The sequence below is a fragment of the Chamaea fasciata genome, unplaced genomic scaffold, assembly GCF_029207755.1.
Source record: "Chamaea fasciata isolate MVZ Bird 193981 ecotype frontalis unplaced genomic scaffold, bChaFas1.0.hap1 SCAF_35, whole genome shotgun sequence".
NCBI classification, from domain to species: domain Eukaryota; kingdom Metazoa; phylum Chordata; class Aves; order Passeriformes; family Sylviidae; genus Chamaea; species Chamaea fasciata.
This window is the reverse complement of record NW_027094120.1, coordinates 2,005,132-2,076,287: the sequence shown is the minus strand read 5'-3', so window position 1 is coordinate 2,076,287 and position 71,156 is coordinate 2,005,132. Positions and strand designations below refer to the sequence as shown.

The following is a 71,156-nucleotide window of genomic DNA, read 5'->3' as shown; positions in this document are numbered from 1 at the left end:
AGGCTGCCAGCAGGGCTGGAAGCTGGGCCCCAACCCACCCCTGCTCAAAAGCAACTCAGCTGAAGTCTCAGTGCCATGAGTGGCAGCAAAAGGGAGAATCCCCACTGCCACACCCAGGTTGGGCTGTGAGATGTTGGGCCATGAGATGTCAGGGGCTGGGAGCACATCCTTGCGTGGGCTCACCTGCAAACTGCGTGTATGCCGTGTCTTGAAGGTAGGTGCCACAGCCAAAATCGATCAATTTGGCCTGCCCGGTGGCCAGGTCAACCAGGATGTTCTCTGGTTTGATGTCTCTGTGCAGGACCCCGCAGCTGGTGCAGTGCCGCACGGCCTCCAGCACCTGGCGGAACAGCTCCCGCGCCACCTCCTCGGACAGGAACCTCCGTGCCCGAATGAAATGCTGGAGGTCCTGACACCGCTGCGGGCGCTCCAGCACCATCACGATTTCACTGGGGAGCTCAAGCCAGTCCAGCAGCTGGACGACACCAGGGAAGCCAGTGGAGACCCTGTCCAGCAGCACGATCTCCAGCGGTGCGCTGGTGCCGTTGGGCTGTGGGATGACCACGATGCCGTCAGTGGGGCTGAGGCCGTGCCAGGGGTGGGGAAGACCTCACCCAGCCCGGGATGTTCTGCACCCTCCGCTGGCCCCACGCCCGCTCTCCCTCGAGGCGTCCTGGCGCCTTCCACCCTGCCGGGCCTCGGCTCGTCCCCGCCCGGCACGCCCCGGCTTCTCCCGCTGGCCCCCGCTCACTCACCAGCTCTCCCCAGTGCCGGACGCGGTTCCGTGGCACCCTTTTGATGGCCACCTGCAAGCCAAGGGGAGCAGCGGCCTGAGCTCGCTGCCCACGCTGCCCACGCTGCCCAGCCCCATGCTCTTCCTCCTCTGCCCTCCTCCTCCTCCTCCTGCGCCCGCCGCCAGCCCCGCCGCTCACCGGTGCGCCGTCCGAGAGCCGCGTCCCTGCGAAGACTCTTCCGAAGCCGCCGCGCCCCAGCAGCGAACCCAGCCGGTACTGCTCCTGGAGGCCCTGCTGCGCCTTCCCTGCCGGCGAGACGTGGCTGTCAGTGCTCGGCCCGGGGCCAGCAACGGCCCCCGAGCGCCCCTCAACCGCCCCGGGCCGGGAATCCCCAGGCGTTCGCTCCTGGCAACGCGACAGCGGCAGCTCGGGGCCGGCGGCCACGCTGCCGAGCGGCGGAGCTCGGGCCGGGGAAGCCGCGGCGGAGGCCGCGGGAGCAGCCGCGCCGCCTGTGTCCTCCGCGGGGCCCGGGAGGGGCCGGGGCCGGGGCCGGGGCCGGGGCCGGGGATGGGGCCGGGGCCGGGGCCGGGGCCGGGGCCGGGGCCGGGGCCGGGGCCGGGGCCGGGCTCGGCACAGGCGGAGGCAAATGGCGGCGATGCCGCCGCAGCCCCAGGCACTGATCCTCGTCCGCCACCGCCATCGCCAGGACAGCCAGAGCCCGGCGGAGGCGAGACCGCGGCGGGAGGCCCGGGGCCGGGGGCGGGGACGGGGCAGCCCCACCCGGGGCCGGGGGCGGGCCGGGGGCATGGCCCGGCCCTGCAGGGGAGAGGGAGACTGCGAGAGGACGGGGACACCGGGACAGGGAGATCGGGAGAGGGTGCGGGACTAAGGGAGAGGGTGCGGGCCTGCAGGAGAGGAAGAGGAAAAGCAGGAGGAAGTCTAGAAAAGTCCTTTTTCTGCTGCTGCTGCCGCTGCTGCTGCCGCTGCTGCCGCTGCTGCCGCTGCTGCTGTAGCAACTGAAGCCCCGGGGCCGTTTTTCCCCAGGTCCGTTTGTCCGTTGCCCGCTCAGCCCCACGCCGAGCCCCGCGCTCCCCGGGGGCAGCCCCGAGCCTGTCCAAACACGGGAACTTTGCCCACAGGAGCCAAGACACAGAGTCTTGACTCCTGCACTGTGGCAGAGCATTCCCCTTGGTTGCTGCTGTGCATTGTCCCTGCTGAGGGTCAGACACTGTCAGAGCACGTTCCCTGAATGCAGAATTTGTACCTGGCCCAAGCACTGCACTTGTGTCTCCAGCATTGTTTTCCAAGAAAAACAGGGGAAGGCAAATTGTGTGTAGCTCATGGTATTTTACAGCATCTCAAACTTGCCAAATCATGGATCTTAGAGGTGAGATCCATTTGTAGTTCATGGGATGGAGAAGTAGTGCAAGATGGAAAAGGGGAGCATCAAAATCATTTGACAAGGACATCTTAGTATTGGTTCTATACATTTTCATTTCATTTCTTAAAAGATCCTTCAGTTTTCCCAGAATCTTCTCCACAGTCCCGTCTGCTCTTTCCAAGAACACTTCCTGGAGAACGAGGTGCAGCTTCTGTCACAAGACGTGCCACCAACTGCAGCTTCCCTTGGCTTTCCACACTGTGTGTGCAGTAGGAGTCTTGCAGCAAAGCAGGACAAATATTTGAAGAACTTGACAGCTTGTCTGTTCTTTTCCTTGTGGACTTGGGAGTTGTGCCCTTGGTAAGGTTTTCATTGTTACCGTTGTACCCTAAGAAAACAGGACGGGGTACCAGGGGAACCTGCTGGGAGTCTGTTATCATCCACCCAGCCAGGAAGAAGAGGTGGACAACTTAATCTAAAAGCAGCTGGAGAATGTTTCAGGATCACCAGCCCTTGTTCTTGTAGGTGACTTTAAGCTGCCAGATATCTGCTGGGAACTTAATATAGCAGGAAAGAGGCAGTCCAGGAAGGTTTTGGAGTGTATGGAGGACAACTTTTTGTTGCAGCTGGTGAGTGAGCCCCACCAGGGGAGGGCCTATGTTCGACCTGTTGTTTGCAAATAGAGAAGGGCTGGTGGGAGATGTGGTGGTTGGAGGCTCCTTGGGACACGGTGATGATGAAATTATAGAGTTCTCGATATTTGGTGAAATCAGGAAGAACATCAAGAAGACTTTTACACTGGACTTCCAATCAGCAGACTTTGGCCTATTTACAAGACTTATTCAGGGAGTTGCTAGGGAAGCAGCCCTTAAAAACAAAGGAGTCCAGGGAAGGTGGGCGTGCTTCAAGCAGAGATCTTGAGGGCAGAGGAACAGGCTTTCCCTGTGTGCCAAAAGATGAGCTGACGAGGCAAACGTCCAGCCTGGATGGGCAAGGAGGTTTTGAAGGAACTTAGGAATAAAAAGAGGATGTATCATCTTTGGAAGGAGGGTCAGGTCAAGGAGTATTTAAGGGGATTGCTAGAGCATGTAGGAAAAGTGTTTGGGAGTCCAAAGCTCAATTCAAACTTAATTTGGCAATTTTGTACAGGATATTAAAAAAAGTTTTTCAAATATATTAACTGCAATAGGAAGGCCAACCTTTGTTCTGTACTGGATGTGGGAGGGAACTTAGTGTCCAGGAGGAGGCAGTCAGAGAACTGCTGAGCTGCTTGGATGTTCATAGATCTATGGGCCCAGGTGGGATCCACCCCAGGGTGATGAGGGAGCTGGCAGATGAGCTTGTGAAGCCGCTCTCCATCATTTACCAACAGTCCTGGCCCACTGGTGAGATTCCAGATGACTGGAAGCTGGGCAATGTGACACCCATTCACAAGAAGGGTGGGAAGGAGGATCCTGGTAATTATAGGCCAGTTAGCCTGACCTCAGTACATGGTAAAAGTCATGGAGCAGTTTATATTGTTTCATGGACAGGGTATCAGAGCCAGCCAGCATGGGTTTAGGAGGGGTAGGTCATGTTTGACCAGTTTTTATGTCTCCTTTTATGGCCAGGTGACTTGTGTGGTGGATGTGGGAAAGGCTGTGGATGTTGTCTGTTGGGACTTCAGCAAGGCCTTAGGCACTGTCTCCCACAGCACGCTCCTGGAAAAGCTGGCAGCCCACGGCTTGAACAGGAACACTCTTTGCTGGGTTAACAACTGGCTGCATGGCCGGGCCCAGAGAGTGGTGGGGAAGGGTGCTGCATCCAGCTGGCAGCCAGTCACCAGGGGTGTTCCTCAGGGGTCTGTGCTGGGGCCAGCTCTGTTCAACATTTGTATTCACGACATGGATGGGGCTATTGAATCTCTTATTAGTCAATTTTTAGATGACACTAAGCTGGGAACATTTGTCGATCTGTTGGCAGGTAGGAGGGCTCTGCAGAGAGACCTGGAACAGTTGGATGGGTGGGCAGAGTGCAACAAGGTGAAGTTTATTAAGTCCAAGTGCTGAGTTCCGCATTTTGGCCACAATAACCCCTGCAGTGCTCTAGGCTGGGGACGGTGTGGCTGGACAGTGCCCAGGCAGAAAGGGCCCTGGGGGTTCTGGTCGACAGCCAACTGAACATGAGGCAGCAGTGTGCCCAGGTGGCCAAGAAGGCCAATGGCACCTGGCCTGGATCAGGAATGGTGTGGCCAGCAGGAGCAGGGAGGTCATTCTTCTCCTGTACTCGGCACTGGTGAGGCCACACCTCGAGTGCTGTGTCCAGTTCTGAGCCCTCAGTTAAGAATAACCTTGAGATGCTTAAATGTGTCCGGAGGAGACAACAAGGTTGGTGAGCGGCTTGGAACACAACTCCTGTGAGGAACGACTGAGGGAGCTGGGGTTGTTTAGCCTGGAGAAAAGGAGAGTCAGAGGTGACCTTATCACTCTCTACAACTCCCTGAAAGGTGTTTGTAGTCAGGTGGGGCTTGGTCTCTTTCTCCAGGCAGCCACTGACAGAATGAGAGGACAGAGTCTTAAGGCTGCACAAAGGGAAATATAGGTAGGAAATTAGGAAAAAGATTTTTACGGAAAGGGTGATAAAGTTCTGGAATGATCTGACTGGAGAGGTGGTGGCATCACCATCTCTGGATGTGTTTTAAAAAAGACTGGATGTGGCACTAGGTGCCATGGCTTAGGTGAGGTGTTGGGACATGGGTTGAACTCAATGATCTTGGAGGTCTCTTCCAATCTAGTCATTTTGTCATTCTGTAATTCTGTAAAGGTTTCCAGGTCAAATGGGCTAAGTCAATGAAGCTACTGCTATGATAAGAGTTTTGAGTTGGATGTTTTATTAAATGGTTTTCCAAGTTCCTTGATTTTCTCTATTTTGCCAGTAGAGCTGTGTGTTGCTTTGACCTCTTAGCTCAGTTGGTTAAAGTATGGTGCTAATATCACTAAGGTTGTGGGTTCAGTCCCTCTGTGTGCCATTCACATAAGAGTTGGACTTATGATCCTTGACTGTTCCTTGCAAATAAGAATATTCTGTGCATCTGTTCATCCTGAGACTATCTGGTTGGCATTTCTCCTTGTGCACCAAACTCGAGTAAGAGAACCTTTGGGTACCCCCATTATTTCAGTGTTCTGGGGTGTTACAGCCCCCCAGGCTCATTACAGCCTCTTGTTTCCATGAGGCCCTGCTGTGTCACACTGGCCCGCAGTGCCATGAGGATCGGGAGTGTCACACAGCTTTGTGCCATTTGTCCTCGCTGCCCCTCCCATCCCACTGCCCCACAAGCAGCCCCGAGCCACCCGGGAGGGACAGGCCCTGCTGTGCCAGGCCTGGGCTCAGGGCTTGGCCTTTCTGCTGCCTCCAACCAGCCCAGGCCTTGCTCAGCATTGCAGTTCCCTGCTCACAGCCTGCGGCTCCCTGCAATCCTGGCCTCAAGGATCTGCTCTCAGCAGTCCCTGGGGAGCCTTTGGCACTCCCTGCCCTCACTGGGGCCCAGGGATGCTCCAAGGGACTTGGAGTTTGGCTTCTGCCTCCTTGAGCAGCTTCTTCAACCTTCTCTCAGTGCCTGGAGCTTCTGGACTCAGCCCCAAATCCAGCATGGGGCTGATTCAAATCCAGAAAGCAGTCACGACCTCCTTTTCTTCCTTCACTTGTCTTCGTCTCCAGGGCTTGTGCAGCTGCTTGGAGCCAGTTTGGAGTTCTCTTATGGAGGAAGATTTCAAAGTGCACCTCCTGAGTTTTTTCTAATCCAGGGTGCATTTTTTTTAATTTTTCAGATCATTGCCGACATGAAAGACGTATTCTACAAGTGATCTTAATGCTGAGTGTCTCCTTAGGAGGTCTGGGCATGGAGAATGAGCCCCTTGCAGGCTGACCCTGTTTGGACAACCTGCTCCTCACCCCAACCTCACCGTGTCTGAAATGACCCACCAAGGACTGACATCTGAAATAATTTTTGTAAATTAGCAATTTTTCTTTTTTAAAAAAATTATAAGGAAATTATAATAATACTTATAAATATATAAAATATTATTATATACGTTTTAACCTATGTTTTACATGTATTTAAAAAAATTGATACATTTTTAGCGACCCAAAAAATTATTGGTCATTGGTTTTAAGTAACACAATTCCCTTCATTAATTCATTGACAACATCTGGCTATTGATTCTATCCCGCTTTATGCTAATTAGTTCTATTTTTACTCCTTTTGTAATCTTCTTTATCGTTTTCTCAGACAGGGTAAAAGGGGCCACTTTGGGGTCCACGGAGACATTTCTGGGGCACATTTGGGGCAGTTCTAAACCTGGGGATGGAATCTGAAGAAAATTTGGGGTCTGAAGGACATCTGGGGGAGGCGGGTGGGCACTTGGAGGTCAGGGAGGGGAATCTGGGGCCCTTCGGGGTCCGGGCGGGCACTTGGGGGCCCTGAGGGGACTCTCTGGGGCGCGGGGGATGATGGGAGTTGTAGGCGCGGGTAGAACACGGTGTAACGGGGCCGCGGAGCATCACGGGAGTTCGAGGCGCGGCTCCAATGGCTGTCGGTGGGGCGCGGGGCATGACGGGAGATGGAGTCACGGCTGGAATAGGGCTCTGTGTGCGCCGCGGAGCATGCTGGGAGCTGTAGTCCCGGAAGTGCATAAAGCCGAGCTGTGGCGGGGCCGGGAAGGCGCTTGGCGGACACTTCTGCGTCCGAGTCGCGACTTGAGGCCCTCGGGGGAAACGTGTGCGGTTCGGGAGGAATTGGGGGGAACTTGGGGAGCTCGAACCGGGCGCTTTAGGACACGGGGCACAGCAGGAATTTTCGGCGCGAGACTGTGTTGGGCAGAGCTCTGAGAGCACGGGGGATGATCGGAGATGAATTCCCAGAAGTGGCTCTAACGGGCATCTCTGGGGTTGGGAGCAGTCAGGGGAGTCGGGGACGATTTTGGGGGGTTCCAAATAAATGCTGAGGGGGCACTTCGGGATCCTGGAGGGTCTGGGGGAAACGTAGGGTACACATGGGGGGGAGGGGGGATACGGGGGCGGGGTTCTGTGGAGCGCGGGGCATGACGGGCATTGTAGTCCGGGCTGCAATGGGGCTCAATTGGGCCGCGGTGCATGACGGGAGTTGAAGGCAAAACCGACACGTGGCACCGACACCAGGCACCGCCCCGAGGCCCCGGTTTCCTGGCACTGATTGGGTGCTGGCGGTGACGGGCGGGAGCCTCGGCAAATGGGAGTTTGCGGAGGCGGGAACAGCCGATTCAACCCCTCTAGTCCTTCCCAGTACAGCCCAGTTCATCCCCAGTACAGCCCAGTTCTACCCCTTTGGCCCTTCAGTCCCCCCCTTTACAGCCCATTTCATCACCACTACAGCCCAGTCCCTCCCAATACACCTGAGTTCATTCCCAGTCCCTTCCAGTTCCCCCCAGTATCTTCCATAGCACGCCCCAGTATTCCCCAGTCTTCCCCACAGTGTTGCCATTGTCCCCAGTTTGTCCCAGTGTGTCCGTGGCCACAGCCCCTTGCAGTGTCCCAGGGCAGGTTGGGATGCTGATCCACCCTCAGAGCCGGCCCAGGGCAGGGCTGGAGTGGTTTTGGTGGCCCCTTGGGCTGGCACACACTTGAGGAGTGTGTCTGTTTTCAGTGGGGAAAACTACAAGTTTTACGTTGCTTCAAAAATAGAAAAGCCCTTTTTGCCTGAGTGCAGGCAGCTCTCTGAGCAAAGCAGGTCCCAGGTGAGTGAGGACAGGCAGGATGGGCTTGGGGAATGTGGAACAAGGTTGTCCACACTGGGTCAGACCTCAAGGCACAGCTTCTCTGGCCAGGCCAGGCCTTCGGAGGAGAGGCCCTGGATCAATATCAATCACAGAGTGCTGCAATCACCTCTCCTCTAAAGAGAACAGTAATAAAACACACCCTTTATAACAGGAATGTGAATTTCTTAGAAGCTCTTTGAAATCTTTCTCCATAACTGCAGTACAAAACCTTCCTAATGAACTGCACCAGAGCAGAGGGAAATCAAGGCAGAGCCGTGGTTTGTCAGGACTTGCTTGATCCCAAAGAGCCCCGTGGTGCATTTGGTGCTGAGCCCTCAGGGCCTGAGAGGAGATGGCACAAACCTTTCCAGGAGTCCAAGTCAGAGGAAAAACCCAACGTGTCTCAAAGCATTCCTGGGTCCCACTGAGGTCCATCCCCAACACAGGCTCCTCATGGACTCCTTGGAGGAGAGAACTGGAGGCCAAGAGTGCCCAGAAACCTCTCAGAGACGGAGTGTGGGAAGGAAAACCCAAAGTACCTTAAAAGACATTGAGTATCTCAGAGCATTAATGAGCCCCACTGAGTGTCAGTACAAAGCCTCTCTAGGGACTAATTACAGCAGATAATTGGAGGCCATGACTTCACAAACCTCTCAGAGTGATTCAGTGTCAAAAAGTAGTACTTTAATGACTCTTGAGTAACTTGAGGCATTAATGAGCCCCACTGAGTGTTGTTAGTGACAAAACATCTCAAGGGACTAATTACAGCAGACAATTGGAGGCCGTGATTGCACAAACCCCTCAGAGACTCCCAGGCAAAAGCAAAACCCAAAGTGCTTTGAAAAACCTGCAGTCCCTGGGAGCACTGAGGAGCCCCCCAGGGCCATTCCTGACCAAGGCTCCCCAGGGACTGGTCCCAGCAGATCCCTGGGGCCACTGGGATGTGGGGGGATGCTGAGGGCAGGACAAGGGGGTGACAGTGCCCAGCCTTGCTGGGGCTGTGCCAGGAGGCCCCAGGGCCTCAGGACAAGGTGTCCCCTCCCAGCCCTTGGTGGCACAGACCCTGCTGTGCCCCAGGGCACCAAGACTTGGCTTCTCCTGGGCACTGCCAGCCCTGCCGGGCCCTTGGCCACGTCCAGCACAGCTTGTCCTGCGCTGTCCCACAGCTGCTGCTGTGTCCCTGCAGGCTGCACACTCCCATCTCGCTGCCCCCCTGGCTCTGCCCTGCATTTCCCTTTCTCTTCTCCCTGATATCCTGGGATGGAACGTGTGAGAATGGTTCAAAGCTATACCAGGGAGGGTTTAGACTGCACAGGAGAAAGTCTTTCTTTACTGGGAGGGTGACTTTGGGGTTTCAAACTTTGGGGTTTCAAAGCAGGGCTGATGGCTGTCCCAGGAAAGGAGCTGGGACAAGGTGTCCATCGCTCAGGAGCTGTAATTTGGATTGTCACTTGCCACTGTTCCTCTGAGCTCTTCTCTGTTCCAGAGATGGGCTCTTAATGAGCTGGTGGCTCTCCTGAGATGGGCCCGGGAGCAGCCCGGGCAGAGAATGAACTGAGTTTGTCCTGCTGCCATTGTTGGTGCCCTGTCTGGGAGTGCAGATGAGTCTCTTCTCTCTTAACCTGACACAACCCAGCAGGAGCATCAGTCTCCTGAGGCAGCCGTGTTTGGAGGCTGCACACACAGACACTGGTTTTGTGTAACAGATGATACCAGATCCTTGGGATGGCTTTCCAGAAATGCACCATGCTTAGAGGAAAGGCTTTGTTCTTGGCCTGGAAATGGATTTGTTCAGGGCCAGGATCACAGATTTGTTCCCAAGGCTGCAGATGAATGGATTTAGGAATGGGAACAGACTGTGTTCAGCAGAGCTCCAGTTCTGTTGGTCCTCAAGGAAACATCTTCTGCAGGACACGTGCAGAGAGCAATGCAGCTCCCACGGGCAATGGATAAGGTGATGGGATGGGAAGAACACGTGGTCAAAGCTTTCTTCCTCCCAGAGGCTGCTGGAAGATGCAGAACACAGAAAAGGACGCAGATGTCAAATGCCAGAGTCAAACGTAAGGAGCCCAGCACGACACACGGTAAGAAGACAGAGTCTGTTTCCCAAAGCAGGCTGGTGTCAGAGCAGGACAGTTTGAACAAGGGAGAGTTGTCCCAGAGGAAATGGGGGATCTTGGAGCCACAGAAAGACAGCTCAGAGAGGAAGAGCAGTGGTAGCTCAGCAGGACAAAGCCGAGGACCCAAGCAGCAACACCCAGGTGGACACAGAGCTGAGGCTTTGTGATGTCAGCATAGAGCAAAGGGTGGCAGATGGCAACACAGCAGTCAAAGGACATGACAACCAGGGGAAAAACTCTGTGCAGCCCAGGGCAAAATAGAAATCGTTTTGGGCAAAGCAGCTGCCTAGTGAGAGAGTGTTCTGACCAGAACTCAGCATCACAAACCATTTGATGCTTGTGGAGGATGTGAACCAGATTTCCAGGAAGGCCAGGCTGCAGATGAAAACGTCCATGGGGGTTTGGAGGTGGTGATCCACACACAGGAGGAAAAGGATGGTTTCATTTCCCATCACTGTTGTCAGGTACATGAGCAGAAGGACCTGAGATAAAAACATCCGCAGTCTTGGATCAAGCTCTGGGAAACCCTCTAGGATGAACTCAGTAACTGCTGTTGCATTTTCTGGTGCAGAATTCCAGCTCTTCGTGCTGAGACAGGAACATGGCAAAAACAAGGGCGATAATTTCACAGTCTGGACAAACATTTCTATCCTTCCTTCTCTGCTTCTTTCTTTTCCTGCAGTCTTGCCATAAAGCACAGTGATTGCATTTCAAACACTTTGTTGCCCAGTACTTTTTAGAGGAGTAGTTTCCTGCCCAATAGTTTCTTGGGGATTAGTTTCTTGCCCAATATTATCTTACCCAGTAGTTTCTTGGAGAGTAGTCCCGCCGTCCCTTTTATTTAATCTTCCTTTTTTTCCTTTCTCTCTTTCTCTCTCTCTCTCTCTCTCTCTCTCCTTCCTTTCTTCCTTCCTCCCTTTCTGTAATGTGGTGCCCTTATCCTCCCCAAATCACTGCCACGTAACCTCAGCCCTGCACAGCTTGGGACCTTTACCTCTGCCTTCCCAATTTCACTGTGATCTCCCAGAATGCACTTCTAGGCCCCAAAATTGCTACAAGCAACAGGAGCCTCCAAAAAGTGCCTCTTGCTTTCCCTTCCTCTAGACCCACTACTCCAAGAGCAAAAACTACCTAATACCTCATTGCAATCCCTACACCTGCCAAGTTTCTTACCACCCCCACAGTGCAATCCCCACATTTCACCGCTCCACACCACCCTACCCCACGGTACCCTACACCATCCCATCCCATGCCATCCCATCCCATCCCATGCCATCCCATCCCATCCCATCCCATCCCATCCCATCCCATCCCATCCCATCCCATCCCATCCCATCCCATCCCATCCCATCCCATCCCATCCCATCCCATCCCATGGCTTCTGGGCAGGAAGTCCCTTCCAACCAGGACTTAAAACCTCCCAGGGATTCAGGGGCAGCCGCAGCCTCTCGGGCCAACCTGGGCCACGGCCCGACCGCCCTCCCAGGGTACAATCCATGCCCACATCCCATCTCGGCCTGGCCCCGGCAGCACAAAGCCCTTCCCTGTGGCCTCTCCTTGCAGACCCTTGGCAAGAGTCTCTCTCAGCCAGCAATTACTGCTCCTCCCTGCTGTGGGTCACAAGCTGCAAGTTGATTTTCTCCCCGTGGCCCCGGCCCAGCCCAGAGCCAGGGCCAGGACCTTTCCCCGCAGCTCTGCGGCCGCTGCCTCCCTTCGGCCGCAGCCCAGCAGACGCAGCTCGGAGCTCCCCGGGGGCTGCGGCTCCTTGCCAGGGCCGGCGCTGGGGCAGCTCCACCTGGGCCCCGGGGGAGCAGGGACAGCAGCCCAGGGAACGGCTGGGGCTGGGCCAGGCTGGCTCCGGGCCAGAGAGCAGCAAAAGCTCCCTCCCCTACAGGGGGCTGGGACACTGACCAGGCTCCCAGGGAATGATCACAGCCCCGAGGCTGCCGCAGCTCCAGGAGCCTTTGGACACCCCTCCCAGGGATGCCCAGGCTGCCATTGCCTGCACTCCATCATTCCTCTGGGTCCCTCTCGGCTCAGCCTCTTCTGCCATTCTCACCTCTGGCTCAGCCTGTGTGTCCACTCCAGGGGCTGACAGAGCCCTTCAGAAGCTGGTGGGGTAGGCACAAAGAACTGGTTGAAGGGCTGGGAGGAAACTTCCCCTGCTGTCATTTCCTCACAGAAAGTACCATTCTTAAAGTAACTCCAAAAACATACACTTAGAGTGTGATAGCCATGTATCTATGTGCTTTAACTTCAAGCAGAAGTTAAAAATCCATGAATTCCTCACCTTATCTGTTGGGTTTGGTCTCCTGACCTGAGCTTAAAGATGGTAAAAAGCCTTTTTTCCCTCTGAAAGCCCCGAGCCAGGTCGCAAGAAAGAAGCGGAGTCCTCAAGGTCTTGTTCTCTTGATATTTCGTGTTGTTTATTGTTTCATATCTTAAAATGTTCTCCGTGCCCAGCTGAGATCTGAACAGCAGCTGGGACACGAGGCGACTCCCCCCACAGTGGGACGTCGCAGTCCCTTTATACAGAAAGTTACGTATCACCTGTTTACACTTATATTCCAATACCTATCACCTATAGTAAAACGGTCAACTTTACTCTAATCCAATCTCCTTAAACTACTTTGTGCCACCGTCACCAAAAGATGGAGGCCAGGGGAGAAGAAGGAAGAACTAAGGGCAACACCCTAAGTCCTCCATCTTGTTTCCCGAATGTACCTATATTCTAAAAACTCAAACCTACATCATTTCTCATCCTATACCAAACTAAACTACTTTTTTCACATCTTTGTGGTTTTGAATTCTTCCCTCAATGTTGGAAGCCGTTCCCATGGACTGAAGTCAAAGACAGTGTCTTCCGGAGCTCCGTGCCAGGGTCTCCAACCTCCCTGTACAGCTCAAAAACCCCCCTGTACAGATCTCAAACCCTCTTGCTCAGGTCTGTGGCCTCCCAGGGGATCCAGAGGAATGCCCTGGACTCCGACATTATCAACCCATAAAACAAACTAGATAACAGACCCAGTAGCCTTAGTTATAGGGCCCCTGTTTTGATAAGGGCCTGCAAATGGGAGGAATACAGCCACAACCATGTGCCATCCAAACCAGGGTAAGCTAGACAACATGGTGTTACCTAATGAGGTTTCTATAGCCAACTCACAGAAAATTACAAGCTGACCAGAAGGTGAAAACTTTGGTCTCACTGATGAAGAGGAGCAGAAACAAGTGACAAAGGCTGAAGAAGCTCCTCTGTCCAACCAACTGCCAGCAGAAGAAACACTCTACGCTCTTTTCACTGACAGCTCCTGTCGCATCGTAGGGATGAACTGGAGGTGGAAGGCAGCTGTGTGGAGCCCCAGGCAGGGGAGTATGGAGACAGGCCGCTGAAGCTACTGAAGGAGAAGGTGGATCGAGTCAACTTGCTGAACTGAAAGCTGTTCAATTGGCCCTGGACATTGCTGAAAGAGAGAAGCTCTACCTCTACACTGATTTGTGGATGGCAGCCAATGCTCTGTGGGGCTGGCTGGAAAGGTGGAAAAAGGCCAGCTGGCAGCAGAGGGGAAAACCAATCTGGGCTGCTGATGAATGGAAAGACATTGCCACTAGAGAACAGTGAGATGTTTCTTGGGTAGAGAAGCTACCTATGAAAGTCCGCCATGTAGATGCCCATGTCCCCAAGAGTCGGGCTAATGAGGAGCAGGTAGATCAGGCTGCAAAGATAGAGGTGTCAAAGATAGATTTAGATTGGCAAAACAAGGGAGAGTTGTTCCTAGCTCGATGGGCCCATGATGCCTCAGGTCATCAGGGCAGAGATGCCACCTGTAAGTGGGCACAAGACTGAGGGGTGAATTTAACCATGGACAGTATTTCTCAGGTTATCCATGACTGTGAGACGTGTGCTGCAGTCAAACAAGCCATGCGGGTGAAGCCCCTATGGTATGGTGGGCGGTGGTCCAAATATAAGCATGGGGAGGCCTGGCAGATTGACTACATCACCCTTCCCCAAACCCGCCAGGGCAAGCGTTATGTGCTAACCATAGTGGAAGCCACCACTGGATGGTTGGAGACCTACCCTGTGCCTCATGCTACTGCCCGGAACACCATCCTGGGCCTGGAAAAACAAGTCCTGTGGAGACATGGCACCCCTGAGAGAATCGAGTCTGACAATGGGACTCATTTCAAGAACAGCCTTACCAACACCTGGGCTAGAGAACATGGCATGGAGTGGGTGTACCATATTCCTTATCACGCGCCTGTGGCCGGGAAAGTTGAATGGTGCAATGGCCTGCTTAAAACCATCTTGAAGGCACTGGATGGGGAGACTTTGAAGAACTGGGAGATTAATTTAGCAAAGGCCACCTGGTTGGTGAACTCTTGAGGTTCCACCAACAGAGCAGCCCTGCCCAATCTGAGCCCCTGAGAACAATAGATGGAGATAAGGTTCCAGTGGCACACATGAGAGAAATGCTGGGAAAAACTGGATTAATTCTGCCTTCAGCAAAGACAATCCCATCCGTGGGGTTGTCTTTGCTCAGGGATGAAGTTGCACCTGGTGGGTGATGCAAAAGGATGGAGAGATCCGATGCATACCTCAAGGGACCCTTGTTTTAGGGAGAACTACCCGTGACACTGTATCTGTATCCATGTTTGCATGTATATATGTATATAATTAAGGAAGTGAATGTATGTATATTCTTTAAAGGTTTAAATTCAATGTAATATGTTGGTATGGGGAAAAAAATTGGGGTGGATATCGTTGGGGGTTAGATTTGTTTCTTTTTTGCTTACAGAATTTTGTCCGATAGGTTGCTAGGAGACTAACTGCTGGGTACTTGTGGGTGCTTGACTAAAACAAAGCAGTAGCCAAAAGTCAGGAGAGTAAGTGTAGCATTGGACTACACTTCTTTTGTCTCTGGGAGTTTCCCTCGGAGGGGGAAGATAATCTGAGTTTTGGGGGCAGGTAGAGGATGGGGCTGGGGGCAGCTACGCTGTCTCTTGCCCTCGTATTTAGGAGAGAGGACGGCCAGGCTGCTGCATGCTGTGGGAGGAATCCACTGACACTACCAAGTCCGGTCCTGGGAAATCTACCCTCTGCTCGTGTTCCCAGGAATTCAGGGCTGCCTCCTCCTGCCCTGCTGGAGCTGGGCCGGCCCTGTCTCACCACTGCCCCTTCTTCGGCACAGCCCTTTTTGCTACTCTGTGGGCCTGCACTCCCCTGTCCTGCCGGGACGTCCCTGCCAATGCAGCTACCACCGTGGAGTTTCTGATATACCTTACCCACCAGCCCAGGATTTTTCACTGTTCAGCTTGGTGCTCTCAGAGTCCCGCAGGGGCACCAAAATCAGACTGCCCCAAGCTTTCTGAAACAAAGACGCTCAAGGTTCCTGGTTCTGTTTTGTTGTTAATGCTGTTGTTCTTGTTGTTTGTTTGCCTTGTTATACATACTAGAAAAGAACTGTTTTTCCTATCCCCATATCTTTGCCTAAGAGCCCCCTCAAAATTCAAAATTATAATAATTTGGAGGGAGGGGGTTTGAGTTCTCCCTGCCCCTCCCTAGTAAACACCTGTCTTTTCCAAACCAAGACACCCTTATAACCTGGAAACCGTTAAACAATAAAGATGTTAAATTTCCCAAAAATGTTTCAGGTAAAGAGGATTAGTAGGAGAAGAAAAAGAGAGATTGAGAAAGACAGAAGATCTATATCCAAAGACACACATATAGCTAGCAACTGCTTGGGTTCCAGTGTGGGTGAGACACAAACCCCAGGAGAAGGAGGGTCCACACCATGGGCTGAGCTTGTGATCCGTCTTTTAAGCTCCTGGGCCTTTGTGTGGCCACTGTGACACTGCAGAGCCAAGGAGACCATTGCTGACAGTACAGAACCCTACAGAACCAAGGGGCCATGGGGACACTGTGGTGCCTCATGGAATCAAGGGGACCATTGTGAAACTCAGGGGCCCCATGGAAGCAAGGGAACGTGGAATAGGCCTGGCTGGTTTGGCCTCCCGGGGGCTGCTGGACAGGTCTGGCTGACCTTGGCATGTTGAGGGCTGCTGCTCATCTGCCCCGGAAGCTCTGGGGCTCTGTGTTCTCCTTCTGTGGAAAAGAGCTGTCCTTCTCCTCCAAGGGCCTGTGGCTAAATTTGCAATTCCTCCTCCAAATTTCCTTAAATGGAAAGATTGTTTCCAGATGACATCTGCCAGGAGAGACTGATCTAGCTGGCCTGGAAACCTGGGGTCCATCTCACATTGTAGTAGTTTGAAGACAAAACAAATGAGAGGCTCCAAGTCAGAGATACAATTTAATAGGAAAAAAAAAAAAAAGAAAGAAAGTAAAATAAAATAGATGCAATAATACAAAAGACCACTGACAGAGTCAGAATACAACCTGAGCGTAGTGATGGAAGCAGTCCAGATGAGGTGGTCTTCCTGAAGCAGTGATCCTGTAGAAAGGTCTGGTAGCTCGGGTCCTCTGGGAATTCAGTGGGTAAGCGCCCCTCTGGTGTTCAGAGTCTCAGCTTATATCCAGGCTGGAATGCTTGGTTTCTCCCTCTGGACGGAGCATCCCACAATGGGATGGTGAGTCATGTGATAAGGCCTGATGGGCCCATTAACAGGAGGTAGTCCAGGAGGGGGTTATCTGTGAGCTGTGTAGCAAAGGTGCTGATGGCCCATTAACAGAAGATAAGCCAGAGTGGAGGAGGCAGGGAGCACTGCCTCACCTGGTTTCAACAGTTCTTGAAGATGGTGATAGAATATACTTCAACCCAGGACATTATCCACCCCTTATTCTATTACCATCTACATCATCCCAAATCAATACCTTCCTTAAACTACACACACACACATATATATATAATGAAATCCTACACACAGTTCTCACTTAAAATAAGGTCTCCTTGTGGTACACAGTGGGTGTCCCCATCCTTTTGCATCACCCACCAAGTGTAACCAGGTCCTTGTGCAAAGACAACCCCACGGATGGGTTTGCCCTTGCCCGAGGTGGGATTAATCCAAACAGTCTTTCCTAACATACCTCTCATGTGTACCACAGGGACCCTATCTCCATCCACTGTATGCAAGGATTCAGACTGGGCAGGACCAGCTCGATTGATGGACCCTCGGGTATTGACCATCCAGGTGGCCTTCGCTAAGTTCTGTTCCCAATTTTTGAAGGTCCCTCCACCAAGTGCCTTAAGGGTAGTTTTAAGCAGTCCATTGCAGCGTTCCACCTTCCCGGCAGCTGGTGCATGGTATGGGATATGGTATATCCATTCGATTCCGTGTTCTCTGGCCCAAGTGCTTATGAGGCCATTCTTGAAATGAGTCCCGTTGTCTGACTCAATTCTCTCAGGGGTGCCATGTCTCCACAGGACCTGCTTTTCCAGACCCAAGATGGTGTTCCGGGCAGTAGCATGAGGCACAGGGTAGGTCTCCAGCCATCCAGTGGTTGCTTCCACCATGGTGAGCACGTAGCGCTTGCCTTGGCGGGTTTGGGGAAGGGTGATGTAGTCAATTTGCCCGGCTTCCCCATACCTATACTTTGACCATCGTCCGCCATACCACAGAGGCTTCACTCGCTTGGCCTGTTTGATCGCAGCACAGGTCTCGCAGTCATGGATAGCCTGGGAGATGCTGTCCATAGTAATGTCCACCCCTCGGTCACGAGCCCATCGATATGTTGCATCTCTCCCTTGATGACCAGAGGCATCATGAGCCCAACGAGCTAGGAACAATTCTCCTTTGTGCTGCCAGTCTAGATCAACCTGAGATACTTTCACCTTGGCAGCTCGATCCACCTGCTCGTTGTTATGATGTTCTTCATTAGCCCGACTCTTGGGTACGTGCGCATCCACGTGTCGAACCTTCACGGTCAGCCTTTCTACTCGGGTGGCGATGTCCTGCCAAATCTCAGCAGCCCAGATGGGTTTCCCTCTGCGCTGCCAGTTGGCCTTTCTCCAGCGGTCCAGCCATCCCCACAGAGCATTAGCTACCATCCATGAGTCAGTGTAGAGATAGAGCCTTGGCCACTTCTCTCGTTCAGCAATATCCAAAGCCAGCTGGACAGCTTTAAGCTCTGCGACCTGACTCGATCCACCTTCTCCCTCGGTAGCTTGTGCAACTCGTCGTGTGGGGCTCCATACAGCAGCTTTCCATTTCCGGTTAGCACCTACAATTCGGCAGGAACCGTCGGTGAAAAGGGCATATCGTCTCTCACTCTCTGGTAGCTCATTATATGGTGGGGCTTCCTCGGCCCGTGTCACTTGCTCCTCCTCTTCTTCAGAGGATAATCCAAAGGTCTCACCTTCAGGCCAGTTTGTTATAATTTCCAGAATCCCAGGGCGATTCAGGTTTCCAATACGGGCGCGCTGCGTGATCAGGGCGATCCATTTGCTCCACGTGGTGTCGGTGGCGTGATGTGTGGTAGGTACCTTTCCCTTGAACATCCACCCCAGCACCGGTAGTCGAGGTGCCAGAAGCAGCTGTGCTTCAGTACCAATCACCTCTGAGGCAGCTTGGACTCCTTCATAGGCGGCTAAGATTTCCTTCTCTGTGGGAGTGTAGTTGGCTTCGGATCCTCTGTAGCTTCGGCTCCAGAATCCCAGTGGTCGTCCCCGAGTCTCACCCGGCACCTTCTGCCAAAGGCTCCATGACAGACCGTGGCTCCCGGCTGCAGAGTAAAGCACATTCTTCACCTCTGATCCCGTCCTGACTGGGCCAAGGGCTACCGCATGAGCGATTTCCTGCTTGATCTGGGCGAAAGCTTGCTGCTGTTCTGGGCCCCAGTGGAAATCGTTCTTCTTGCGGGTGACCAGGTAGAGAGGGCTCAGAATTTGGCTATACTCGGGAATGTGCATCCTCCAGAAACCTATGGCACCTAGGAAAGCTTGTGTTTCCTTCTTGTTGGTCGGTGGAGACATTGCAGTGATCTTATTGATGACTTCAGTGGGAATCTGACGCCGTCCATCTTGCCACTTCACTCCCAGGAACTGGATCTCTCGAGCAGGTCCCTTGACTTTGCTCCTCTTGATGGCGAAGCCGGCCTTCAGGAGAATCTGAATGATCTTCTCTCCCTTCTCAAAGACTTCTGTTGCGGTGTTTCCCCATACGATAATGTCGTCAATGTATTGCAGGTGTTCTGGAGCCTCACCCTTTTCCAGTGCAGCCTGGATCAGTCCATGGCAAATGGTGGGACTGTGCTTCCACTCTTGGGGTAGTCAGTTCCAGGTGTACTGCACGCCCCTCCAGGTGAAGGCAAACTGAGGCCTGCATTCTGCTGCCAGAGGAATGGAGAAAAAGGCATTTGCAATATCAATGGTCGCATACCATTTTGCTGCCTTGGATTCCAGCTCATACTGAAGCTCCAACATGTCTGGTACGGCAGCGCTCAGTGGTGGTGTGACTTCATTCAGGCCACGGTAATCCACTGTCAGTCTCCATTCTCCGCTGGACTTACGCACGGGCCATATAGGGCTATTAAAGGGTGAACGAGCCTTGCTTACCACCCCTTGGCTCTCCAGCTCACGAATCATCTTATGGATGGGGACCACAGAGTCTCTGTCGGTGCGATATTGCCGACGGTGCACTGTTGCTCGGGCGATCGGCACCTGTTGTTCTTCAACTTTCAGTAGTCCCACAGCAGAGGGGTCGTCTGAGAGTCCAGGCAAGGTACTCAGTTGTCTGATGCCTTCTGTCTCTAGAGCAGCTATGCCAAAAACCCAGCGGTATCCTCTTGGGTCTTTGAAATACCCATTTCTGAGATAGTCTATGCCCAAAATGCATGGGGCCTCTGAACCAGTCACAATGGGGTGTTTCTGCCATTCTTTCCCAGTTAGACTTACTTCAGCTTCCAGTACAGTCAGCTCCTGGGATCCTCCTGTCACCCCAGAAATGGAAATGGGTTCTGCTCCCACGTACCTTGATGGCATCAGAGTACACTGAGCACCGGTATCAACCAGAGCCGTATATCTTTGTGGGTCAGATGTTCCAGGCCATCGGATCCACACAGTCCAGTAGATCCGATTGTCCCTTTCCTCTACCTGGCTAGAGGCAGGGCCCCCCTATTCCTGGTCATGGCATACATTGCTCTCTTCTTGTAAATATGTTTCTGAGGTTCCTTCAAGAGGATCAGTCATATCATCATTCCTGTACCGTCTGGAGTTCTGTGCACGAGAGACCGGAGCAACATTGATTCTAGATGGGCTCTTTGTGGTAGGTGTTTCTCTTTTCAGTTCACGTACCCGGGCTGCTAAGGAGGAGGTGGGTTTTCCATCCCACTTCCTCATGTCTTCTCCATGCTCCCGAAGAAAAGACCAGAGGTTACCTCGGGGTGTGTATCCTCTCTCCCTGGCTGGGGAGCGCCTGCTCCTAATGGCAGAGACTCTCATTGGCTCTGGCTGGATATGGTAAATTTCTTCCTTAAGTTCTTTTTTCAGTTTCTGATGGCCTTCTTCAATCAAGTTCCGGACTTGCTCAGCCAGTCTTGTTTCCACAGACGAGACATGGGTACGAACTGGGGCAGTGACAGTGTCCTCGTAAATTCTTAGTTTATTAGCCAAGACACCTACCCTGTCCTCACCTTCCCTCCATTGCAGTGTTGCCAGGTAACGTGAGTACATCTCGGGTCCAAGCCGTGCAAATCTCAACCACATCCGTGATGTGCACTGGACACCATCTGGGTTTTTAGGAAATCTCTCATCTTCTGAAAAAATGATTTCCAACACAGCCAATTCCCTCAGGCATCGGATACCTTGTTCTATTGTGTTCCATTTTCCTTGGTGCACTTGGAGGTCTTCTTTACAAAGGTATCTATCCTTCACACTTGTTAGCAGTCGCTGCCAGAGGCTGAGAGGTTCTTGGCTTTTCCCAATCCCCTGGTCAATGACCACATCCCGGGACAACGATCCCAGTTGCCTGGCCTCACTTCCATCCAGAATGGTGTCATTGGCTGCAGCGTCCCAGATGCGGAGCAGCCAGGTCAGGATGGACTCGTTGGTCTGGCGGGTGAATTCCCTTCGCAGGTCACGCAGCTCACCCAGAGATAGAGAGCGAGTGATGATTTCTGGCTCTGTCTCTTCTGCTGATTGTGAAGGTCCTGCTGCACCCTCATCAGTCACTATGCGGACTGATTTGGTCCTTGATTTCTTCTTCTGAACGGGGGCAACTGCTACTGGTTTAGGCTGTTCCGGTTCGGTGATGGTTTGTGTGGAGATGCTGATGGCACCCTTAGTCCCTTTCTCCTCTGTGACAGTCTGCGTAGATGTGGACACTGTTGCCTCACTTTTGGCTTCTTTCTCCTCTGTGACAGTCTGGGTAGATGAGGACACTGTTGCCTTGCCTTTGGTTCCTTTCACCTCTGTGACACTCTGTGTAGACACTGATATCGTTGCTCTGCTTCTTTTTCCCTCTTCCTCTTCCTTCAGAACACGCTGTATCACACCATGTAGTGTTTTGATTCTAAGCATGGTGCAGGCCGTGCAGAGAAGACAAAGCAGGACTAACAACAACATCATGCTGTCCTTGGCATCCAGAGGGTATTCCATATTTTCAAAAACTGCTGTGTCATGCCTGAAAAGCTGGAAAAAATCATTCTTCACCCCTCCCCACAGGGGCTGGGTGAGATTGTTGAGGCCCCAGATGTAGCATCCTAGACCAGAACAAGAAAACAAAACTGGGTGTATATTCTGAATAATGTTCATTGCCTCAGAGTTTATCAAGCAATGGACATAATAGACAACTAAAGCAATTTTAGTACCATACCCTGGTCTACGCAGGAGCATTAAGACTGGCAGATAGTACCCCAGTTGTGGAAAAATATAGAGAGATAGATATAAGACACATGTAAGCATGTTGAGCATCATAGCGAACAGGTGTCTTCTTCAATACAAAATTGTAATTCTGACTTTTCTCAGTGCCTTGTGCCCCACGTTGGGCGCCAAAAATGTAGTAGTTTCAAGGCAAAACAAATGAGAGGCTCCAAGTCAGAGATACAATTTAATAGGAAAAAAGAAAAAAAAAAAGAAAGAAAGTAAAATAAAATCGATGCAATAATACAAAAGACCACTGACAGAGTCAGAATACAACCTGAGCGTAGTGATGGAAGCAGTCCAGATGAGGTGGTCTTCCTGAAGCAGTGATCCTGTAGAAAGGTCTGGTAGCTCGGGTCCTCTGGGAATCCAGTGGGTAAGCGCCCCTCTGGTGTTCAGAGTCTCAGCTTATATCCAGGCTGGAATGCTTGGTTTCTCCCTCTGGGCGGAGCATCCCACAATGGGATGGTGAGTCATGTGATAAGGCCTGATGGGCCCATTAACAGGAGGTAGTCCAGGAAGGGGTTATCTGTGAGCTGTGTAGCAAAGGTGCTGATGGCCCATTAACAGAAGATAAGCCAGAGTGGAGGAGGCAGGGAGCACTGCCTCACCTGGTTTCAGCAGTTCATGAAGATGGTGATAGAATATACTTCAACCCAGGACAACTCCACATACGAGCCTTTCTGTGTTGTCACTATCTTAACAGTGAAAATATGAATTTTACTCTGTGCACTTTACTCTTTCCTGATGTGTCTTATTTCTTAACACTACTTATTTAAGTTTTTGAAAGCATGTCTTTCTTTTGTTGTAATACCTGGGGAAAATATAAGCAGATTTAGGAAGTTTTCTTTCCTCCTTTCTAACCCACGCAATAACAGTTTATAGCTCCGTATTGTTAAGTTTGTTCTCTGTTCTTCCTACATGTCTGATGGTTAGATAAGTGCTGATGAATAAGCAAACCAAGGAAGAAATTTAAGTTCTAGGTTGATGGAGTTGAAACTCAGATAATTTACCTGAAACATCCTTTCATTTGTTTTCGTATTGATGCCACAGGCGAAATTTCTCTGCAAGAATTTTCCTCAAAGTTTCATGGCTCTTAATATAATCATATAGGGAAAGAATTGTCTTTCTTCAGAAGTTTATTTCATAGACAGGGAGTATTATCAGTAATACTTTTTAAAAATCCAGTAAATTCTGAGTAACTTACTTGAGCTGCCTATGAAAAAGGGCACTTGTGTCATCTAAGACAGAGTTGTCCTTCCAGAGTTCTTGAGGAAGCAAAGAACAGAACAGTGCTGAAAACCACTGGAAAATTAAGTGACTTGCAGAAGTCCTTGTTTAAAATATTGCCAGTGAGATTTACAACTGCAAAGTTCCTGGCCTAAAAATACAATTGCATTTATTTTTAAGTCACACTGTGCTCCAGCACAAGTGCAACAGAATGCCAAACCTTATCACTTAAAGCAATAGCGAGGCACATGTCAGCTATCAGACCCTCAAACTCTGAGAAAGAGCTGTTTTTGTGTGCTCAATCTGCAAAGGATAATTCATTCCTTACTAGGGGGTATGATTTCAAGAGCTGAAAGCTCTAACTAGTGCAGATGTGTAGGGTAGATTTAAAGTGATTATGGAAATGTCACCGCAGGACAATGCATTATTAGTAGGCCCTCATATGTTGTATGCTGTCCCCTTATGTTTGCTGATAATTAACAAGCAGATTGGGATGTCATGGTGAGAATGAGTGCAAGATGTCCCTTTTATCATTTGCAATAAATATGAAATAGTGGTCTTGCTGTATCCTTCAGTGATTGTTCTATTTACGTTGGTGACAAATGACATCTTTCTCCTTGTAACGTGCCTGCAGGGTTAAATGACTTTATTATTATTAATGAGTCATTGCTCCAGCTGCCCAGAAATACAGGGAGTAGGAAACATAAGAGATTTAGACCTAAGTAATTACAAATGTAATTATTACCTTTCAAATTTCATTTTTACAGCAATCACAGGGCTGTTAATCAAACATGGCCCTTTCCATGTGTTCACACTTTTCGGAGCCTTTGTCAAAGGGATGAGCAGCTTCGTGGGCCCGCTGAGGGTAGCCGGCGGCAGATTGACAAAGTGGTCTTGACAGAAAACTGCTGTGAAAAATTGGGTGGAAGCCGTTGCGTAGTCATCAAGGAGGCTATGGTTGAGAGGGTTTTCCAAGAGGAAAGCTGCGGCCATATGGAGGAGAGAGTCCTCTCAGGGAGGACAAGGCAAGCGGGAGGGGAATCCCAGTGTCCTGCGGACAGGTGGAACGCTGAAGTTTTACTCTTCCAGCCTGCCCTTCCTCAAGGTTGTTGGTTGTCATGAAATGGTCTTAAAAAAACACAATGGAGTCACGCGCTGCACTGTCCTGGTTTAGGGGAAATTTGGGAGAAAATCCCCAAAAAAGGGTCCCTCTGGGAAGCAAACCCAAACGGGCCCACCCCCAACTGGTCCAGGAAAAAAACCTCCCCAGAGAAAAGTGGAAAAAACGATTTATTTAACAAACAAAGTGCCCACAAGCATAACGAATGAATAATATGAAACAATGGAACCTCTCGTTGTTCTGAAGTGAGATGACAAATTCAGACAGTCCCTGCTGTGGGTAGCTCAGCTCTGCGGGCCCAGGCCCCGCCGGGCCGCGGGTCAGCTCCCGGTGCTCCTCTGGGCTTTTCAGTCCAGAGCAGCTTTAAACAGTCCTGAGGCAAAGGAAAAACAGTCCAGGGAACTCCTCTGCCTCAGGCAGCTAAAACTAACTAAAAGCACAGGAGATCTCTGTCCCACAGTCCGTAGGCGCTGCAGACAACACTGTCCAAGAGAAACAATGTGCAGGAGTCAGGCCCTGTCTGAAACAAATTCCACACTGCTTCCTTCTCCCTCCTCTCTCTCTGAACTAGTCTTAAAGGTAGAGAACTTAACATACAGCATAAAGAGGACAGTTGGGGATATAACATCAAAGAGCCACCCCAGGACCCTGCTTTAGGGGAATTACAAACCATGGCCTCTTACCCTGAAATATTTATCCTAACTACTCATAATTATGTATTCTTAAGTTTTGAGGTGGAGCGTAACTTTTATTCTCCTGCAGTGGTTGCTAGGGTGTTGTAGGGAATTCAGAAAAGGGGAATAGCTGTGATTATTGTTAGACCATGTTGCAGATGGCATGAAATATAAGCAGTGCTCTTTCCTAGCATCATAACCTGAATTGATATTTATGGTGAAATGTAAAATCTGAGGGACAGCTTTGGAGAAATGGGAACATTTCCATTCAATAATGCCATTTCTTCATAATATTAAGGATCCTCATATTTTAAAGAAATAAGTGAAAATGAATTGAATAGAGAAAATGGGAACTACCAGTTACCACACTATGCCCCCAAATGTAATGTGAATCAACACTGGCACAAAGCATTTGAATTTTGAAATGACATTTTTGATGGGAAGATTGTTTTGTCAATCCACAGCAAGCTTTATTTATATATTCAGCTGGAAAGAATTATTATTGTTGATGGTCCAATAAAATGTAATAGCTATCATCACTCAAAAAAGCATAGTGTGTTACATAAATAACTGCATAGGTAATTATTGTAAAAAATGTTTCAAAATATTCAAAAATAAACAGGGTATTAACAGTAAAAAAGGTTAATATTCTAATGAAGAAATATAGTTTCTTTGGGTTTCTTTCCTTGAAATACAACTGGAGTCACACAAAAGGTACAAAATATTTTAGACTGTTTTAGGTTTGTTTTGGTTACTGCTCTAGTGGTCTTTGACTTCAAGTTTGTTTGTGTATATCTGATGAAAACAATTCAGAACAACTTTTATTGTCTACCTTTTAAGTTATCTCAGGAGATATATGTTCACTAGCTCACTGAGCATTTGGGGATTTTATGACTCCCTTTTGAAAATTAATATTTCATTAAAGTGTCTGAACCACGACCAATTGCACACAGTTGTTCAATTACTTAATTTAAAAGTTGGGGGGTTTTTTTTGTGGTTTTTTTTTTTTTTTTTGGGTGTTTTTTTTTTTTTGTTTGTTTGTTTTTTTTTTTGCTGTTGTTGTTGTTTTTGCTTTCCATCAAACTTTTGTTTATTTGTTACTGCAAAACCAATGCTAAGGAAGACAGAGCACCATTTGGCATGGAGATACACCAAGAGACTGCATGAATAGAGGGTGTAAACACAGACATTTGAGGGGCTTTTTCCCACACCGACCCTTGAAGGAACTGCTGTGTGTGAACAGAACTGAGCAGGAACTTCTTCTCATCCTCATCCTCCTCACTCAGCCCTGACCTCTGCTGAGGGGGCTCACCCAATCTGCTCCTTGTCACAAGTGTTGGAATCTGGTAGGAGAGTGGGATAGAGGAATATTGATATGTTCATGTAGCCCCCTTGTCAATAAGTTAGTGCTTCTGACCCTGTTCTACCCAGAAATTCTCTTCCCTTTGTACCTTCCTGACACTCATCCTATCTCCAAGCCCAGATCTTTGCTCTGATGTATCAGAGTTTTAGATGGATGTATCTGATTTTTTGATTACACAGCCTAAACTTAGGAAATGCATTTTCTTGTTTCCACACCAAAGTGAGATTATGTAGATTGCATAGTGATTCTTAGTTCTCTTTATGAATCCTCACTCTTTTGAGATATTTAGTGATTTTTAGTAAAATCAGTAAGCTGCCGTTCCTTCAGGGACACACGTAATTTTACTTGAAACTGAAATCTGAAAAACTAGGTATAGTGTTATATTCTGCATAAATGGTTCCTCTGAAAAGTGACAGCTGAAGCCCTTTTTTATCCAGCATAGTTTTGTAGGATGTTGTGTTTATCACAAGAATTTTACATCAGTAGTAGAGCTTAATATGTATCACTTATAATGCACAGTCTTTGCAGGTATGGGGGAAAAAATGCTAATTTCACTCTTTACTATGTTTCCAGGTCGAAGGTTATTGCTGGAGGATAAACCATTTCTCACTATGTAGTTTCACCTTGTTTAATTGATTTGGATTTGAATTTGAATTTATATTTCATGTTAAATAATGAACCATGTATTAATAATTAAGAAGGTTCAGTACAAACGGGAAGCAGTTAATTAAATATTAAATAAAGCACATTGTATTAGCCACTATTGTAATCAATATACTAGATTTTAGGTTATCCATTTTAGGTGGTCATTATGCTTTACTAGTTATAGTTAAAACTCTTATTGAAAACTCAATATACAATTTTAATCCAAGAAACATGTGGCCTTTGCAAATTACCTTTTTTTTCCCATAAATATCAGCGAAACATGAACATAAAAGATGAATTCAATTGGACTGGAAGAGCAGTAAGGGTCAGCGCCATGTACTGTCCTACAATCTGTCACACCCATGTTCATTTGGCTCAAAAAATGAGTTTGCAGGAGGTTTGGGGACTTGGGTTTGGGGGTTTTTGGGGGGGTTTTTTTGGTTTGGGTTTTTTTCTGTATGTTTGTTTGGGTTTTTGTTTTGTTTTTGTTTCTTTTTTCTCATGTGAATTCTCTTTCTGTGGAAAACAGTAATTATTGAAGCTGAACTTTTTACAGGAGCTTTGCCTTTCGACCATATCTTGGTTATGATTAATACAAGATTGAGGCTCTAGTCAGAATAACAATGAGGTAACCAAATGAAAGATTAATGTGCTTTATTTGTAGGGCTGTTGCTTGTGAGGGGAAGATTCACTTCACAAGTGTAATTAATGAGACAGGAATTACTAGAGGCTGACTCTCTTGCCCTGACACTTCCTCCATTTCCTCTTGCCCTCACCAACTTTCCTTTGCTGTCTTTAATAATGTTTGCTTGACTTGTTGAATCCAGGTGCAAAATCCTCACACCTCATCCTATCATTTGGATTTCATGAGAAGTATTTTTTTAAGATTAAATTCAAATTAAAACCACGGCTGTTAGGATATAAACTATGTTCACTGGAATGGAAGCAGAGCTGATTCTTGCAAGCTACCCAGCACAATCTGGCAAGCCTAGGTAGCACAGGAAGATGTGATTTCCCTCATGCCTGTTGATTCCTCAGTCAGAACATGTGGAGGATCAATCTTCCCTAATTTCTCACAAGCAAAGCAAGCTCTGTACGCACAGCTGAAAATTGAGGGTCGTGTGTCCTACTTGTTCTTTGAATAAAAAGGTTCCAAGGCTAGAATTTAAGTAACTCTTTTAGGTTTTTAATTTATTGAGATGTATACAGGAAATAAAAAATTCATAGGGAACTCCTCCCAAAGGCATTTTATTATTAAACCAAAAAGCTAGAGTATATTATAGCAGTGCTTATTTAGGGTTCCTGCATTCAAGCTTCTTCCTCCTGACCTTATTAAAAGTAACCCAGTTTACACTAACTACTATTCCTCCCTCCCTTTTTTATTGTTAATGTCATTTCTGTTCTCCTCAAATGGTGGAGACCTCTAAATGATGTTACTCAAGTGGCCATGTTTGGTCACCAGGGTAATTCCGGACGATAATTTCCCCACATTATGCTTGAATTCCTGCTTAGATTTAGCACCACATTTAGTAAATACACATGGGCAAAGAGTGGGGGGGGGGGGGGGGGCAGCTCCATTCCTCAGGAGCTGCTGGCTGAGATGAGGAGTTGGGGTTGTCATCTCCATCACTCTGGTGGGCTCCTGCTGAGCAGAGAGCGCTGGAGGTGCGCTGGGAGCTGCTCAGTACGAAACGCTCCAGTAAACGAGAGGCACTTCTGGATGCTGACAGAACAGCATTGGCACTGCCAGCCATGTATTCATGTATGTGCTGTGTTGTGAAAATATGAAAAATAGCTCGGCAATGGCATAATTATGGGCAATTTGCTTAATTGCTTGCTAATTGTTGCTTGCTTTATTATGAAACAAGAGTGCTCTAAATGTAACGCTGGATGGTTTGCATCCAAAATGTGTCAAATTCAAAACTGGCTTTTCATTAAGACTTCAGCTACATGGCTTTAAAATTCAAGCACTCTATATTCTGTGGTTTAAGGTTTCCTTTTCTTTTTCTTTTTTTTTCCTCTTTTCTTTTTCTTTTAAATTTTCTTTGCACAGTTTTTATGCCCCTAAACCTGCATTGGTATTGTGCAGCCTGGTGGTTTCTGAACTTCTAATGAATCTGAGTGCTTTGGTAATGAATGCATTTACAAATGTCTTTTGATCATTGCTACACTTGTGTATAAAGGTGGATCTTTTAAGGCTTCTCCAAGAGCTCATGTTCTTTATTGTCCAACCCTTAGTGAAGCACATCTTTCCCTTCAACACATGCATTCGGATTTTTTCTCTTAAGGAATATGTACAATTCTGAAAGTCTGGCCTTTTGGAAAAGCCACTCTTCTTTTTCAACAAATATACCCAGGTATGAGCAGAAGGTTAGACCAAAAGTCCTTTCCAGCCTAATCCCTGTGATTCTGTGGTGCAAGTGATGACTTTCATGGCAGAGTGAGGAAAGAACCAGCCCTCTTGACATTCATTTAGTAGTACATGTCTCTTTCAAGGCTGGAGGGAAAGGGTAGAAAATAAAGTGAGCTGTCTGTACACCAAGTATTTGTTTTGATGATCTTTCAGGTCTTTTCCAACCAAAACTATTCCATAATTCTAACTTCTCAACATTCTGAGACTGTGGGTAACATACTCGTACCAACAGTCTGTCTCCCTTTGTGAATTTTCCATGAGAAACAGTCTTAAAACTGGAACATAATAGTAAGCCAGAAATGCCAAAGAGTTGCGCCGGAGTTTTGTAGACTGAGAAGGAGAGTAGCACTGTCAAGCTCTTCAGTTTTCATCTCTAAAAAGCAAAGAGGATAATCAGCATTTTTATTTACTACCTCTAAAATCCCACGCAGACTTTTTAACCATAGGAAGTCTCTGGTCAAAACAAACAAGGGAAAAAAAAAAGGTATTTTTTGTAGGTGTTTTGATTGAAGGATAGATATCTGGCAAGGCTGGAATTCCAGATTTTCTGGAGTGAAGGTAAATATTCTTACTTGAAAACTGTTTTGACCTATAAATGATGAGACTGCGGAACAATGAAGAAAGTCTTTTAACTGTTGTGCTTTTAGTTATACTTGACAGTTCTGATCTAAACATTTCTTAAGAGCTGACAGACACTTTCTTTAAAAATGTTCTTAGTTCTGCAGACAATTAAAAAGAAAAAAAAACATTCCTAAAACAACCTGGAGTTCAAATCAAAGTGGTAAACTCACAGGTGCACGAGTGTGATCTATTATATGAATTAAAAATTCTCTTTTGTATAATTTTCGTGTCATGTTTGAAGAGTCTCCATGTAGTTTGGAAAATAATATCTAAAATTGAGGGTTTGTAACTGATTGAAGTAAGAAACTAGTTAGACTGCTAAGAGTTCAATGGAATGTAATCTTTATTCATAATATGTGGGGAATATGCAAACTCCTATTTCCATTTATAAACCTGTCATGTCTTATGTGAGAAGATGGTACCAGACACTGAATTTCACTTGCAAGAGCCATCATTTCTTCTGAAAACATTCAGAGACAGCCGGAACTTTCTCTTCCTTGATGGGTGGAGGCAGGTGTCAGAGGTGTTTCCTTCCCCTGATTACTTATCAGACTGTGCAGAATAATCACCTGCACTACTACTTTGGAATGAGAGAGAAAGGCTCAGAAAATTTGATTGTCACCCACATTTGGAATTACTTGCAAGGAAACAAAATAGAAAGGAGCTTAAAGAGTAGCAGCCAGAAGGTGCCGTGGTCAATTTGCAGAGCTTCTGATCAATGACCACTTGAACACTGAATTTCACATCTCCCACAGGTGTGGCTGAAATGATATGTAAGGAAAATAGAGACAGAGTTTTGTGATAGTTTTGGGTATCCAGAATTCTGACAGAGTTTGACAAAAAGAAGATCTATTTCATGGCCTGAAGGAGCAGGCAAATAAAAGATAATGCTCGGTGAATATTCATGCAGAAATCTTTCTACAGTTTGTTCTAGTTTGAGTTATTTTCCAAGAGTCGTTGGTTTTTGGGTGGGGAAAGTTGTTTTTTTGTTTGACATTGAAAAGTGTTTTTTCAAAGTTAAGGAAAACTGTATATTTTACATGGTATTAACCATAAGCCCTGATGAAAAGCACACTCTGATAACAAAATTGAAACAAGACTGAAAGAAAGATTATGACTTCTACAAAAGATGTTTCTTCTAAACAATCCTGCATTGGCAACCTTTTTTATTAAAAAAAAGACCCAAACAACTTAACACCAAAATAATTTGCATTCATATCTTAGGATTGTGTCCAGAATAGTTATAAAGCTTTGGGGGTTTCATTCTTGTTTTTTTTTCTTTTGCTTTTTGTTGTTGTTCTTTGGGGGGTGTGTTTTTTGGGTTTTTTGGGGGGTCCTATTTATTTATTTTTAATAAAACGAAAACTCAGATTAAAACATCTATTTGTTAACAGAATAAACAAGACTGTAATTTTAACAATACTCTTGTTCTTAACATGGTAACATTGTTCCAAGTCTCCAGGTAGTCTGGCATCATGTGACACAAAATTACTATCCTGATCTTTGAAATGGTGTGGAGACTGTTTTATAGGCAACCTTTTTTCTTCCACAGTTGCCTTGGCCAATGTTAAATGTTAAATTTTTACTGTCAAATGCTTCCTTTTGCTGTTTTAGCTCTGTGTACTCTCTTAGTGTAGTTCGAGAGAAATGGTACAGTACAAGTGTTGTAACCTCTTGCTGTGAGGACCTCAAAACAAATAAGCATTATTTCCAAATAAATAATTGTGTGTATTTCACATTTTACCTGAATTAATAGCATTTTAAGGGTTTTTTTTTAAATTAATGCAAAAAAGATCAGTTTCTCTACAAAATGGGAATAATTCCACACTCTGTCAAGGTTGTACCTGATTTCAGGGAGTTGCTTTCATCAGAATAGAAGCAAACCTGGATAATTAAAGAGCTTAAAAGACTTGAATATACTTAAAGTTATGTCTGTAATAGCAGATAGTAGGACACTGAAAGATTAGACTAATCTACCACTAGAAACTTTTCTTTTTTTGCAGTACCTCCTGCCTCCACTGAATTATTTCCATATTTATGTCTCCTACTGCCCATCAAAACTGGATTAGTATTTCAACAGCAAGGTGCCAAAGCTTTGTCAGGATTAAACTGAAAAATACTCAGGCAAAATGACTGAGGACATGTTGAAATGCCAGTAATACACCAAAATAACATTTATAAACAATCATTCCTGTAACTGACATGTAGAGAGTCCTGAAGGAGAAATAATCAAGAGCAGAGCATTCATGATATAACGAGCAACCAGCTGTCTTCTTAAACATGGTAGATTTAAAAAAAAAAAAAAAATCCTGTTTTGGGGAGCAACATTATGTATTTCAATGCCTGAAGGAAAAACTTAATTCCTTTGTATTGAGATGTAGCATGGAAATAAGTGTTTGTGCTCTGCAGCTTTACACAGGTTTCAACATGCAAAATATTTGTTAAAACAGAAATGCAGCATCTGTCTAAACATAAAGCTCAGAGGGTGGGAGGCTCCTACTCAGCACTCTCATTGCTATAAGTAATTTTAGTGGCATTCCTTCTCCAGTGCTTATCAGCCAGAATCCGATTTTAAATGCAATTTTCATTAAGACAGGCATTAAAAATATGTTTGTATCTTTCATTGGGAAGTTTTATGAAGAAAACACAAGGAAATATCCAATCAGATATTCTTCTGCACTTCTCATGTATTTAACCCTGTAAACAGGAAGAGAATATAAAATCAACTCTTGCAATATTAAAACTATTTTGAGGAACCATTTGTAGAAATTTAAATTTCATTCATTTTTAATTTACCTACCATGGCAAAGCTACAATTTAAATGAAATAGATCAAAAATATTTATGTATTACAAATGAACACTTTTAGATTTCATAGTTTACTTTGTCTTTGAACAAATTAAAATTTCTATAATCCTTTTTCAAGGGCACAAACCTCACATCTACTGAAGAAATCTGGTTTGATTACTAGCAAACTACAGAGATTACATCTTCTTTTGCTAGTACTCTTTGATTTTTCAAGGTGTTGAGTACTGAATGCGTGGAGAAATCAATTCTCTTTAAAATAGCTGTTATGCTCTTTCATTCTTGTAGCTTGAGTGCATCTTTGAGGCCAGTGGACCATCTTTGGCTAGTGCCCAATTTAGGTTTTTTTGCCTTAAGCAAAGGAAAACAAGAAAAAATCCAGTTTTAAGAGAATATTAAAGAAACCAAAAGTCTTTTTTTTTCCAAGTATTTCTGTGCAAATATCTAGAGTAATGGAATTAAGTTATTATAAAGTTTTTAGCTTTGTTACAGAAATGACGCCTGCAAGAGGTGAAAATACTATTTTAGGGAAGTGACTGGACCAGAGGACATGGTCAGTTTCTGGCAGAGGAGGTTTAGATTGGACATTAGGAAAAAAATTCTTCACTGAAGGGGTCATCAAGCATTGGAAGAGGCTGCCCAGGGAGGTGGTGGAATTCACCATCCCTGGGAGGGTTTGAAAGGCGTGTGGATGTGGCACTTTGAGTTTTTTTTAGGGGTGAACAGGGTGGTGTTGGGTTACTGGTTTAACTCACTGAGCTTAGAAGTGTTTTCCCACCTGAGCAGTTGTACGATTCTGGGAAATCGAGTGTATAAGGGTTTATTAGAAATCCTTAATGATGGTGTGAACTGTGACAACACTGCAGGCGCCAACATCTGAACCTTCACTGAACCTCTACCCTTGGAGGCCTTTTCTTCCCAAACTGTGGCCATCAGTGTAGGAAATTGAGTGTGTTAGGGCTTATTATAAAGCTTTAATGATGGTGTGAACTGTGACAACACTGCGGGCCCCAACATCTGAACCTTCACTGAACCTCTACCCTTGGAAGCCTTTTCTTCCCAAACCATGGCCATCAGTGTAGGGCGGGGGTTGCTTTGCTGACCTTGATTCCCTCTGTCTGTCTCTCCTCACAGCCCTGACACTGTCCTGTGTTCTTTCCATCCTCCTAGCTATCGAAGTGAACCTGCAGAAAGCCCTGGCCGAAGCCTCCGAGAACTGCACGCAGGAGTGCCTCATCCTCGGCCACTCCGACAACTGCTGGATGCCACCGGCGCTGACGCAGTTCCAGCAGCCCAACACCTCCCTGCCATCGTTTGGCTTCCAGCAAGGCTGGGCCCGAGGAGCCAGACCTGAGGGCCGTCACACCCTGGGGAGACCCCTGCCAAAGGATGACAGTGACAAGGGCCAGGGAGGGCCCAGGCCCCAGCTCTACAACACCTGTGAAAGACATTGCGCCGCCGAGGACCCCGTCAAGGTCATCCCTCTGGCAAACTTCGCCGCGTCCCACCAGGCGCCGGGGGCTGGGAGCAGCACCACGTTTGTGCACGAGCACCAGCTGTGAATGCATATCTGGCAAATCTCTAATTTCAGGCTTTAAGCGTGACTGTGGAAAGTCACGGCCTAGCGCCACTCCTCGGGCGCATACAAGCTCGTTAGGCTTGTGAATAGAACACTACATCTGAAACAGAAAATCTGAGTCCTTAGGACCTGGTCGAAAGGTGTTTACCATAGTTCTTGGTATAAACCAGAAAATGGGGATAAGAACTCACAACACAAAAACACTCAGAAGAAAATAAAAATCTGGTTCTTTTTCTCACAGTGCAAATATCTGCCAGCAGTTCCTCCTTCCTTTGGAGGCAATTCCTTAGTACAGTTTGGGGGATATTGTAGTCTAAAAATAGCTTACTCAAATTTGTTGTTGTTGTTGTTTATAGCATATTTATAGCATATTCATAGATTTCATCTTCCATTTGCTTAGCATTAGAGATCAAGTGAGCAATTTCTCTCATTTGATTACTTGACATAATAGAATTAATAAGATCCTAAACTCTAGTTCTTCAGAAGGACGGTATATCTTTCCACCAAAATTTATCTTTTATATAATTAAGGAGAATGTATGTGACAACTGATTTTTATTTTAATTTTTATTGGCTCAATGTACAGGTATTTATTTTCTGAAAAAATGCAATAGATGAAATAAAAACTCTCGACTAGGCTTTTCTGTGTGAAATAATCAATGTGACAATGAGAGGATATCCAAGATCAAAATGGAAAACAAATAAGAAACAACTTTACTTTTTCATTTTCCAAGTTTTTGCTTTCTATAATAATTCAAGGAAGAATATTATAATTATTATATTTTTAGCCATAAGTCTATTTCTCTCTTTTTCTTTTCTTTATTTTATTTTTCGTCTTGCAGAGCTTGCTTTGGCTACTGTTCCTGTTAGTGGAAAATTACATGGGCACTGCTGAAAACAGTAGGAAGTGGGGTAGTTTTTTTGGCTGATGTGATGTTGTGGCTGCAAGCTACCAGTGTTTTAAAGAATATTTAATAGTGATGTGTACGGCTTTTTTTACAGCTATATTCACCTATTGTAAGTATCCAGTAAAAGTTTAACTATAATATTGGTTACTTCATCACAAACCTGTTAGACTAAGAAGTACTTGTCGTTGTGGGTTAGTTGTTAGAGAATGACTGATAGTGCTCAGCAAAGAAAGAAGGATCTAGGTAGTGGAAGTTGGATAAATATAAACAAACCCTATTCATATTATTTGAAAAAGTCTCAAGGTGATTCTCTTTAGAGAGAAAAGATTTTTTTCAATGTTCTGTGTACTGGAGAATATATTCTCTTGGTAAATTCCACAGTGGATGAAAAGAAGATTCTATTTTTAGATGAAAAAAACATATTTTCCATCTAGTATTTCCTTCTAGTACTTTGTTGGTCTTTAGCCATTTCATTATTTGCAGTATGTACGTACCAAGAAATTTTTCCTTTAAGAAAATGCATCACTTTTTTGTTTTATTGCTACATTAAGTGAGACAATCGAAGCTGTATGGAGGGGAAAAACTGTGTGAATATTTCCTATGGGTAGAACTCTATGTAGGCTTCATAATGTAACTTAAATCTGTAATTTATAAACAAAACTGTGTGTAAAAATGCTGTAATATTAGCTGCTTGTAAAATTTACAGAAGTTCAAGTTGTTGAGGGTTTCCAATGAATGCTAAAAGAGCTTCTCTTATGTGCCCAGCAGGTATAAGTAGCTTTATATATTGCTGTCCCCACTGTAAATCTATTCAAACCACATTTAGATTTCATGTGGAAAAAAAAAGAAAAAAAGAAAAAAAAGCTTCACTTTTAACCTACTGATAGGGTTTAATTAATAGGCATCCGATTATCTAATGATGTACTTCTTTTGCTTCCTCTTTTTTTTTTTTTTTAAGTAGTTTTAAATAACTTTTAGAAAAGATGTGACACACTGGCTTCCAGTTGCATGTAAATCCTGGAAAAAAATCATAATCCTTTGGGTACTGACACATCTCTTTTTCAATCCTGGAACAATTGAAAAATTGACAAATTAATTCATACCTAATGTATACAAAACCCTTTTGTTGGGGGTTAGGTTTGTTCCTTCTTTCTCTAAAGAATTTTTTCCCCACAAGTTACCAAGGAGACCAAGTGTTGGATACTTGAGAGTACTTAACTGAAACAAAGAGGTGGACAAAAGGTGGAAGGGGGAGATAACGCAGGTAAAAGACAAAGCTTGAGGCAGCTGCGTGCTTTTCTTTTTCTGGCGTTCGGGGAGACGCGTGTCTGCCGCTCCTCGAGGAGCTCAGCCGCTGCAAAGCACGCGGAGCAGAGAACAGCTGTTGCTGGCTGGAGGAGTTTTCACTGTGGCCAAAGGGATCCAGTCCTGGGAAATCTACTATCACCGGGTCGGCCTGAATCCGGAGTTTTCTCTGTCACCTGCGGGAGCTGGTCCAGGCCCTGCCTCGCCATCGGCTTCTTCGGCACTGCTCCTCTTGCTACAGCGTGACCCTGCACTCCCTGCGCTGCCGGGACATCCTGCCCCTGCCTGCCAGGACACCCTGCCATCCCAGCTACCAGCCCGGGACTTTTCCACTGTTTCAGCTTGGTGCTCTGAGGATCCTGCAGGGACACCGAAACCAAACTGCCCTGGGTTTTGTGAAACAAACCCCTCAAGGTTCTTGGTACTGTTGTCGTTTGTCATTAACGCTGTAGTTGTTTGGTGGGGGGGGGGGGGGGAGGGTTTTTTGTGTTTGTTTGCTTTGTATTACATACTAGTAGAGAACTGCTATTCCTATTTCCCAAATCTTTGCCAAAGAGCCTCTGATTGTAATTTTACCTAGCAGATACCTGTCTTCCTAAACCAAGACACCATTCCAGCACCTAAAGGGGCTTTGAGAGAGCTGGAGAGGGACTTTGAACAAAGTGACAGGAAAAGAGGGAGTGGCCTTCAGAGTGACAGGACAACAGGGAATGGCCATGAGGGGAAAGAGGGCAGGTTTAGATAGGATATTGCAAAGAAATTCTTCCCAGCGAGGGTGGTGAGGCCCTGGCACAGGTTACCAGAGAGACTGCAGACTCTCCACCTCTGGCCGTGTTCAAGGCCAGGTTGCATGGAGCAATCTGGTCCAGTGGAAGGTGTCCCTGCCCATGGCAGGAGATTGGAACTGGATGATCTTTAGGAGTCCAACCCAGGCCATTCCATGATCTTAGATTTGCCCCTCCTGCTCTCATTTAGCAGCAGGTTGACATGTTTCTTTTGCAGCCATTTCCTGCAAACACAGCAGCTGAATTAAGTTTGCTCTGGATGCTACCTGCAGCCTCCATTAGCTCCAGCTGAGCTTTGACTTTCCTAAACGCATGAACACACGCTCAGGTCAGATCTCTGAATTCCTCCGCCATAGCTTGTCCTCACTTCCACCACCTGGTTGTTGTATTGTGGCTCATCCCTGTCATTTGTCCCTGAGGCAGCACAGCCCCCCTGCCCAGCACAGGCCCCACATCCCCCTCAGCAGACACGGCACAGCACAGGGTGTGTTTTGGGTGGGCAAATGTTCCAACCAGAGTGTCCACAGCAGACCTCAGTGTCCAGTTCCAACACCCACATCCCATGCCAGGGTTCACACAGAGCCCTGCCCTGGGGACTGCCAAGGGCTGAGTGAGGAGGGAGCCTGGGCAGGGCTGATGCTGCCCCTACACTGGTGCTGAAATCAGCAGGAGGAAGGAGATAACCACAGAACAAATAGACCAATAAACTGGGGTGAGTGCCCAGGTGTGCCAGTGGCTGATGGAAGAGGCTGGAGGGATGGTCAAAGCCCTGGGGCACCTTCTCACACTGGCCATGCCACCAAGGCCACAGACCAACCTCCTCAGTGCTGCACCTGCCAGTGTGAGATCCCTGACAGGGGACTGGCACAGCACCACACACCTGCTGGAACGTGTCCTGGCCCTGCAGAGTCACACAGCTCAGCTGACATGGGTGGGTTTTATCTCCTGGACACTTCCCAATCTAGCCCAGCTTCTGCCCAGCTCTGCCCACCTCCCCTGCCCTCAACCCAGCCCAGCCAAATCTGGGTAAACCGCATGGCAGTGCCTGCTCTGGGCTGCTCCAGCACTGGGTGCACTCACCCCACAGCCCTGGCCCCCTGGAAAGGCTCAGCAGCTGCTGAGGGGCGGAGAGGGAGATCAGGCTCCAGATCAGCCCTAGTGCTGGAGGGTGAGAGACTCAGTGATGCTCCAGTAGTCAAACCTGTTCAAATACTTTCCTCAGAACCTCCTTGAGATGAGAGGTGACCACCAAAGGCCAAGGGCAGCCAGGGCTCTCTGTCCTGGCAGCTTTTTTCTCAGAGAACCCTTGCATATAGGGAATTTTTCAGGGGGAGTATTAATTTTGCCCATGACCACCTGGAAAGACAGATGGTTCTTTTCCATAGGAAGGAAAGCACTGAGGCACTATACTCCAGAGGCACTGATGAGAGGCAGCCCTCAGCATTACAAAATCAGCTGGACCTGTCAGGTGGCCCTTGGGAGGCCAAACCAGCCAGATCTGTTCCATGTTCCCTTGGTTCCATGAGGCCCTGTAGTGTCACAATGTTCTCCTTGCTTCTGAGGTGTCACATTGGCCCCTTGCTGCCATGAGGCCCAGCAGGGTCACAGTCGGTTCTGTGGGGCCCTGCAGTGTCACCATGGTCTCCATGATTCCATGTGGCCTTGCAATGTCACAATGGTCTCCATGGATCCACAGTGCCCTGCAGGATCACAATGGTTCACCTTTGGTTCCACCAGGCCCTGTAATGCAACAACGGCCTCTTGGTTCCACAAAGCCCTGCTGCTGCACAGTGGTCCCTTGGTCCCATGGGGCCCAGCAGTGCCACAATGATCACATTGGTTCCATGAATTCCCACAGTGTAACAATGGTCCCTGTGATCCATGAGGCCCTGGAGTGTCACCATAGTCTCCACTCGAAGGAAAGCACAGAGCCCCAGTGCTTCAGGGGCTGATGAACGGCAGCCACCAGAGGCCATGGCCAGCCAGGTCTCCCTGTCCTGGCAGCTTTCATCTGGGAACAATGGAATAAATATCTTGGATTCTGTATCTTAGATATATGGAATTTTAGGGGCAGAATCCTTATTTTAGCCATAAGCACCTGCATGAGAAGGGCAGTTCATTCCCATAGGAAGGAAAGCACAGAGCCCCAGTGTTTCAGGAGCACATGAGAAGGGACCCCCAACATGCCAAGGTCAATTTAGTCAGGCCAAGTCAACGAGACCTGTTCCCTGTTCTCTTGGATCCATGGGGCCTCACAGTGTAGCAATGGTGGTGTCATATTGGATCCTTGGTTCCATCAGGCCCCGCTGTGTCCCAGTGCCCCCTGGTTTCCGTGGGGCCCCATTGTGTCACAATGGTCCCTTTCTTCCATGAGGCCTTGCAGTGCCCAAATGGTTTCCTTGGTTCCATGGAGCTGCACAATGACACAGCGGCCCCTTGGTGCCATGAGTTTCCGCACTATCAGCAATTGTTCCATTGTTCCAACAAGGCCCTGCTGTGTCACAATGGACTCTTGGTTCCATGAAGCCTTTCTCTGTCACAATGTACTTTTGATTCCATGAGGTTGCAGAGTGTGACCATGGTCTCCTTGGATCTGCAATATCACAATGGGCCATTGGTTCCATGTGGCTCAGCTGTGTCAAAAAGGATTTTGGTTCCATGAGGTTCCAAGGTGTCACAGTAGAGTCCTTGGTTCTGTGAGGCCCCTCTGTAACCCAATTTACATAAATATCAGAATAAGACTCCTTAACACTAATTTGCAATTAAGAGGGCATCACTTATGCAGCCTCGAGGTCTAAAGTGGGGTAACTCATCATCTTACATGGACATGAGATTCTAAAAGTGTTTCTTATATACAGTTGCTACATGTGAATTACAATTTAGCCATTATTATAAAACTCACTCCAAGTTCCCAGATTCACTCCTTGTTTTTTCTATCACTGCACTCTCGAGCTACATGTATTCTCCGTGTCTTATAACCACCCTTGCTGGGAAAGCAGGGCCTGCATGACTTTTCCCTGTGCTAAAACATCACAGGCACAGTAAAAGTCTAATTAAGCCTCCTGGTTTCAAGCGCAAGGCTCTGTGTGGCCAGGCAGAGGCAGGCAGGACGCAGAGCTGTCAGCAAAGGAAGGGCCCAGCCAGGTGGGGCAGCCGGGGGATGACGACAGCCTGCAGGGACAGAGGCGCAGGGCACGGACACCGTAGCACAGCCTGGGCTGCACAGGGCACAGGGATGGGCAGCAGCTGCAAGGCCCTGACAGAGCCAACTCCTGCAGCACTTTGGCCATGGCTGCTGGGCCTGGGCCTGAGCCATGAGGAGGAGACAAGTGACCCTTGCAGGCCTGGGGCCTCATTGCCTCCTTGTCCCTGCTCAGCAGCCTGGCAGGGGCCGCCCCATGCTGCTGCCCTTGGCATTGCACATCCCCACATCCCAGTGGGCCGGGAAGAGCCCTGAGCACTGAGGGAGGGACAGGATGTGCCTTGGCAGGGGCTGGGGCTCAGGCCTTGGCCCTTTGCATTCCTGAAACACATGCAGGTTTGCTCAGCATCACAGACACCTTTGCCTTGTTTGTCCCCACCTGTCATCACTGCCTGCAGTGATGGAACCTGGGGACACTTTCTCCATTTGGTCTCTCTGTGGGTCCCATTAAAACTTCAAGAAACTTCAGTGTTTCAATTTAACTTTGAGTTCTTGAGAAGTTTTTTGAACAGTCTCTCAGGGACTGAGTTAAATGTAAACAACACCAAATCCACAGGAGAGTCATTAAAGTCCTTGTGCTGTGTCTGTGCTGCTGAGCTGGGCTGGGCTCCTGCCACAGAGGCAGCTCCTTGCAACAAACAAAACTTCTAGAAAGACATTTCTCCTGAGGAGAAATCCTCCTTCAGATGGGTCAACTTTGTTATTTGAAATGTAGACTCAGAGTGAAAGTTTACAGTGGCAAACAACCTTTTCTGCTCCTTTCTCATCAATTGTTAACACAATCTTTTTTGTTTGTTTCGGTTAATTTTGCTTTTAACAGTAGAGAACATCATTCTGTTACATGGACCATTTGCTTTTGAACTTAGACCTATTGATATCTCTGCCTATGGAACCTACGCCTATGGAATATTAAGTTTTAAATACAATACGTATGTTTCACGAGCAAATAAACACCTTGAAGTGAACAATTGTCCCCCAGACGCTCCAGGATCCCTAACTGTTCCCTCAGCGTCCATTTAGCACCCCCCCCCCCCCAACCAAAAGCATCCCTGGATCCCCTGAATGCTCCAACCCCACCGATTCCCGTTGGAGCGACTTCAGGGAATTCATCTCCAATCATCCCCCCTGGCCTCGGAGCCCCTCATAACACGGTTCTGCGCCTAAAATTCCTGCCATGCCCCGTGGCCTCAAGAGCCCGGTTACAGCTCCCCAAGCTCCCCCCAAGTGCTCCCGAACCGCACACGTTCCCCCCGAGGGCCTCAAGTCACGGCTCGGACACAAAAGTGTCCCCCAAGCGCCTTCCCGGACCCCAAACGCCCCGTTCGAGCCACTTCCGGGACTACAGCTCCCAGCATGCTCCGCGGCGCACACAGAGCCCCATTCCAGCCGTGACTCCATCTCCCGTCATGCCCCGCGCCCCACCGACAGCCATTGGAGCCGCGCCTCGAACTCCCGTGATGCTCCGCGGCCCCGTTACACCGTGTTCTACCCGCGCCTACAACTCCCATCATCCCCCGCGCCCCAGAGAGTCCCCTCAGGGCCCCCAAGTGCCCGCCCGGACCCCGAATTATCCGACAGAATCCTTTAGTGCCCCGCCAAGGGCCCACGCGGCTCCCCCAAGTGTCCTCCAGACCCTTAAGTTCTCTAGAAATTCCTTCCCCAGCTCCAAAACATCCCCAAATGTGCCCCAGAAACGTCTCCGTGGACCCCAAAGTAGCCCCTTTTACCCTGTCTGAGAAAATGATGAACACGATTACAAAAGGACTAAAAACAGGACTAATTAGCATAAGAACGGACAAATCAATAGACAATAGAGGTCAATGAATTAATGAAGGGAATTGTGTTACTTAGAACAAATGACCAATATTTTTTTAATTGTTAAAAATGTATACCTTTTTCAATATAAATATAAAATTAGGTATGTAAAGAACAGTAATAACATTATAAATCTGGAAAATATAATTATATTTTAAAAATAATTACATTTTATTTTTTTAAAAACATAAATTTTTTATGTTTTGTGATGTCAGTCCTTGGTGGGTGAGGTTAGATATGGTGAGGTTGGGGTGAGGAGCAGGTTGTCCAAACAAGGTCAGCCTGCAAGGGGCTCATTCTTCACCATGCCCAGACCTCTTAAGGAGACATTCAAATTAAGATCACTTGGGAAATGCTTCTGTCACTTCTTCAATGAACTGAAATATTAAAACTGTGCCCTTGATTTAAAAGAAAAAAAAAAAAAAACCAAAATCATGAGATGCACTTTCAAATCTCCCTCAACGGAACTCCAAACTGACTCCAAGCAGCTGCACAAGCCCTGGAGACTTGAAGGCAAATGAAGAGAAAGAGCTCGTGAAGGTATTCTGTATTTTCATGAGCCCCACACTGGATTTGGGGCTGAGTCCAGGACGCTTAGGCATGGAGAGAGGGTTGAAGAAGCTGCTCAAGGAGGCAGAAGCAAAACTCCAAGTCCCTTGGAGCATCCCTGGGCCCCGCTGAGGGCAGGGAGTGCCAAAGGCTCCCCAGGGACTGCTGAGAGCAGATCCTTGAGGCCAGGATTGCAGGGAGCCGCAGGCTGTGAGCAGGGAACTGCAATGCTGAGCAAGGCCTGGGCTGGTTGGAGGCAGCAGAAAGGCCAAGCCCTGAGCCCAGGCCTGGCACAGCAGGGCCTGTCCCTCCCGGGTGGCTCGGGGCTGCTTGTGGGGCAGTGGGATGGGAGGGGCAGCGAGGACAAATGGCACAAAGCTGTGTGACACTCCCGATCCTCATGGCACTGCGGGCCAGTGTGACACAGCAGGGCCTCACAGAAACAAGAGGCCGTAATGAGCCTGGGGGGCTGTAACACCCCAGAACACTGAAATAATGGGGGTACCCAAAGGTTCTCTTACTCGAGTTTGGTGCACAAGGAGAAATGCCAACCAGATAGTCTCAGGATGAACAGATGCACAGAATATTCTTATTTGCAAGGAACAGTCAAGGATCATAAGTCCAACTCTTATGTGAATGGCACACAGAGGGACTGAACCCACAACCTTAGTGATATTAGCACCATACTTTAACCAACTGAGCTAAGAGGTCAAAGCAACACACAGCTCTACTGGCAAAATATAGAAAAGCAAGGAACTTGGAAAACCATTTAATAAAACATCCAACTCAAAATAAAACTCTTATCATAGCAGTAGCTTCATTGACTTAGCCCATTTGACCTGGAAACCTTTACAGAATTACAGAATGACAAAATGACTAGATTGGAAGAGACCTCCAAGATCATTGAGTTCAACCCATGTCCCAACACCTCACCTAAGCCATGGCACCTAGTGCCACATCCAGTCTTTTTTAAAACACATCCAGAGATGGTGATGCCACCACCTCTCCAGTCAGATCATTCCAGAACTTTATCACCCTTTCCGTAAAAATCTTTTTCCTAATTTCCAACCTATATTTCCCTTTGTGCAGCCTTAAGACTCTGTCCTCTCATTCTGTCAGTGGCTGCCTGGAGAAAGAGACCAAGCCCCACCTGACTACAAACACCTTTCAGGGAGTTGTAGAGAGTGATAAGGTCATTTCTGAGTCTCCTTTTCTCCAGGCTAAACAACCCCAGCTCCCTCAGTCGTACCTCACAGGAGTTGTGTTCCAAGCCCCTCACCAGCCTTGTTGCCTCCTCTGGACACGTTCAAGCATCTCAACGTCCTTCCTAAACTGAGGGCCCAGAACTGGACACAGCACTCGAGGTGTGGCCTCACCAGTGCCGAGTACAGGAGAAGAATGACCTCCCTGCTCCTGCTGGCCACACCATTCCTGATCCAGGCCAGGTGCCATTGGCCTTCTTGGCCACCTGGGCACACTGCTGCCTCATGTTCAGTTGCCTGTCGACCAGAACCCCCAGGGCCCTTTCTGCCTGGGCACTGTCCAGCCACACCGTCCCCAGCCTAGAGCACTGCAGGGGTTATTGTGGCCAAAATGCAGGACTCAGCACTTGGACTTAATAAACTTCACCTTGTTGCACTCTGCCCACCCATCCAACTGTTCCAGGTCTCTCTGCAGAGCCCTCCTACCTGCCAACAGATCAACAAATGTTCCCAGCTTAGTGTCATCTAAAAATTGACTAATAAGAGATTCAATAGCCCCATCCATGTCGTCAATACAAATGTTGAACAGAGCTGGCCCCAGCACAGACCCCTGAGGAACACCCCTGGTGACTGGCTGCCAGCTGGATGCAGCACCCTTCCCCACCACTCTCTGGGCCCGGCCATGCAGCCAGTTGTTAACCCAGCAAAGAGTGCTCCTGTTCAAGCCGTGGGCTGCCAGCTTTTCCAGGAGCGTGCTGTGGGAGACAGTGCCTAGGGCCTTGCTGAAGTCCCAACACACAACATCCACAGCCTTTCCCACATCCACCAGGCGGGTCGCCTGGTCATAAAAGGAGATCAGGTTGCTCAAACATGACTTACCTATCCTAAACCCGTGCTGGCTGATGGAGGAGAGAATTTTGAAGATTCTTCTCTGGAGCTCCAGGGAGCTAATCCAAGTTTGAGTTGCTTTAGATCAGACCAGGGGTGGAGGAGGGTCATCCATCAGTGTTCTTGAGCATGATTCTTCTCCACGCTCCCCCTGCTATCACTTTCAGCCTTGAAGTTCTGGGAGTCAGCTGGAGAAGAAAGAAAAAAAAGGACTTTATGCAAAGACATTAACCTTTTTCCTTCCTTCATAGAAGACAGAGTGATTTGAAATGTAAGGAGAGAGCATGAGACAAAAGTTAGCACAAGAACTGATAAAGACTATTGGAAAAAGTGGATATTTCTGACCAGACTTCTCTGGATGTGAATTACAGAAAAATAGATTAATATAATGCTGTTTGGGAGAATGCAAGTTCTAGTCAAAGAGTTGTATGTACTGATATGAATGAGATTTAATTTAGGATTTTGAATAGAAAATATACCCGGCTCCTGGGAAAAAATAAGGAAGTCTCAGCCTTTGAGACGAAGATGCTTCTAGAAAGGAAGTAATTTTGAAGTTCCGGCTCCTAGGCATAAAAGGAGGTCTCTATTTCTTTTGAGATAGTGATGATTTTAGAGAAAGAAGAAGAGAATCCTTGCTTTATACTAGAAAAGCATTCTTAAAATGGTACCCCAAACATGCAGAGGCCCATAAGCCCCTTGGGAAACTGTTATATGAGTGGGACTGCACAGAATCTGCAAAAATTCCGTGTGGTTGCAGATTTGTGACCATGAGAACCACCAGACCTTTTCCTGTGGCATGTATCTCCATAAACTCTAGAGAGGCTCCTCTCCCAAGGTGATGCAGGATTGTGTTTAAATAGTTGCAACTGGCTAAAAACCATAGTTTTCTCTCTGTTGAGTGGGAAAGTGAACGGTTTGTGGTAAGTGAAAAGATGTTTGAATGTCTCATTTTTCCTTTTTCTCTTTTCTTAGTGTATGCTAATAAAATCTATCTGTTTTTACTTTTAGGTTGAGCCTGTTTCAGCTTTTTCTCCCAAAATCTTATCTCCCAGCTAGTAAACAAAATTCAGCCAACATAAAACCACCACAGGAAGGGACAGCATCTGCCTTGCCAGGGGCTGGAGCTCAGGCCTTGGCCTTTTGCATTTCTGAAACACATGCAGGTTTGCTCAGCATCAGAGGCACCTTTGCCTTGTTTGTCCCCACCTGTCATCAGTGCCTGCGGTGTTCTGCTCTAACTGGAACCTGGGGACACTTTCTCAGGCGTGTCCCTCAATGGGACCCATTTAAAACTTCAAGAAACTTTGGCGTTTTTAATCTGACTTTGAGTCCTTGAGAAGTTTTTTGAACACTCTCTCAGGGACTGAGTCTGATGTAAACAACAGCAAATCCCTGAGAGGCTCATTAACATCCTTGTGCTGTGTCTGTGCTGCTGAGCTGGGCCTGGCTCCTGACACAGAGGCACCTCCTGGCAACCAAGATGAGCTTCAAAAAGGCATTTCTCCATCAAAGTGGCTCCTGTGCACAGCCCAGCAGGGCTGGGGCACTGCTTGCAGCCACCCTGGGCACAGCACACAGGCACAGAGAGCTTCAATCACTCAGGGCTGGGAAGAGGCTGAGGACTGACTGGGCGAGAATCATTTCCAGCCCTTGACACTGGAAGCCTCTGGCTGCAGGACAATGCAACTGCAGCTCCTGCAATGATCTAAAGCAGGAACATCCCATTATGGATTCTGTAAGTACAACTCAGACTATCTCTGCTGTAAGCATGTGGACATGCTCAGGGCTTCTGCTCACTCCAGGAATATTTCCAGGACAATAATTTTTATAAAGATAAAATTTACTGAGTCATTGTTTTCAGTTTCTTACTCCTGGTGAACGGGGGGGATAAATAATAAACAACTTCATGTTTAAAAGTCCCTAAGGCATCTGAACTATACCTCCAGTGCTATTCATGGGTTCCCAAAAGTGCTTTCATCCACTCCTTTGCCCATGGACAGCACTAGCATCACCTTCACTGGAGCCATCAGGCTTAGTCTGACCTGTCCTTTCTCCAAGCTCCAAACAGAACCTGCCCCCAGCCAGTGCCCTGCAAACAGGCAGGTTTCTGTAGGGCCAAGGAGGGTGCACAGAGATTTGGGGTCTGTGAGTGCTGGCAGGGAGAGATCGGGAACAGGGAAATACCTCCACGAGAAAAATCTCCAGGCAGCAGAGAGAAGATCAGGCGATGAGAGAAAACAAAACCCAGAAATGCTGTGGCAGGGAGAGATCTCCAGAGGATCCTTTCCAGTGCAGCCCCCCCCTCGGAACAAGCCCCCTCCCTCTTGTCCCCCAGCCAAGCCTCTGCCCTCAGGGCTGGGGGTCTGTTGGGGGTTAGGTTTGTTCCTTCTTTCTCTAAAGAATTTTTTCCCCAGAAGTTACCAAGGAGACCAAGTGTTGGATACTTGAGGGTACTTAACCAAAACAAAGAGGTGGACAAAATTAGAAGGAAGAGATAATGCAGGTAAAAGGCAAAGCTTGAGACAGCTGCGGGCTCTTCTTTTTCCGGCATTCGGGGAGAGAGAGAATGGCTGTTGCTGGCTGGAAAAGTTTCACTGTGGCCAAAAGGATCCAGTCCTGGAAAATCTACTATCATCAGCTCTGCCTCGCCTTCGGCTTCTTCGGCGCAGCTCCTCTTGCTGCAGCGTGACCCTGCACCCCCTGCGCTGCTGGGACATCCTGCCCCTGCCTGCCGGGACACCCTGCCATCCCAGTTACCAGCCCGGGACTTTTCCACTGTTTCAGCTTGGTGCTCTGAGGATCCTGCAGAGACACCGAAACCAAACTGCTCTGGGTTTTGTGAAACAAAACCCTCAAGGATCTTGGTACTGTTTTCGTTTATTATTAATGCTGTAGTTGTTTGGTGAGGGTTTTTTGTGTTTGTTTACTTTGTAATACATACTAATAAAAAACTGCTATTCCTATTTCCCAAATCTTTGCCAAAGAGCCTCTGATTGTAATTTATAATTAAAAAAGAAAAAAAAGAGAGTGAAGGGGGGGGGGGGGGGTTTAGACTCTCCATCCCAAAAGAAACTGCAGTTGTTTTTTTTTTTTTATTACCTAGCAGATACCTGTCTTCCCAAACCAAGAGAGGGTCCAAGGCGTAAAGCCCCTCCTGTGCAGGCAGAGCTGCAGCCGAGCCGTGGGGCAGCTCTGCAGCCCCGTCCCTGTTCCCTCTGCAGAGCACAGGGCTGGGAGCAGCTGCCTGGCACTGGGGGGCTCTGGGAGGGGGCACAGCTGGCTCAGGGTGACCCTGTCCCCAGTGCCCGGCTGTGGGCAATGCTGTCAGTGCAGCCAGGGAAGGAGCTCCATCTCATTTAATCCAGTGCCATCATTAGGACACTTGAAAGTCTCCCTGAGATTTCCTTCCAAGCTTCCAGCTTCCCTCCACAATGCAAACCTGCCCTGTAGCATCTTTGTGTTATCTGAAAGCCCCACGGGGAGACACACAAGTTCTGTGATGGAGAAAATGCTGTTGGGTTGGTGGAATGAGTCCCGTGTGTTCTTGGGTACAAATGTGGGGCTGAGCCCTTGAGAAGAGGATGGACATTGGGTGGACTTTGGTGGATCCATCAGCTCTCAGCAGTGTCAGGACGGTTTTTAAAGGAAACATGGGAGGGTGATCATCCTGTGTAGGGGACAGGTGAAAGCCCAGAGAATCCTGGAACAGGACAGGGTGACAGAGGTCCTCCCCTCATTCTCCATGCACCACCTTGCCTCAGAGAACTTGCTCTGTTCTCCCTAAGCGCAGCAGCAGAAATGCTGAGTTTCTGACATCAAAAATAGTCAAGTGGAGATGAAGAAAAGCTGTTGAAAAAACTCTAGAACATTTAAACAGACTTTACCATTCCTGGTCACTGGCAGTGGGAGTACAAGCTGACAGAGACTTCTGTATTAACAGGGTTTCAAAGTGGAACACGAGGACGGGTTCCCTGTCCCCCTCTCACGTCTGCACGGCAAGGCTGAATTATAAAAACCCTGCATGTAATTGCCCTGAACCTGAAGACCCACTCAGCCAGCACCAACCAGGGCTCCCCAGTTGGAGTTTAAGGAAAATCTGCTAGAAAATCAAAAGGCTGTCAGTGTGATACAGAAGAATGGTCTGTGGGAAAAGGCTTTGATTTTACTGAAAGAACTTTCTCCTAACCTGTCACTGATCTTTTCTCCTTGAACAGGCCCCCATGGCCAGACACAGCAAATGTCCAACAGCAGCTCCATCAGCCACTTCCTCCTGCTGCCATTGGCAGACACGCGGCAGCTGCAGTTCCTGCACTTCTGCCTCTTCCTGGGCATCTCCCTGGCTGCCCTCCTGGGCAACGGCCTCGTCATCAGCGCCGTAGCCTGCGGCCACCACCTGCACAGCCCCATGTTCTTCTTCCTGCTCAACCTGGCCCTCACCGACCTGGGCTCCATCCTCACCACTGTCCCCAAAGCCATGCACAATTCCCTCTGGGACACCAGGACCATCTCCTATGAAGGATGTGCTGCACAGCTCTTTCTGTTTGTGTTTTTCATTTCAGCAGAGGTTTCCCTCCTGACCATCATGTGCTATGACCGCTACGCGTCCATCTGCAAACCCCTGCACTACGGGACCCTCCTGGGCAGCAGAGCTTGTGCCCACATGGCAGCAGCTGCCTGGGCCAGTGCCTTTCTCAATGCTCTGCTGCACACAGCCAATACATTTTCCCTGCCCCTGTGCCATGGCAATGCCCTGGGCCAGTTCTTCTGTGAAATCCCACACATCCTCAAGCTCTCCTGCTCACACTCCAAACTCAGGGAACTTGGGCTTCTTTTGTTTTCCATCTGTTTATGTCTTGGTTGTTTTGTGTTCATGGTTTTCTCCTATGTGCAGATCTTCAGGGCTGTGCTGAGGATCCTCTCTGAGCAGGGACGGCACAAGGCCTTTTCCACCTGCCTCCCTCACCTGGCTGTGGTCTCCCTGTTCTTCAGCACTGGCACATTTGCCTACCTGAAGCCCCCCTCCATCTTCTCCCCATCCCTGGATCTGGCCCTGTCAATTCTGTACTCGGTGGTGCCTCCAGCCCGGAACCCCCTCATCTACAGCCTGAGGAACCAGGAGCTCAAGGATGCCCTGAGGAAAATGATGAGTAGATGCTTTTCAGGAGCAACAAACTGCCTGTTTTCTTGGCCATAATTTTCAGAATGGAACTCATGACAGGCTCAAAAGGCCTTCCCAGGTCTTTGGTAGTGTTCAATGGGTTTTTCTGTCAGAAAATTATCCCCAGTGAAATTTTTTTAATCACCCCCATCTAATTCACTGTCTGCCTCTTGAATTTTATCCAGAAGCTCTGTAAACCAGGATTTACTGTATTGCTACATTTCAAGAAAATAAACTACCTTGCAGTGCTTGTTTTTCCTGGGATCCCATCTTTGTAACCTGCATGAAGTTACAGGCGAGAAGGGGAAAAGAGTCCCAGCACAGCTACACTGCCAGGGAGCAGCAGTGCTTGGTCCTTTCAGTGCTGCTCTTCCCAGCTCCAGCCTCTCCTTCCCAGCCCTTCTGTGGCTGTAAGGCCGCAGTGCTCTGGCACATTGGTCACTGTCCTGCTGCGTGTCCCTGCTGTGACCACAGGCAGGGACTGGCCATGGGCACTGCTGGGACACAGGCAGGCTCCAGCACAGCAGCTCCAGCAGCACAGGGAGGGCAGGGCAGGAAGGCTTTGCTCTCCCTGCAGAGTCACTCTCAGGAACAGGCCCAAGGAACAGACTCTGCAGAGGCTCCTTGTGCTCCTTTTTCTCCCAGGGCTCAGTGGGATGACATCAGGGTCCCAGCGTGGCCTTCAGGGGACTCAGGGCTGCCTCAGGTTCTGCTTGTTGGTGGCCAGGGCCCATCAGATGGTGAATGGCCTGTGCTGAACCTTCCTGGGGCTCTGCAGCTTGTGCCAGGGCTGATGGCAGGGGAATGTTTGTCTGGAGGGCCTTGGCAGCTGCCAGGAGAACACAGGGGAGCTGCAGGGACAGCGTGTGCCAGGGATCAGCAGGGAGTGGAGCTCCCTGGGCACAGGCCTGGCCAGGGTGGGGTCACGCCGAGATCAAGGACTGAATGTCTGCTGTGAGCCAGGAGAGCTCTGCAGCCCCAGGGGACACAGCAGGCACAGGGAGAGGAGTCTGGGCACTGACTGCTCTGGCCCTCAGGGAACTTCCCCAGGAGGATCCAGGGCAGCCCCAAGGCCATGTGGCAGCCCTGGAACAAGGCAGGCAGCTCTGAGCAGCCTCCACGGCCCCAGCAGAGCCTGTGTGGGAGGGGGTCAGTGCAGGGAGCACCATCAGCTGCCTCTGTCTCCCGGGCTGAGCAGCAGAGCCCAGCAGAGGCAGCCCAGGGCCCCGGGCAGCACAGCCCCCGTGCTCTGCAGAGCAGCAGCCCCAGCTCGGGGCTGTGGGCAGCAGGGCAGGGGCTGCAGCAATGGCTGCTCAGGCCAGCACAGACGTGTTCCCCTGGGAAAGGCTCTGTGGGCAGCTGCTGTGTGCCAGGAGCAGAGCAGGAGCCCGTGGGTGTGCAGAGGAGCCCTGGCAAGAGGCTGCCCTGTCCCTGGGGCAGCAGCAGCAGCCTGAGGAGCCCCGGGGCCAACTCTCTGCTGCTGTGCTGGGCAGCGGGGCTGGCCCTGGGGCTGCAGGAGCTGCCTGAGCTGAGCATCTCCTGAGCATTGCAGACACAGAGTGGCTGTCCATGACCTCCAGTGCCTCCAGTTCCTGCTGCTGGGCCAGACTGGACTGGGCTGCTCTGCAGGGCTGGGGCAGAGAGAGGAAAACAATGGGCCCTTGATTATAAGAGTCCCCGCAGTTTCACACCGGTCCCTTGGTTCCATGGGGCCCCACGGTGTCACTCTGGTCCCCTTGGTCACACCAGGCCCCGCAGTGTCACAATGTACCCTTGGTTCTGTGGGGCTGCAGTGTCTGTTCTGCCACTGAGCAGGGTCGGCACCAAAAACACAGACACAAGGTTCAGGTATGGTGTGATTTATTATAACGCAAAACTGCAAAGAATGACAAAAGGGGAAGCTCAGCAATGCACCCAATCGTCACTACCAAAGATTGCCTGCAGTGATTATGAAAAAAGATGTACCTGTTACTCTCAGACTTTCCCATCAACCAGATCCACACATCAGCTGGGGGAAGCTGTCACAGCCAAGGACTGCAGAGCCACTCCCGGACACTGGGAATTCCTGCAGGTGCCTCCAGCCACAGGTGAGGCTCCAACCCGGCTGTGAGAGGGCCCAGCTCTGACAGCGCTGAATAAACAAACTGACAGCACTTCTGGTGCGGGAACATCTGGTTTCATTCTCCTCTTGGGTTTGTTCCAAAGCCTGGTCAGAGCTCAAATATAACCAATAACCAATACCATCCACCCCCAAACAAGGCCAGATGTCGGATTTCATGGCCTTGTCCAGTTTCTAAATACAGAAAGATCAATCCATGTTTCACTGATGAGGGGATACGTCTATCACAGCACTAATGACCATGCATATTTCATTAATGAGCACATACAAAGATAATCTTTGGTTGGAAGTTACATCCAGAGGACACCTTGGCTCAGGGCCTGTTGTCCAGCCTTGGTACTTCAGGGACCAGGTTTAGTGTTGGGCTTGACACTGCTGGGTGAACGGCTGGACTTGATGTGCTCAGAGGTCTTTCCCAACAGAAAGAATTCTATAATTCCAGGATTCCATCTGCTGGATTCAGTTAGGTCCATGTTAGCAGCATTACTTGACTCAAGAATTTCCTCTTGGTCAGTGCTTGTGGCCTAAGGCTTCAGCTCCTTCAGCTCCTGCTGCTAAGCTGCTCACACTGAACGAGACGACTCGGAGAGAAGAATACAGTTCATCCAATTCCTTCTGGGACACTGAGAGGGGAGGGTGTGAAAACAGGAGCACTGTTTGGTGTGGCCTCCTCCCTGCCCTTCATGCCTTTCAGCACTTTGAAGCAGCCAAGAGCTTTCTCCAAGAGTGCAATGAAGCAGCTGCTCCTGCTCCCAGGTCCGGCTCTTCCCAGTCTCTGACCTTGCCTGGTTTTGTCCCTCTTGCTGTGCCCTCTGTTCCCCCTGTGCTCGGTGGCTGCTGCCCAGGACTGTGGAACTGGCACAGATCCAGTGGTGGAGACCCTCCTTTCTCTGCCCTTGCAGCTGCCTGCTCACAGCAGCCTTTTCCATCTGGGAAGCTCTACGTGGAGAAGGAGTCCCCACCTCTCTTCCTTTCACAACCCCCAGGAGCCCAGGGCTGCCATCTCAAGTCCCTGCTGGCCCTGAGGGCTCCCGGGTGCCTCAGGCTGCTGTGACACCACTGCCCACGGGAGGGAACAGTGGCAGGGGCTGTGCTCAAAGTCAGCTCCATGTGCTGCTGCTGCTGCTGCTGCTGTGGGGGTCATTTGTCCAGCCCTGCCCCAGACTGAGGGATCAGATGCAGGCCCTGCTGCTGCTCCCTGGGGATCAGGCACAATTTGGTTGTTGCTGTCAGGGCCAGCAGAAGCCGTGGCTGGAGCAGCGGGTGCTGACAGTGCCCCAGGGCCCGGGGCCGGAGGGGTCCCTGGGCTGGGGGCTGGCAGGAGCTGCCCCTTGTTCTCCCTCTGCCTCCCGCAGAGCTGGGCCGGGCACAAGTGGGGCAGCACAGCAAACAGGGAGCCTGCCAGTCTCTTCCAGCCCTGTCTGCTCAGAGTTTGGGCCTTGGAGCTTCAGGTGGACAAAGGCAGCTGCTTCTGCTCCCTCTGTGTGTCCCCGTGTTCAGCAGTGCTGCTCCATCAGTCTGTGCCCAGCAACGGGGAAAAGCCTCAGCCCTGCAGGGCCAGGAGCTGCCGGGCTCTGCCTGAGCAGCTCGGCCACCAGGAAGGGAGCAGCTCCACAGGGGAACCAGGAGCAAAGGAAATGCCTTTTATAGGATGTGTTTTATGTTTTGAAAAAAAAAAAAAAGAAAAAAGAAAAAGAAAAGATTAGAAAATATATAAAAGATAAAAACTACCCCAAATGTTTAGTGAAAAGTCTTCTGTAACTTTGGATTAGGAAAGAGGTAACTGAGTTTTTGAACAGACAACTCAGTGACTTACTTTGTTAATGTGCTGGTGGAAAAAATCCGTCAGCTGAATTCCTTTGGCAGATTTTGGGCTTTTTAACCAATATTAAGTTAATTTAAATAGTGGATTGGAGCAATAGGAAATTGAAAGATGGAATGTGCATGACTGCATCGTGAGTGTAAAAATTTTGCAGTTTGAAACTTAGACATAAAGTATTGCAAAAAAATAAGATATATAAATCTCAGTAGATTGTGTGACAGCAGCTTTCCCTTGAGCATGTGCAGCATCACAAAGACTTCATCAGTGGGACTGGGGGTGCTTGGAACTTCGTCCTGTTCCATTCGTGAATGTCATGAAATGGGACTTCACCTGCCACCAGCCCTGGTCACCCTCTGCCACCGCAGCTACTTGGACCTTGTGGCCCCCAAAGCAGATACAAAGTTTTCCGGCTGCTCCCCCCTTTCCACAGATCCACAGAGAGCTGGGATTTTTCCAAGTCTAGTGGCTCCATCGTGCCATATTCCTAAAGAACCAGCAGCACATCCCAATGAATAGGGCGAGTTACACTGATGGTTGTCAGCTCCATTTCCTGCCTAGAAATCCTGAAACTGCTTCTGAATGCGGCTCCCCTCAGCTCTTGGAAACCTACTCACAAAGAGCTGGGAAAAAAATTCCCTGACCATCAGCAAACAAGTGAGTTGTGCCAAAGTTAGAGCTCTGTGGGAAATCTCTATCCATCCCTATCCTTTTAAAATATCTGTATGTGGGGGTGTGCATGGATGTGTCTTGTATGGAAAGGAAGGAGTGCACAAGCAGCATGACTGACACCTTCACTCTGTGTTCATTCCATACCCAAGGGAACAATGATGTTATGGAAACCTTTGTATAGATAGACCCTTCTGTCCATGGATACAGAGACATCCCAGAGCCCCTGGCACACACAGACCCTTCTGTCCATGGGTACAGAGACATCCCAGAGCCCCTGGCACACACAGACCCTTCTGTCCATGGGTACAGAGACATCCCAGAGCCCCTGGCACACACAGACCCTTCAGCTTCAGCCTAACTGAGGTGGGTGGGTGGGCCGGGAAGAGTGGGGTGGCTCATGGGACTTCACAGAGCTCATCCTGCTGGAAGGATGAGGAAAAGGGAGTGGGAACTCAGCAGTGAGGAGAGCTGAGGGCAAGAGAGCAGCTCTGAATGACACTAAAATGCCACCAGACCTCTGAGGCATTGCTGCCCCTCAGCCAGTGACAGGATGAGTCCCTAAGCCTGGGGCTCGGTCTTCCTCATGGTGACAGGCACCAAGGATGGCAATAGTGTGATGGAGACTGCAATCAGCTGGGCACTCACTGGGGGAAAATAGGGAGCAGTTGTGAAGGAAAATGCAGGTGGGGGACAGAACTGTTCAGAGAAGGCCTGAGCTACAGCTTGAGCAAGCTGAAAAATGTCATTTGGCGTCACCCCAGATAGATTTCATTTCAGAAGGTATTGAACAATTTTATTTTGGGGAGGTGTCATGTTATCCCTTGGAGATGCATCCTCTGCAAACTTGAGCTGCATTGCCAAAATGCTCAAGGCAAGTCTGCTGCAGGTCACACCGTTTCTTCTTTGGCTGATCTCGGCCCGGTGCTGAGCTCCAGCAGAGCCCGGGCAGAGCCCAGAGCAGCCTCAGCATCCGCAGAGCCCGGCTGCAAGGACAGAAACCAGAAACCGCCCGTCAGCTGAAGGCTCCTGTGCCCTTGTCCCAGCCGCCCGCGGTGCCCAGGCCATGCTGGCCGTGCTCAGAGCGGGGCCCAAAGCTGCCCATCATTGCTGCCTTTGGCAGCAGAGCAGGAGCGCAGGACACGTGCCCAGCCTGCAGCCAGCCAGGCCAGATCCACCTCCCCAGCAGCTGCCCAGAGCAGGATGCTCCTGTGCTGGCTGCCATCTCCCAAAAGCTCTTACCCCACCCGTGCCAACAAGACGGGGACACACCTCACGCCATCCGCCAGGCAAAGAAAAGCTGCTCCCAAACCACGTCCTCAGCCTTCTCCTTCATCCACTCCACAGCTGGTCCCAAGCACTTCCCAGTCAAGACTGGACACCACCTAGAAGGCTTCCTTTAGAAAAACAAACATAAAATTCACAAAGGGATTACAGACAAAAAAGGAAAAAAAGGGAAAAGGTAAAAGATCCTATCTCTGTCAGAGGTTGAGGAAGCCCCCATGCCCTGCATGCTAGGGAAAAACCCACCCACCACTGAGGGAAGCCCATGCTTTCACTCTTCCCCCCCTACACTGCCCCCCAAACTAATGGTGATCCCAAAGAAAACAAAGGGAGTGGAGCAGCCCAAGCCCTTCCTTGCCGGCAAAGCAAAGCAGCCGAGCACAGGTTCTGGAATCCCACCTCTGCTCCCACCTTGGGGGTTGGTTTGTGTCGGGCCGGCTGCCCCAGCCCCAGCCCAGGGCATGGTGGGGGGTGGCGGCTGTTGGCAGGGCCAGGAGCCGACTCCCATTTCAGAACCACCCCAGCCCGTGCCCCCAGCCCTGCCAAAAAGCAGCTTGGCAGCCCACTGAACAATCAGTTGCATCAGCCCCAGGAAAGGGGGGAACCTTTGGTTCCTGGCCAGGCTGTGCAATGCCCAAATCTGGGAGCATCCCCCTGTGTGCGAACTCATCTGCAAATTGGCTGTGGAGCCTGACTTTGAAGAAGGTGCCAGAATTGAAGTTCATCACCTTCAATTGCTGGTGGCCAGGTTCAGGAAGAGGTTGTCATCCTTGTTGTCGTCCTCACTGTCTCCAGCAGCAGCAGCCCCACCTGGTCCAGCTTCTCCAGGGGCTCCTTCTCCTTCCCTGGGGGTGAGACCAGGCTGTCAGTGTTCTGCCCAGGGCCCCAGCTGTCAGTGAACCAGCACAAGCCAAAACAACTCGCATGGCAACTCAGCTCCAGCACAAGGGCTGCCTGTGCCCACCTGATGACCCCTGTGCAGTGACACAGGCAGCACAAAAAGTCTGGCTTTCTTTGCTTCTGATTGCCAAGGCATGTGTGCAGCTGGAACTTACCAGGGCCCTGCATCAAAATGAACCTCTGGCTCTCTCCCTTCTTCTACTCCAGATGAATCTCCTGCATCCAAGGATCACCAAAAAGGTCTTCTAATGAAGGCCTTTCCATGTCATCCACGGCTAAACAGCACCTGATGAGATCCTTGCACTCTGGGAAGAGAAACCAGAAACTGCCAGTCAGTTGGAGAAGGCCCCTGGCTGCTTTGCCCCATATTCCCGTGCCCAGGCCATGCTGGATGTGCTCAGAGCTGGGCCTAAACTTTCCCATCAATTCCCTGTTTTGGAGGAGAGCAGGAGAGCAGGACATGTGCCACCTCCTCAGCAGCTGCCAGAGCAGGATGCTCACGAGCCAACTGCTGTCTCCCAGCACTGGTATTCCCCCCGTGCCCAGAGATGAGGATCCACCTTGAGAGAGCCGTTGTGGCAGCGGGAGCTGGCCCCAGCTGATGTTCCAGCCGCTCCTGAAAGGGTGCTGCCCGCAGACCATCTGGTGCAGGAGCATGCCCAGGGACCAGATGGTAGCTGGCTCGCCGTAGTACCAGCCAAAGTCGGTCCATTCTGGGGGTCTGTATGCTGGTGTTCCTGTGGAATACAGATGGAGTTCATCAGAGGGATGCTGCTGCTCCCAGAGCCTGGCCCCAGCATCCCTGGGCATGTGGGGACTGCCCCAGTGGCACGTGGTGTGACCCGCTGCCCTCCCACCAGGACCTGGGCTTTGTGTGAAAAATTGCCATTGGAAAAGAAACCACTGGTGTAGGAAAAGGGCAGCAGAAGCCCTGGAAAGGCCTGACCAGAACAAGAAAAAACCCACTCAGAGCAGGAGGAAAACCATGCCTTCCTTCTCCCTGCCTGCATTGCCCCAAATAACATTATGAACACAAGGCAAAGAAGGCCAGAGGAGCAGTCCAAGCCCTTTCTCACCTGCACACCAAACTGGCTGGTGCACAGGTTCTGACTCCACGCTCTCTGATAGCCCCACCCACGGGTGTTTCTGTCGGGCTGGCTGCCCCAGCCCCAGTCCTGGGCAGAGTGGCTGGCAAAGGCTGCCAGCAGGGCTGGAAGCTGGGCCCCAACCCACCCCTGCTCAAAAGCAACTCAGCTGAAGTCTCAGTGCCATGAGTGGCAGCAAAAGGGAGAATCCCCAGTGCCACACCCAGGTTGGGCTGTGAGATGTTGGGCCATGAGATGTCAGGGGCTGGGAGCACATCCTTGCGTGGGCTCACCTGCAAACTGCGTGTATGCCGTGTCTTGAAGGTAGGTGCCACAGCCAAAATCGATCAATTTGGCCTGCCCGGTGGCCAGGTCAACCAGGATGTTCTCTGGTTTGATGTCTCTGTGCAGGACCCCGCAGCTGGTGCAGTGCCGCACGGCCTCCAGCACCTGGCGGAACAGCTCCCGCGCCACCTCCTCGGACAGGAACCTCCGTGCCCGAATGAAATGCTGGAGGTCCTGACACCGCTGCGGGCGCTCCAGCACCATCACAATTTCACTGGGGAGCTCAAGCCACTCCAGCAGCTGGACGACGCCAGGGAAGCCAGTGGAGACCCTGTCCAGCAGCACGATCTCCAGCGGTGCGCTGGTGCCGTTGGGCTGTGGGAGGACCACGATGCCGTCAGTGGGGCTGAGGCCGTGCCAGGGGTGGGGAAGCCCTCACCCAGCCCGGGATGTTCTGCACCCTCCGCTGGCCCCACGCCCGCTCTCCCTCGAGGCGTCCTGGCGGCTTCCACCCTGCCGGGCCTCGGCTCGTCCCCGCCCGGCACGCCCCGGCTTCTCCCGCTGGCCCCCGCTCACTCACCAGCTCTCCCCAGTGCCGGACGCGGTTCCGTGGCACCCTTTTGATGGCCACCTGCAAGCCAAGGGGAGCAGCGGCCTGAGCTCGCTGCCCACGCTGCCCACGCTGCCCAGCCCCATGCTCTTCCTCCTCCGCCCTCCTCCTCCTCCTCCTGCGCCCGCCGCCAGCCCCGCCGCTCACCGGTGCGCCGTCCGAGAGCCGCGTCCCTGCGAAGACTCTTCCGAAGCCGCCGCGCCCCAGCAGCGAACCCAGCCGGTACTGCTCCTGGAGGCCCTGCTGCGCCTTCCCTGCCGGCGAGACGTGGCTGTCAGTGCTCGGCCCGGGGCCAGCAACGGCCCCCAAGCCCCTCAACCGCCCCGGGCCGGGAATCCCCAGGCGTTCGCTCCTGGCAAGGCGACAGCGGCAGCTCGGGGCCGGCGGCCACGCTGCTGAGCGGCGGAGCTCGGGCCGGGGAAGCCGCGGCGGAGGCCGCGGGAGCGGCCGCACCGCCTGTGTCCTCCGCAGGGCCCGGGAGGGGCCGGGGCCGGGGCCGGGGCCGGGGCCGGGGCCGGGGCCGGGCTCGGCACAGGCGGAGGCAAAGGGCGGCGATGCCGCCGCAGCCCCAGGCACTGATCCTCGTCCACCACCGCCATCGCCAGGACAGCCAGAGCCCGCCGGAGGCGAGACCGCGGCGGGAGGCCCGGGGCCGGGGGCGGGGACAGGGCAGCCCCACCCGGGGCCGGGGGCGGGCCGGGGGCATGGCCCGGCCCTGCAGGGGAGAGGGAGACTGCAAGAGGACGGGGACACTGGGACAGGGAGATCGGGAGAGGGTGCAGGACTAAGGGAGAGGGTGCGGGCCTGCGCGAGAGGGAGAGGAAAGGCAGGAGGAAGTCGACAAAAGTCGCTTTTTCTGCTGCTGCTGCCGCTGCTGCTGCTGCTGCCGCTGCTGCCGCTGCTGCTGTAGCAACTGAAGCCCCGGGGCCGTTTTTCCCCAGGTCCGTTTGTCCGTTGCCCGCTCAGCCCCACGCCGAGCCCCGCGCTCCCCGGGGGCAGCCCCGAGCCTGTCCAAACACGGGAACTTTGCCCACAGGAGCCAAGACCCAGAGTCTTGACTCCTGCACTGTGGCAGAGCATTCCCCTTGGTTGCTGCTGTGCATTGTCCTTGCTGAGGGTCAGACACTGTCAGAGCACGTTCCCTGAATGCAGAATTCGTACCTGGCCCAAGCACTGCACTTTTGTCTCCAGCACTGCTTTCCAAGAAAAACAGGGGAAGGCAAATTGTGTGTAGCTCATGGTATTTTACAGCATCTCAAACTTGCCAAATCATGGATCTTAAAGGTGAGATCCATTTGTAGTTCATGGGATGGAGAAGTAGTGCAAGATGGAAAAGGGGAGCATCAAAATCATTTGACAAGGACATCTTTGATTGCTTCTTTACATTTCCATTTCATTTCTTAAAAGATCCTTCAGTTTTCCCAGAATCTTCTCCACACTCCTGTCTGCTCTTTCCAAGAACACTTCCTGGAGAACGAGGTGCAGCTTCTGTCACAAGACGTGCCACCAACTGCAGCTTCCCTTGGCTTTCCACACTGTGTGTGCAGTAGGAGTCTTGCAGCAAAGCAGGACAAATATTTGAAGAACTTGACAGCTTGTCTGTTCTTTTCCTTGTGGACTTGGGAGTTGTGCCCTTGGTAAGGTTTCCATTGTTACTGTTGTACCCTAAGAAAACAGGACGGGGTACCGGGGGAACCTGCTGGGAGTCTGTTATCATCCACCCAGCCAGGAAGATGAGGTGGACAACTTAATCTATAAGCAGCTGGAGAATGTTTCAGGATCAACAGCCCTTGTTCTTGTAGGTGACTTTAAGCTGCCAGATATCTGCTGGGAACTTAATACAGCAGGAAAGAGGCAGTCCAGGAAGGTTTTGGAGTGTATGGAGGACAACTTTTTGTTGCAGCTGGTGAGTGAGCCCCACCAGGGGAGGGCTTATGTTCGACCTGTTGTTTGCAAATAGAGAAGGGCTGGTGGGAGATGTGGTGGTTGGAGGCTCCTTGGGACACAGTGATGATGAAATTATAGAGTTCTCCATATTTGGTGAAATCAGGAAGAACATCAAGAAGACTTTTACACTGGACTTCCAATCAGCAGACTTTGGCCTATTTACAAGACTTATTCAGGGAGTTGCTAGGGAAGCAGCCCTTAAAAACAAAGGAGTCCAGGGAAGGTGGGCGTGCTTCAAAGCAGAGATCTTGAGGGCAGAGGAACAGGCTTTCCCTGTGTGCCAAAAGATGAGCTGACGAGGCAAACGTCCAGCCTGGATGGGCAAGGAGGTTTTGAAGGAACTTAGGAATAAAAAGAGGATGTATCATCTTTGGAAGGAGGGTCAGGTCAAGGAGTATTTAAGGGGATTGCTAAGGCATGTAGGAAAAGTGTTTGGGAGTCCAAAGCTCAATTCAAACTTAATTTGGCAATTTTGTACAGGATATTAAAAAAAGTTTTTCAAATATATTAACTGCAATAGGAAGGCCAACTGTAATGGTTGGAGGACTTTCACGGACTTACACACACTGCGACTTGTGACCACGTTTCCCCGCTTGTGTTTTTCCCGAGACAGGTGCAAGGTGCTCCCCATCACTCCCCGTCCCCCGCAGCCCAACTTCCCTGCCTTGCCTGCTCCAGATGCCCTCGGCCCTCATGCCAGACCCTGCCAAGTCTGCCGCTGCAGCCCTTACACCTCGGCTCACGGGTCTCTGAGGGGACCCAGCTGGGACCTACGCCTGGCAGGATCTCTGGATGAGGGATTTCAGTGGGCAAACAGCACTGACTCTTCCAGGCTGCAAAAGGACCTTCTCTCTTTCCTCACACCGGTGACACCACCTTACCTCATCCCCGCAGCGTTCCGACTCCAGCGGGTCTTGAGTTTGAAGTGTGTAGGCTTGGCTTAAAACCTTCACTGCAAAGTGGGGAAACATCTTGAAGTTACTTTGAGAGAGTTCAAGTTGTTCCCTGTAATCTTTTGTGATACAGAAAAGTGAACCGGTGAGAAGTTCAAGCAAATTGTCATTACTACCTGCTAAACTACCTTCAAATGTAATTTGGTGCTTCTTTTAAGGTATGAGGGACTCAAGGGGATAAATCAGGACACTCAATTCCCAGTTCCTCTAAGAGCTGTCCTCAGGAAAGAGAGCTTAGAACCAACTCTGAAAATGGGGAATGAAAGCATCTTTTCTTCCTGGGGCTGTGCTGTGGTATACAGTGGGGAAACATGAATATCCAACTGTTTACATTATGCTATGCATGTTCACACTGAACTTTCTCCTGAAAAAAAAAAAAAAAAACAAAACCCCATGAGTGAGTAGGTGAAAGACGATGGAACCAAACTAATTGTGTTAAAACTATTCCTCTCCTCCTGTTCCAACTGAAGGTGGAATGCATCCAGATTTCAATTTCCAAAGTCTGGCACCTCTTTTCAGAGGTTACACTGAACTTTGACCAACTTGGTCTTCACGTTTGAATCTGAATCCACTTTTGTTCCTCACCTTGTCCCTCTTCACACCCAGAAAAACAACCGGGTATCACATATATCAGACTATTCCTCCTTAGTCTTGGGCAGATAAGAGCAAAACAGGTTTCACATGAACCTGTCTGAGGTCAGGGACATTCCATCAAGTGTTACTGAACTCAAATGGGATCAAAGATTCCCAAATAACAGTATAAGATCACTCTGAAACATCTGCAACTGCAAACACAGATGGGCAGAGAAAACAGTAGGTCTGCAGGTGAAACCCTTGCCTCAGATAAGGACAGTGTTTGCCTTTGAACTCAGTCAGTTACCCTCTGCCTTCCACCTGGGGAGCTGGAAGGAGACTTGTGGTAGTCTCCCCCTACTCTCCTTCTTTTTCCCCTTGACCTTGCCTTCAGGGTGATCATTCAGTTGGACACTTCCTGCACTTGCTGTCTCAGGTCAGTCCTGCCAAAGGCAGAAATGAATGCTGGGATGTGGCAATACACAAGACAGAGAGGAAGACACATTTAATTAGCACAGCTGGTTTGATAACCGGGATGCCATGGCAGGGACAAGCAGAATTTTGAGATTATGAGAAGATGAGATCAAACTTGCCTAGGGGAAGAGGATGCACTGTATCGCATCTCAGCATCCCACATGTCAACACAAAGTGACTCTGCAAGGCAAAGACTGAATTTTAACAGGTCTCATTGATACTAGGCAAGCCTGATTGTTATCTCAAAAAGCCATTGGCCTAATGATTGGCCGTTAATGCCCGTCTCCCAGGCTCTTTCAGGGGTGGGTGGAAATAGTCAAAGCCTGCAAAGGACACTTAATGCAAATGGCTACAGTCAAACCTTTTGTACTGTCTGTCCCCCAGTTTTGTAGGGGAAGAATCTCTTAACACAGTGGGGTTTTAAAATTCAAACAAATTTTGTAGGAGGTCATTGAAGCTCAACCAATGCAGAAGAATGTAGACAGCATCAAAAATAACTGGGAAGTATCCCATACTTGTGCTTGAAAGGCTTTGAATCAGAAGGTCTGCTCAACCAATGCAGAAGAATGTAGACAGCATCAAAAATAACTGGGAAGTATCCCATACTTGTGCTTGAAAGGCTTTGAATCAGAAGGTCTGCCAGGGCTGTTGCCTGATGAGTATTTGTGAATCTTCCCAGTGAGATAACGTAACTTCTTCTAGCCTGGTGATGCTGTAGGCAAAAGACCATCCCAAAGTGCAGGAATGAGCCTGGCATGCTTTTGGCACTGTGCAAGTATAACCCAAAGGCCAAGGCAGTTTCCAAGTGGAATGACTGAACTGGGAGAGGTTTGAAATGTAGGTAACCTCCAGAGAGGTGAAGCGGGGAGGGCTGAACGACAGCGCAAGAGGCAGCTGGGTGCTCCGGCTTGTACACATCTTCCAGGGAAGCCTTCCTGTGGAGAAGGAAAACTCACGGACACTGTGGCTGACAGGAACTGAAGACATGCTTTCAGTGGAATGGCACTGAGATATATATATACACTTTTTTTTCTTTTCCCGCTGAATGGGGGCTACTTTGCTATTCAACATTAACCTAAAAACCAACTACCCTAAAATATAGAAAGTATTTTTGCGAATCTCTGCTATCCCCTGTGATGGGTAGTGTGTGAATAGAAAACTTGGAGACAGTAGTGTAAAACACAAAGGCAGGAAGGGAGTGTTTATCATGATGTGCAGAATGCACCTCTTTGCTACAGCCTTGAAAGCTGCTTCTACAAGCTGGCAACATTCAGTTGCTGGAAGACAATATAACTAATCCAGACATGTTCAGCATGTAGAATTACAGTATCTCAGCCTTGTCCTTCCCTCACGAGCAACAGGAATTGGATTCATTTTTTCCCCAAAGAAAAAAAATCACTTGAAAGTCCAGAAGTTAGAATCCAAGAGAAATATCACATCTGCTTCAGAGAGTTTCTCTCTTTTGAACTTGGGGAGGAATTATTTTACTGTGCCAGAAATGCAGGAATTGTGTTGTTACATGGAAGCTTTAAAAAAGCAAAGCCAAAATTTGAGCACTTAACTTCTTTTTCTCCTTGTTATTCATTTTCCCCTGAATTTCAGCCAAACTGCCAATTCAAAACTCATATCATTGCTTAGTGTATGGAAATTCCGATAAAATTAGTGTGTCAGTTAAGAAGTAAACAATGTGAAATAAAGAAAGTGAATGTGAAAATAGTAATTTGAAATAAAATACTTCAGTTAGATGGCCTAAAATCTTCTATTAGTGAAAAAAAAATCACTAGATCTAATGTAGAATAACAAGAGTTGTCAGAAAAATATCTCAGAAATACTTTTTCACACACACACACACACACACACACACACACACACACACACACACTCTCTCTCACTCTTCTGTGTGTGTGTACACTTCTCCCCATCCTACTGCTTTTTCTTCCTGCTTTCTCCCCTGTAATTTTTTAAGAGCTGATATTTGTCATTTTCATTCTATTCTCCCAGAATAAAATTTCCAAGAAGTTCCCTAATGTTCTTTTTGGCTTTTGAGGATTAAAACAAAACAAAACAAAACAAAACAAAAAAAATTAAGAGCAAAACCCCAGGCCTTTCCCACATTTTTAAAAGCTTTATATTCCTGCATTCTGACACAGACAGAATCCACAGGACAGTTCAAACAAGTGGGCTGTTATCCTCTCTCTGTTTCTATGGAAATGAGTGTCAGACCACTTAAAACAAAGCACATACTTTACAGTAATCACTGCATTTTCATTATTTGAAATAATAGAGCGCATTTTCCCCAATCCAACCTCTATTCCTATGGATACAAGCTGAAAATCGTTGTAGAGAAGCCTGTTCCATAGTTTTTTCCAATTCTGAATGTGTTTAGGATGCTGTTAAGTTCTCACAAGGTGCTATGGATGATACGATCTAACAAGAGCTTCAAGTGTGCTGTAATTTGAACTGGAGAGGACCAATTCTGTGAGCCAGAGTAAGGAAACATTCTTGTGTGTGTAAATAGAAATTGGAATGAATTCTGAGTGAAGTACTCCACCCAGCAGGTTTAGAAGGAGGGGAATGATTTGCTGTTTTCTGCTATTTTTTGACTTGCTTCAGAGAGAGTGAGCTGAGCTAAGCAAGTTCTGAGTTTGGTGATCATGAGCTGCTCCTTGGCCAAACTAGCCATAACACCATAGAGACCCCCACCACTTCACGAGACAGAAGATGTGACCCATGAAGTTTGCAAAGCCAATCTCCTCACGTTTCATTTGGAATGAAACCTCACTCCATTTCCTCAGGAGAGGCAGCAGAACGTCCCCGCGCCTCACCCCCCTGAATGCTGCCAGTCTTGCTGGCACTTCTCCTGTACGCAGATTATTTTTTCTAGCAGTGCACCTGGCACTTGTATAGACATGAAGTAAGAGGCATGTCCCATCTCAGAGAGCTTACGCTGCAAACAAGAGAATGTCCCTGGTCACTTCCCGACATGATGTTTCAAAGACACAGTGGGAAAGACTGTGTGTCCTGCCCCTCAGTTAGGAAGGACATTAGGCCACAGTTACTGGGTGGAGCACGGTCAGGGAAATCACCCTCTTTGTCAAAGTGCTTTACTACGGTTTTATGAGCCTGCCTCTGATGGGTCGTTATCAGGACACTGTTCCCCTTCCGTAAGTATTTAAGACAAGATTTTCCAAAATGACCAATGACTACGTACTTGAAATTCAAGACAGAAGCTTTTTAAAGCCACAGAATCAATGTCAAAACACTGAAAAAACTGTGGCTTTTCCAAGAGCCTTGAAAAAATCGGGCTTCCAGATCTCTCAAGTTAGGTATGCAAAGGCATGCAAAACTGGTGGTGTTTCAGAAAAGAATAGCCCATATCAATATCTAATCATTGAGAGTTAATAGTTTTGAGAACCAGACCTCAGGCTAATTCGACCTGAGCACAGTGAAATTAGAAGCATATAACAAAAATTTAAAATGATATTGCAGTGCTTGTAAGTGCCTGCTTTTCCCGTCAAGACTGTAAGGGCTCCCTGGTAAATTCTGTGACTCAGTGACTATGTCAAACTCAGACTGGATGATGCTTGAAGATTATTCCATGTGTATAAGGTGGGAAGGATTTCAGTACACAGAAATACCCGAGAATCGCAGTAGATACTCAGAGGTGCTCTCAGCAAATGCCTCCTCTGGCTCTGCACAGCCTGCTCATTGACACTTTTCTGTCCTCTTCCCTTTTTTTCTGGTCTTTCCACCCATCTTCGGCAGCAGGGCATGCAGCCCAGTTCCAGAGTCTCACCATGCTCTGACTCAAACCCCTGATGCTCATAATGCCTGGTCGGCAGATCCTTCCATATCGACAGGCTCTAATATTCCTCGTGGGAGGAAGATAAATTGCCATTAGTCAGGCTTAAAATGCACTCCTTGCACTCCAGCTGAAATAACTACGGGATTGGAGGAGGAGGAAGAAGAGGAGGAGAGATGATTTTGTTTTACAGCATCTAGAATAAAAAAAGTTGTGGTTTTACCTCAGCCATGCCAGCCCACTCGTCTCCTGGGTCCATACACGGACCTTGCACATACCCTGGACTCCTCGATGCCAAACTCCTGGAATTCAAGCTCTGCAATGAATGTGTCCAAGTGTGTGAGCTGGCACTGGGCTGATCCCAGCAAGGATCATGGAGGTGCAGGGCACAGGGCATTTGGACATGTGATGACAAAGAAGTGATAGTGTTGGGAGCATTCCCTTCTTGGGAGGCCGTGCCGAGGAGGTGGTCCTGTCAGCCCATCTCTGGGCAGCGTCACCCTCTCTCCTTCTGTCATCCCATGCCTCAGGGTGCCAAAGGCTGGAAAGCAGGAAGATTTGACAAAGCGCTCTGTATCACACTTGAAATTTGGGGAAAAACTGAAGGAAACTTTTCTGTGTAATAGTTGTGTAAACTGAGAGCGAACATTGAGAGCTACAGTTTTAAGGTGTGATTTTGGATTAAATGTATTCCCTCTGAATGCTTTCTATACTTAATTTATACATAAAATGAAACATTTATTTTAAGACACTAATGCATTTCTTACCAAAGGAGTGAAGGGTGGGAGATTGCAACTCACAGATGAAGTGAAGTGAAACCACCACAGGGGTTACTGTAACTGTAAGTGGGGTATCCCAACAGCAGGACAGGTTTGGGCTGGGAGTAGCATGGGCTGTATAGCTGGGGTCATGCAAAGGTCTGTCTGCAGCCCTTCTCATAGTCCCTCATCTGCAGGGAGAGGCTGTAGGCCTGGAGATCAGGCTGAGTTTGGGAAGGGTCAGGAGGACACGGTTACGGAGTGATGTAAATGCGTATCAAGAGACTTGAGGGGTGGCAATGTCAGCTAGAGAACAGCAAGGATCCATGGCTAACGGCTGGAGATAGGGGCTTCCTGAGAAGGACAGGAGTGCTTAAGGCTGAAATCAGAAGAGAAACCTCGGTGAAGCTTTTGTGTTAGAAATGGTCTCATCTGCCCAATCAGATACTTGTCTTCAGGATTGCACGAGTAAGGAATCCCACAGCAAAGAAAAAGGTTCAGGTTTGGGAGCAAAGGCAAGTTGGGCAGGACTGCGGGGCTGGGGCTTGGCTGTTTACATTCTGTTCAGGACAGTAAAGGCCTCCGAGGTCGTAACTGAGGCAGGAAAGGGTCGCTTGGCTCAGTTAGTCTTGTATCTAGAACTGTTCCTTGAACAAGGGGGGGAGCTGAGGTTCATGCAAGGGACCAGGAATTGTTTTTTAGCCTTGAAAATGCCAGAGGGGTGTGTGTAACTTGGATATGATGATAAGTTCATCTGGCAAGAATCACAGAATATTTTGATTTACTGAAAAACCGGGCAGCTCAGAAGTTACTACTTGACTCATTGCTGCTCCCATCTGTTGCACACGTAAGCACAGCAGAACAGATGATTTTTTTCTGAGCCTGAGGTCTTCGACTGACCCTCCATAAATGCGTCTTGCCAAAAAGCAGACTTGGGGGAGGAAAGTTGTCAGATATAATAGAGAAAGAAAAGGACACAGGCTTCAAAGTCCACTCCAGCAGAACATGGAAGTGACCTGGCTGGAAATGAAACCCGTAGTCTGCTTCCCCAGCCTCCTGGAAGCCTCTAACAGCTCCACAGGCAGTGAGGGGAGAGAATAATTGAACTTCAAGTTGAAATAAAAATAATTTTCAGTAGCATTCTGCAGTACTTTTAAAATACTAGAACCATGAAATATGGTGTGATGATAACTATCAGGCTTGTAAGCCTGGTAACTAGGACTTTTACCTTGAAGATTTCAGTATGGGTACTTTAAGCCTTTTAAAACAGAGTTAAATCAATTTTTTTTCCCCCTAGTTCTGCTAGCACTAGCCTTTCTTTTCACCCCCTCAAAAGCAGAGCAACTCCCTCTTGAGAATGTTATTTACTTTCCATATTATGTGCTTACCAATTTCTGGAATTGCCAATGTATTTGGATACCTGCATAAATTTAAGTTTCAAGAAAACTGTAAGGCTGAAACAAAAGAGAGAGACTGCTGCAGATGGGATATTGGGAAGGAATTCTCGTCTGTGAGGGTGCTGAGGCCCTGACACAGGGCCCAGAGAAGCTGTGGCTGCCCCAGATCCCTGTGGCCTGACTGAACTAGAGGTAAAGCCGCCTGGGTGTCCTGCCCACGGCAGGGGGTGGGAAGGGATGGTGGAACGAGATTGACGTGAATGTTTTGAGATTAATTCGTGGGTTTTTTATAATATACTTTATAAGCCTGTGTAGTAGATATTTTAGAGTTAGTTTGTGTTTTACTGGATAACATCACTTTCTTAAGCCTAAAGGAATGCGGGGTTCCCGGAAGACATTCCTCTGCCGAGAGGGAAGATCATCATCCATCGCGGAGAGAAAGGAGGGTGTGACCCCTGGCTGATGGAGCTGAGCACCGCCATCAGCCACCGTCAGCCGAGTGCTCAGCGCCCCACAGCCATCATCCCGACTCTCACAAGGACATACATCTCAATACCTGGTTCCCGGCAAACCCGGACAAAAGCTTCTGTCTCCCCGGAAAAAACTATTCACCTGACTTGCAACCGTAAAAGACCCTAGATGAATATGAATCAAGAATCATACACACAAAGAACCGATGACGTAATCGGTTGCCCAAGCCCAAAAACTGTATAAAAACGGGCTCTGCACACTCTGAATTTGTGAACCAGAGGGGGATTCTGTGCCGTTCCATGGCAATTATTTTTAACTCTTGTTGCTCACCTGAGCACCGGTCGCTGGGCAGGCCCGACAACTCGGCCGGGGCGGGACCGCAGGAGCACCACCCTGCCCGGGCCGCGATATCCCCGGGCCGCTGCCGCTCCCGCTCCGCCCGCCCCTGCCTGCGGGAGCAGTGGCGATTCCGGGGTGCTGCCGTGCCGGCTCCGAACCGGGCATGGCCGGGAAGCGGAGCAGGGAGCCTGCGGCCCGCGGGACGAGGAGTTCGATGGCACCCGCCTCACGGCGCTGCTGCGGGACCCCGCGGCCGCCGCCAAAGGTGAGGGGCTCTGCGTGGCGGGAGAGGCGCGCCCTGAGGCGGCCGCGCTGGACAAAGGCGGCCGCGCCGTCCCGGGCTGAGGCAGCCGCGCCGTCCCGGGCTGAGGCGGCCGTCCCGTCCCGGGCTGAGGCGGCCGCGCCGTCCCGGGCAGAGGCGGCCGCGCCGTCCCGGGCTGAGGCGGCCGCGCCGTCCCGTCCCGGGCAGAGGCGGCCGCGCCGTCCCGGGCTGAGGCGGCCGCGCCGTCCCGGGTTGAGGCGGCCGCGCCGTCCCGGGCTGAGGTGGCCGCGCCGTCCCGGGCTGAGGCGGCCGCGCCGTCCCGGGCTGAGGCGGCCGCGCCGTCCCGGGCGCATCGGGCTGAGGCGGCTGTCCCGGGGCACGTCGCAGGGGGTGGGTGGCACCGGTGCTGCTGCTGGTGGGGCTGGCGCACATGGCACCGCTCGGCCCCTCAGGGTCGCGGCCGGGCCGGAGCGGGCCCTGCACGGGGCGCCGGTGCCCCGGGTTGACGCTGCGCCTTTGCAGGGCTGGAGACGTTCGTGCCCGTCGCCAGGACGCTGCCATCGGCCCAAGTGTACGATGTCGTGGAGAGATACGTGAAAATTTCCATGGAGTGTGCTGAGATATTCAAGCTTCTCGATGGAGAAAGGAAGCCTGAAAGTGAAGTAAGTTGGACAGGGGGCTTGTAATTCAGGGACTGGCGGCAGCAGTCCCAACAATCCCACCCTGGAGAAGAAGCGACAAAAGGTTTCCAGAAAATGGTCGCAGTGGCCAAGGCTGCCAGAGCTCCAGGAAGGTTTGGGCAGCGCTGTCAGGCGTGGGACTGTTGGGGTGGCTGTGCAGGACCAGGAGTTGGACTGGATGATCCTTGTGGGTCCAGCTCAAGATATTCTGTGGTTCTGTGAATAAATGCTTTGTGGTGTAGATAACTCTGATAATTGAATATGGCTTTGGTTTGGTTTTTTTCTTTTTTTCTGGAAGTAGCAGTGGCAGAAGCACCTATCGAGTGGGAGATGCTCTTTTCAGTTCATAGATGTTCCTGGATTTAATGACACACACAGCCAATAGTCCCGTCCAAATCAAGCTGTTAAAGTTCTTTAAATGTTATCAAAAGATCTTTTAGGAAATAAGGGGATCAATAAAAGCAGTTAAGTAAGCAAAACAATAGTCTGGTGAAAGTAAGTGTTTTTAGGTATCTCCCTGATATATCAGTATTTCTAGGAAGCCGCTGGTAAAGTTGACCTCATTTTTCTTATTTTAGCTGGACACAATTTATCCTCATCAGAATATGACGAATGAACAAAGAGTTCAGTAATTTTTCACTGTGAATGCTGGT

General features: G+C 49.3%; 1 protein-coding gene across 1 annotated transcript; it reads left to right on the top strand.

The window, feature by feature from the left end:
- Positions 1-49,155: 49,155 nt before the first annotated feature.
- On the top strand, positions 49,156-50,297 carry LOC136303514 (olfactory receptor 14J1-like). The gene has a single exon (XM_066207169.1). It carries the CDS (start codon positions 49,156-49,158, stop codon positions 50,110-50,112), a length of 957 nt encoding a protein of 318 aa, XP_066063266.1. The 3' UTR covers positions 50,113-50,297.
- The last annotated feature ends 20,859 nt before the right edge of the window (positions 50,298-71,156 follow it).

What these genes read in the sequence shown, in the direction of transcription:
- LOC136303514 (XM_066207169.1), top strand. Translation starts at nt 49,156, where the DNA reads ATGTCCAACAGCAGCTCCATCAGCCACTTCCTCCTGCTGCCATTGGCA.